The sequence below is a fragment of the Triticum urartu genome, chromosome 4 (assembly GCF_003073215.2).
Source record: "Triticum urartu cultivar G1812 chromosome 4, Tu2.1, whole genome shotgun sequence".
Classification (NCBI taxonomy): Eukaryota; Viridiplantae; Streptophyta; class Magnoliopsida; order Poales; family Poaceae; genus Triticum; species Triticum urartu.
The window spans coordinates 449,286,480-449,358,568 of NC_053025.1; the positions used below are offsets into that span (position 1 = coordinate 449,286,480).

Here is a 72,089-nt window from a genome sequence, read left to right on the forward strand (position 1 = left end):
TGAATTTTTTCTGGAATAATGTGAATTTATAGTATCAGGGGGGTCATCAGCGGGGCCACTAGGTGGGTGCAACCCACCTGGGCGCGTCAGGAGAGGGGGGCGCACCCTGGTGGGTTGTGCCCACCCAGGGGCCCCTCTCCGGTGGGTCTTAGCACCCGAAATTCTTATTATTGGTATAAAAATCCTCAAAAAGTTTCGTTCCATTCTGATAACTTTTATTTCTGCACAAAACAACACCATGGTAGTTCTGCAGAAAACAACGTCAATCCGGGGTTAGTTTCATTCAAATCATGCAACTTAGAGTCCAAAACAAGAGGAAAAGCGTGATAAAAAGTAGACACGTTGGAGACGTATCAGTATCCTGTGAAGACACATCTCTCCTATTTGGGTTCGAGCTTATCAGGTTGAAGCTTTTTTGCATAAGCATCGCAGCCCCAAACTTTAAGAAATGACAACTTGGGTTTCTTTCCAAACCATAGTTCATATGGTGTCGTCTCAACAGATTTAGATGGTGCCCTATTTAACGTGAATGCAGCCATCTCTAAAGCATAACCCCAAAACGATAGCGGTAAATTAGTAAGAGATATCATAGATCACACCATATCTAATAAAGTGCGGTTACGATGTTCGGACACACCATTACGCTGTAGTGTTCCAGGTGGCGTGAGTTGCAAAACTATTCCGCTTTGTTTCAAATGAAGACCAAACTCATAACTCAAATATTCACTTGCATGATCAGATCGTAGGAACTTTATTTTCTTGTTCTGATGATTTTCCACTTCACTCTGAAATTCTTTGAACTTTTCAAATGTTTCAGACTTTGTTTCATCAAGTAGATATACCCATATCTGCTCAAATCATTTGTGTATATTAGAAAATAACGATATCGGCTGCGAGCCTCAACACTCATTTGACCACATACATCAGTATGTATTATTTCCAATAAGTCAGTTGCTCGCTCCATTGTTCCGAAGAACAGAGTCTTAGTCATCTTTCCCATGAGGCATGGTTCACAAGCATCAATTGATTCATAATCAAGTGATTCCAAAAGCCCATCAGCATGGAGTTTCTTCATGCACTTTACACCAGTATGACCTAAACGGTAGTGCCATAAATAAGTTGCACTATCATTATTAAACTTGTCTCTTTTGGCTTCAATATTATGAATATGTGTATCACTACTATCGAGATTCAACAAAAATAGACCACTCATCAAGGGTGCATGACCATAAAAGATATTACTCATATAAATAGAACAACCATTATTCTCTGATTTAAATGAATAACCATCTCGCATCAAACAAGATCTAGATATAATGTTCATGCTCAACGCTGGCACCAAATAACAATTATTTAGGTCTAAAACTAATCCCGATGGTAGATGTAGAGGTAGCGTGCCGACGGCGATCACATCGACTTTGAAACCATTTCCCACGCGCATCGTCACCTCGTCCTTAGCCAATCTTCGTTTAATCTGTAGCCCTTGTTTCAAGTTGCAAATATGAGCAACAAAACCAATATCAAATACCCAGGCGCTACTACGAGCATTAGTAAGGTACACATCAATAACATGTATATCAAATATACCTTTCAGTTTGCCATCCTTCTTATCCACCAAATACTCGGGGCAGTTCCGCTTCCAGTGACCAGTCCCTTTGCAGTAGAAGCACTTAGTCTCAGGCTCAGGTCCAGACTTGGGCCTCTTCACTTGAGCAGCAACTTGCTTTCCATTCTTCTTGAAGTTCCCCTTCTTCCCTTTGCCCTTTTTCTTGAAACTAGTGGTCTTGTTAACCATCAACACTTGATGCTCCTTCTTGATTTCTACCTTCGCAGCTTTTAGCATTGCGAAGAGCTCGGGAATTGTCTTATCCATCCCTTACATATTATAGTTCATCATGAAGCTTTTGTAGCTTGGTGGTAGCCATTGAAGAACTCTGTCAATGACACTATCATTAGGAAGATTAACTCCCTGTTGAGTCAAGTGGTTGTGGTACCCAGAAATTCTGAGTATATGTTCACTGACAGAACTATTCTCCTCCATGTTGCAGCTATAGAACTTATTGGAGACTCCATATCTCTCTATTCGGGCATTTGCTTGAAATATTAACTTCAACTCCTGGAACATCTCATATGCTCCATGATGTTCAAAACGTCTTTGAAGTCCCGATTCTAAGTCATAAAGCATGGCACACTGAACTATCGAGTAGTCATCAGCTTTGCTCTGCGAGACGTTCACAATGTCCGGAGTTGCTCCTGCAGTGGGCCTTGCACCTAGCGGTGCTTCCAGGACGTAATTCTTCTGTGAAGCAATGAGGATAATCCTCAAGTTACGGACCCAGTCCGTGTAGTTGCTACCATCACCTTTCAACTTAGCTTTCTCTAGGAACACATTAAAATTCAAGTGAGGTAGCACGGGCCATTGATCTACAACAACATAGACATGCAAAATACTATCAGGTACTAAGTTCATGATAAAATAAAGTTCAATTAATCATATTACTTAAGAACTCCCACTTAGATAGACATCCCTTACACGTGATCCATATCAACTAAGCCATGTCCGATCATCATGTGAGATGGAGTAGCTTTCAATGGTGAACATCACTATGTTGATCATATCTACTATATGATTCACGTTCGACCTTTCGGTCTCATTGTTCTGAGGCCATATCCGCATATGCTAGGCTCGTCAAGTTTTAACCCGAGTATTATGCACGTGCAAAACTGGCTTGCACCCGTTGTATGTGAACGTAGAGCTTATCACAGCCGATCATCACGTGGTGTCTTGGCACGACGAACTGTAGCAACGGTGCATACTCAGGGAGAACACTTATACCTTGAAATTTAGTGAGGGATTATCTTATAATGCTACCGTTGTACTAAGCAAAATAAGATGCATAAAAGATAAACATCACATGCAATCAAAATAAGTGATATGATATGGCCATCATCATCTTGTGCCTTTGATCTCCATCTCCAAAGCACTGTCATGATCACCATCATCAGCGGCTTGACACCTTGATCTCCATCGTAGCATCGTTGTCGTCTGATAACCCACAAGTATAGGGGATCGCAATAGTTTTCGAGGGTAGAGTATTCAACCCAAAATTATAGATTCGACACAAGAGGAGCCAAAGAATATTTGAAGGTATTAGCAGCTGAGTTGTCAATTCAACCACACCTGGAGATTAATTATCTAAAGCAAAGTGATGAGTAGCACAGTAATATGATAGTTTTGATAGTAGTGACAGTAGCAACGGTAACAGTAATAGTGGTAGCAGTAATTTGTAGCAAGTGTAATAGTGATGATAACAGTAGTAGCAAGATCAATAAGGATAAATTCGTAGGCATTGGATCGGCGACTTGTTGGATGATATTAATCATGAGACGGTTATAACCTAGGGCGATACGACACTAGCTCCAGTTCATCAATATAATGTAGGCATGTATTCTGTAAATAGTCATACATGCTTTATTAAAACAACTTGGATGACATCTTTTGTCCTAACCTCCCGTGGCAGCAGGGTCCATATTGGAAACTAAGGGATATTAAGGCCTCCTTTTAATAGAGAACAGGAACAAAGCATTAACACATAGTGAATACGTGAACTCCTCAAACTACGGTCATCACGAGGATAAATTCGTAGGCATTGGATCGGTGACTTGTTGGATGATATTCATCATGAGACGGTTATAACCTAGGGCGATACGACACTAGCTCGAGTTCATCGATATAATGTAGGTATGTATTCCGTAAGTCATACGTGCTTTATTAAAAGAACTTGCATGGCATCTTTTGTCCTACCCTCCCGTGGCAGCAGGGTCCATATTGGAAACTAAGGGATATTAAGGCATCCTTTTAATAGAGAACCGGAACAAAGCATTAACAATAGTGAATACATGAACTCCTCAAACTACGGTCATCACCGGGAGTGGGCCCGATTGTTGTCACTCCGGGGTTGCCGGATCATAACCGTAGTAGGTGACTATAACTTGCAAGATCGGATCTAAAACATGGATATAATGATGAATTCATAAACGGTTCAGATCTGAAATCATGGCACTCGGGCCCAAAGTGACAAGCACTAAGCATGGCAAAGTCATAGAAACAGCAATTTAAGAACATAGTGGATACTAGGGATCAGGCCCTAACAAAACTAACTCGATTACATGATGAATCTCATCCAACTCCTCACCAACCAGCGAGCCTACGAAGGAATTACTCACTCCCGATGGGGAGCATCATGGAATTGGCGATGGAGATAGGTTGGTGATGACGAAGATCGAAGACCACGCTCTCCGGAGCCCCAAACGGACTCCAGATGTGCCCTCCCGAAGAAGAACAGGGCTTGCCGGCGGCTCCATCTCGTGGATCGCGATAATTCTTTCTACCTGATTTTTTCTAGAATAATGTGAATTTATAGTATCAGGGGGGTCATCAGCGGGGCCATCAGGTGGGTACAACCCACCTGGGCGCGCCAAGAGAGGGGGGCTGATACGTCCGTTTTGCATCATGCTTTTATATCAATATTTATTGCATTATGGGCTGTTATTACTCATTATATCACAATACTTATGCCTTTTCTCTCTTAATTTTCAAGGTTTACATGAAGAGGGAGAATGTCGGCAACTGGAATTCTAGGCTGGAAAAGGAGCAAATATTATAGACCTATTCTGCACAACTCCAAAAGTCCTAAAACTCCATGAAAGTCAGTTTTGGATTATATTAAAAATATTGGGCGAAGAAAGCACGAGAGGGGGACACCCACCGTCCACGAGGGTGGAGGGCGCGCCCTACCCCCTGGGCGCACCCCCTACCTCGTGAGCCACCTGGCAGGCCCCCGATGCCTATCTTCTAGTATAAGGTGTCTTTTGCCCTGAAAAAATCACAAGGAAGCTTTCGGATGAAGCACCGCCGTCTCGAGGCGGAACCTTGGCGGAATTAATCTATTGCTCCGACGGAGCTGTTCTGCTGGGGAAACATCCCTCTGGGAGGGGGAAATCGTCACTATCGTCATCAACATCGATCCTCTCATCGGGAGGGGGTAAATCTCCATCAACATCTTCACCAGCACCATCTCCTCTCAAACCCTAGTTCATCTCTTGTATCCGATCTTTGTCTCAAAACCTCATATTGGTACCTGTGGGTTGCTAGTAGTGTTGATTACTCCTTGTAGTTGATGCTAGTTTGTTTATTCAGTGGAAGAGTATATGTTCAGATCCTTTATGCATATTAATACCCCTCTGATTATGAACATGAATATGATTTGTGAGTAGTTACGTTTGTTCCCGAGGACATGGGAGAAGTCTTGCTATAAGTAGTCATGTGAATTTGGTATTCGTTCAATTTTTTGATGAAATGTATGTTGTCTTTCCTCTAGTGGTGTTATGTGAACGTCGACTACATGACACTTCACCATTTTTTGGGCCTAGGGGAAGGCATTGGGAAGTAATAAGTAGATGATGGGTTGCTAGAGTGACAGAAGCTTAAACCCTAGTTTATGCGTTGCTTCATAAGGGGCTGATTTGGATCCATATGTTTCATGCTATGGTTAGGTTTACCTTAATTCTTCTTTCGTATTTGCGGATGCTTGTGAGGGGGGTTTATCATAAGTGGGATGCTTGTCCAAGGAAGGGCAGTAACGAAGCACCGGTCCACCCACATATCAAATTATCAAAGTAACGAACGCGGATCATATAAGCATGATGAAAACTAGCTTGACAATAATTCCCATGTGTCCTCGGGAGCACTTTCCTTTATATAAGAGTTTGTCCAGGCTTGTCCTTTGCTACAAAAAGGATTGGGCCACCTTGCTGCACCTTGTTTACTTTTGTTACTTGTTACTCGTTACGAATTACCTTATCACAAAACTATCTGTTACCGATAATTTCAGTGCTTGCAGAGAATACCTTACTGAAAACCGCTTGTCATTTCCTTCTACTCCTCGTTGGGTTTGACACTCTTACTTATCGAAAGGACTACGATAGATACCCTATACTTGTGGGTCATCAAGGGCGCGCCCTTGTGGGTTGTGCCCACCCAGGAGCCCCTCTCCGGTGGGTCTTGGCTCCAGAAATTCTTATTATTGGTATAAAAATCCTCAAAAAGTTTCGTTCCATTCCGAGATATTTTATTTCTACACAAAAACAACACCATGGTAGTTCTGCTAAAAACAGCGTTAGTCCGGGGTTAGTTTCATTCAAATCATGCAAATTAGAGTCCAAAACAAGAGGAAAAGCGTGAGAAAAAGTAGATACATTGGATACGTATCATCGTCTCGCCAACTATTGCTTCTACGACTATCGCTACCGCTTAGTGATAAAGTAAAGCAATTACATGGCGATTGCATTTCATACAATAAAGCGACAACCATAAGGCTCCTGCCAGTTGCCGATAACTTTTACAAAACATGATCATCTCATACAACAATTTATATCTCATCCTGTCTTGACCATATCACATCACAACATGCCCTGCAAAAACAAGTTAGACGACCTCTACTTTGTCGTTGCAAGTTTTACATGGCTGCTATGGGCCTCTAGCAAGAACCATTCTTACCTACACATCAAAACCACAACATTTTTTTTCAAGTGTGTTGTCTTAACCGTCAACAAGTACCGGGTGTAGTCAAACTCGATTCAACTAAAGTTGGAGAAACAGACACCCGCCAACCACCTGTGTGCAAAGCACGTCGGTAGAACCAGTCTCATGAAAGCGGTGATGTAATGTCGGTCCGGTCCGCGTCATCCAACAATACCTTTGAATCAAAGTAAGATGTTGCCGGTAAGCAGTATGAATATTATCGCCCACAACTCTTTGTGTTATACTCGTGCATATAACCTCTACGCATAGACCTGGCTCGGATGCCACTGTTGGGGAACGCAGTATTTCAAAAAAAATTCCTATGATCATGCAAGATCTATCTAGGAGATGCATAGCAACTAGAGAGGAGAGTGTGTCCATGTATCCTCGTAGACCAGAAGCGGAAGCATTTAGTAACGCAGTTGATGTAGTCGAACGTCTTCACGATCCAACTGATCCAAGCACTGAAAGTACGGCACCTCCGTGTTCAGCACACGTTTAGCACGATGACGTCCCTCGAGCTCTTGATACAGTTGAGGACGAGGGAGAGTTCCGTCAGCACGACGGCGTGGCGACAGTGATGATGATGTTACCAGCGCAAGGCTTCGCCTAAGTACTACGACGATATGACCGAGGTGTGTAACTATGGAGGGGGCACCGCACAAGGCTAAGAGAAGGCTTGGTGTGTCTTTGGGGTGCCCCCTCCCACGTATATAAAGGGGGGGGAGTGATGACCCAAAATTATAGGGGATCAATTGTAGCTCTTTTCTATAAGTAAGAGTGTCAAACCCAATGAGGAGCAGAAGGAAATGACAAGTAGTTTCCGATAAGGTATTGTCTGCAAGTGCTGAAATTGTAAGTAGCGGAGTAGTTTGATAGCAAGATAATTTGTAACGAGATAGTAACAAAAGTGCAGCAAGGTAGCCCAATCCTTATGAGGCAAAGGACAGACCAAAAGGGTCTCTTATGTTAAGCAAAGCGTTCTTGAGGGTACACAGGAATTTCATCTAGTCACTTTCATCATGTTGGTTCAATTTGTGTTCGCTACTTTGATAATTTGGTATGTGGGTGGACCGGTGCTTAGGTGATGTTATTACTTGAACAAACCTCCTACTTATGATTAACCCTCCTGCAAGCATCCGCAACTATGAGAAAAGTATTAAGAATAAATTCTAACCATAGCATTAAACTTTTGGATCCAATCAGTCCCTTACGGATTAGCGCATAAACTAGGGTTTAAGCTTCTGTCACTCTCGCAACCCACCATATAATTGCTACTCCACAATGCATTCCCTTAGGCCCAAATATGGTGAAGTGACATGTAGTCGACGTTCACATGACACCACTAAGGGAATAACAACATACATACCATCAAAATATCGAACACATATCAAGTTCACATGATTACTTGCAACATGATTTCTCCCATGACCTCAAGAACAAAGGTAACTACTCACAAATGATAAACCTGCTCATGATCAGAGGGGTATTAAATATCATATTGGATCTGAACATATAATCTTCCACCAAATAAACCATATAGTAATCAACTACAAGATGTAATCAACATTACTAGTGACCCTGGACGAAGACGAAGATCTGTCCGGGGAGGAAGGTCTCACCCTGGACTGCATCGTCATTGATGATCGTAGGAGCCATCGGGCCTGACAGCGACTGCACAGAGGAACTCTCAATGAAAGCACCAATGTCGGTGTCAAAACCGGCGGATCTCGGGTAGGGGGTCCCGAACTGTGCGTCTAGGCCGGATGGTAACAGGAGGCGAGGGACATGAAGTTTTACCCAGGTTCGGGCCCTCTCGATGGAGGTAAAACCCTACGTCCTGCTTGATTAATATTGATGATATGGGTAGTACAAGAGTAGATCTACCGCGAGATCAGAGTGGCTAAACCCTAGAAGCTAGCCTATGGTATGATTGTTGATGTGTATGTTGTCCTACAGACTAAAACCCTCCGGTTTATATAGACACCGGATAGGGTTAGGGTTACATAGAGTCGGTTACAATGGTAGGAGATCTTCATATCCGTATTGCCAAGCTTGCCTTCCACGCCAAGGAAAGTCCCTTCCGGACACGGGACGGAGTCTTCAATCTTGTATCTTCATAGTCCAGGAGTCCGGCTTGAAGGTATAGTTCGGCTATCCGAACACCCCCTAATCCAGGACTCCCTCAGTAGCCCCCGAACCAGGCTTCAATGACGATAAGTCCGGCGCGCAGATCGTCTTCGGCATTGCAAGGCGGGTTCTCCTCCAAATTCCGTGTACCTGTTTGAATAAAGTCCGGTTTCTTGTAGATGTTGCGCTCCTTAGCTTCTACTCCCAATAATGGCTGTTTCCCACATGTCAAACGGATATGAAAAGTCTGAGTGTTTTTTTGTTCACACCCATAGCCGCTTAAATGAGCTGCCCTATTTAAGGGGACGAGGATTTACATCCAATCCACACCTTCTCCCCTCCACGAGTGTTCATCAGAGCTCATCCGACAAAGGTCCATTCCACCATGGCCAGCCGCCGCAACTCCTCCGCTCGCCCTTCCAGCCCTAAGCCTGGATATTGGGAGAGATGTTCCACTCCGCATAGCGAACTAGTGACGCTCCAGACCAAGGGATTTCTACCCCCGACCTATATGGTCCCGGTACGAGCCGGTCTTGCCGTCTACAACGGCGGAGAGCAAGCAGAGAATGCCCCTAATCCATCCAAAGGAGAGCGGGTGTGCCTTGTCCCTTACTTAATAAGGGGGCTCGGATTTCCCATCCACCCATTTCTCCGGGGGCTGCTGGAGTTCTGTGGCCTCCAACTACATCATCTCACGCCTGCCTCAGTATTGCACATCGCGGGCTTTGTAGCCCTTTGCGAGCTGTTCTTGGGTATTGAAGCTCATTTCGGACTGTGGAAGGAGTTGTTTTGCCTTGTGCCCCGTTCCAAGAAAGGGTCAATATATCAAGTCGGCGGAGCCGAAGTATGGCGCATTGCCGGGATCGGATATCTGTCCGGAACTCCAAAGAAGGCGTCCGAAGATTGGCCCTCGGAATGGTTCTATATAGAAGACGTCCCGCTGCCGGATCCTGTCCGGATCGGCCTCCCAGAATTCGATTGTGCTCCCTTAAAGAAGCGCCTAAGCTGGCGTCCACGGAGCCCTCAAAGGGAAAGTGACAGGAACATCATTTACCTGATGGGCCGAATAAGATTGTTGGCCCATTCCGGACTAACCATGATCGGAGTTATGGCCGAATGCATCATGCGGGGGGTGCAGCCGCTTCAGTATAGAAGCCACCCCATGTGGGATTTCAACGGGGAGGACGACGCCACCCGCTACGGCCGTAAAGGGCCAGATTCAGTTACCGCTCTATTAAAGATCTTGTCCACTTTGTACAAGGGAGAAGAGGAGGAATTTCTCCGCGTCAACCCACAGGGTGGATTATCTATGCACAATCCCCCAAGCTAGGTAAGTGGTCGCATCTACTTGCTCATCCGTTTAGTGTTCCCATTGTTGAATACTTAGTCTGATGACCTCAACGCAGGAACTGCGCCGGGCTATTAAGGAAATAAGCAGCCCGCCTCCACAACCCGAGGACCGAGGACAGTCTCTCGACCCAGCCTCTCAAGAGGATCCGGACATATCTGTGGAGCTAATTGATGGAGTGTTCCATCAATTGAGCGAGGACAACACCTTGGTGGCCATTACGGCCGATTACCCAGGGCTAATCCTGACGCCCCAGGTACCTGAGATCGAAGTCCTAGTACCCCGGATAGGGGTCCGTCCATGCGTGTTCAATTTCCTGATTGCAACCGAACTTTGCAGGGGAGGTTGTTGAGGCGGAAGGCCGAACCTGCGGCGACAAGCCAACGAGGGGCCGCAGGGCCCCGTGGGCAGAAAAGAGGTGCAGACCGGACCGAGGCATCAGCGCAAAGGTATGGCGCGCCCCTCTATCCCAGTTGTTATACCTTCGAGGCACATTTGACACTCGCGCCCCCTTCAGGACAAAGAGACCTCGCCGGACTATATCCGGAGAGGCTGCCAATCGCGCCTCCACTAGCCAGGCTCCAAAGCCTGGTCTGGGGGCGAAGGCGAACGCAAGGCGCGTGCCGGACGTTCCTCCGATGGAGGATGCGGATGGGTTGTCTGCCACCAACTCTGAAGTGGAAAGTGCCATGAACCACAGGCGTCGCCGGACAATTCTTCGCGACGCTTGCTTCTCCCAAGAGGCGTTAGATGCCTTCAATTCGGGAGATGCGCACCTCCGTGCCGCTCAAAATGGTCTAGCCAGAGCCACGGAGCAATATGTAAAAGACATACGGGTAAGAAAATTTTGGTAAATATATATGTAGCAGTAGCCCCCGAGACTTGAAACAGTTAGAATAACTGGTTTAAGGATCATTTGATATGCAGGTTCTTACAGAAAAGAATCCCTTACTATCCCAGGAGCTGGAAGAGTGCAAAGCCCAACTGGAGGCCGCACTAGCCGCGGCAGGGGAGCCTAAGGAGGCCCCTTCTGGTAATATACATTTCGAAAGATAAGTATTGTGCGAAGCACGGCTTTGGTGCGAATCTGACAAATAAAATTGCAGATGGCGCCGGATTGAATCCGGAAAAGCAACATCTCCTACGCCACTAAAGGCTGGTGAGAGGGTGCTATTAAAGGTGATGGGGGAGAAGAACGTTCTCCAAGATGCCAACACCCGGCTGGGCGTCGAGCTAAAAGATGTTCGTGCCCAGCTATCTGACTCCATGAAGGAGAATCAGCGGCTTCGGCACGGCATATTTAGTAAGTGCTTGAACGAACCATTTGAAAGAAAGTTCGGCGGGGAAGTCGACTGACAGAGCAATGTCTGTAGGTGTGTTAACAGGTCGTCCAGCGGAGGAGATGCCCGGTTCTACGGGTGACCTTCTTCGCAAGCTCTCGCAACTGCTCGATCGAGTTCGGCAGGCGATGCGAGGCGTCGCCCAGGCCCTGTGACCATCCGTCTCCATGCCCGAAGGTATTGGAGAGCTTGCGGAGAAGCTAAAGGGAGCACGGCGGCGCTTCCAATTATTGAAGATATCAGCCTGCCGTCAAGGCGCTAGGGAGGCCTGGGCCATGGTGAAGACGCGGTACTCAAAGGCTGACCCCAACCACATGGCCGAGGTCGGTCCTATAGGGCCCGATGGGAAGGAGATCCCTGTAAGCTTAGTGTACGGCCAAGTAGAGTTGGCCGCAAAGTACTCCCAGGAGGACTATAAATTAGACAGCCTGTTAGATGGTATTGAAGAGGAATACAATCAGTCAAAATGACTATGTAATCGAATTGACATTTATAATGCCTTCTAGCCGGATTGTAGATCATTTGTCATGGCCGACCTTTTTGCTTCAACCTCGGGGCCTGACGGTCCGGAGTGTGTCCGAATTCCCATGCGGTTATATACGAACCGGGGAATGCGTGGAGACCAGGCGTAGGGGTCATTAGTGCGTGAACAGACAAGTGCCTGACTAGTTATGTTATATTACATGGTTAGTAAGAAACATCTTCCAGGGAGAATAGTTCCGTTAGGGGTTCCTTTCCCTGGGGGGCATGCCCTAAAGTGCATGTCCATGCTGCAAAAAGAAACGCAGGAAAAACTCCTGGGGGCACATAGATAAAGAAAAAGATCATCTTTAGTTCACCGACCGAATATTCTCTTAAGAACGCTAGCTTTCGGCTTCACCCAGTCTGAGGTACACGTCCGGCTGATCCGGCAGTAACAATCGCGGAGGTGCTCCCTTTACCACCTAGCCGAATAATCGGGAACGTAGGGGTAAACACAGGAGCTAGGCAACCCAGCTTGGCCAAAACTTAAGTCATATCGATGCATATAATGGTGAATAAAAGGTACATGCGGAAGTTTGACACATGTGTTAGGCATGAAGCCCGTATAAATAAGCTTCTGTTTAAAGAAGCCCCCAGGTTTACTGAGCGTGGATAGCGCGTCAATTTGTGAGCCTTTAAAGGTTATAAGAGAGAGAAAAAGGGAGAAGGAGAGAAATGTAAGATGGACATATATAAAAAATGGACAGAGTAAGGAGACAAACACAGGCTACGACGCTAGGCATAGAATTTTCGGAGATGGGCTGCGTTCCATGGGTTCGACTCGAGTCGGTTATCCGATGCGTTTCGCAGGCGGTACGCTCCACCAGTTAGGACTTGGTCAATTATGAAGGGACCTTCCCACTTGGGCTTGAGTTTGTCCTTTTTCTTGTCCGGCAGGCGTAGACTAATTCGCCAACGTTGTAATTTTTGGCCCGTACTTCTCTGCTTTGGTATCTTCGAGCTTGCTGTTGATAGAATGCGGAATGGGCTTTTGCCACGTCACGCTCCTCCTCTAATGTGTCCAAACTGTCCTGCCGATCGAGCTCGGCTTCTCTTTCCTCGTACATGCGCACTCGAGGTGAGTCATGAATTATGTCGCAAGGCAGAACTGCCTCTGCGCCATACACCATGAAGAATGGTGTGTATCCGGTGGTGCGATTCGGCGTGGTCCGCAGCCCCCAGAGTACGGAGTCGAGCTCCTCTACCCAGTGCGTGTTAGATTCCTTGAGGGACCGCACTAGTCTGGGTTTGATGCCACTCATGATAAGACCATTTGCACGTTCGACCTGGCCGTTAGTTTGTGGGTGATAGACGGAAGCATAATCGAGTTTTATGCCCATGTTTTTGCACCAGAGTTTTACCTCGTCGGCCATAAAGTTCGTGCCATTATCAGTGATGATGCTATGGGGGACGTCGTAACAGTGTACAACCCCGGATATGAAGTCTATCACAGGTCCGGATTCGGCCGTCTTAACAGGCTTGGCTTCTATCCATTTGGTGAACTTATCCACCATGACCAGTAAGTATTTGTGCTTGTGGGTTCCGCCTTTAAGGGGTCCAACCATATCAAGCCCCTAGACCGCAAAGGGCCAAGTGATGGGGATAGTTTGGAGGGCGGTGGGTGGCATATGGCTTTGGTTTGCAAAGAGCTGGCAGCCGGTGCATCGTTGGACTAAGTCCTGAGCGTCTGCCCGGGCCGTCGGCCAATAAAAGCCTGTACGGAAGGCTTTGCTTACTAGGGACTGGGCTGCAGCGTGATGACCGCCGAGTCCGGCATGGATTTCAGCCAGGAGATTCTGCCCCTCCTCTTCGGAGATGCACCTTTGAAGGACTCCGGTAGTGCTTTTCTTATAAAGCTCTCCCTCGTGGACTCTATAGGCTTTGGATCGCCGCACTATGCAGCGTGCCTCATTTTGGTCCTCGGGGAGTTCCTGCCTAGTAAGGTAGGTGAGGAATGGTTCTGTCCACGGGGCGATGACGGCCATTATTACGTGGGCTGAAGGTGTTGTTTCAATGGCAGAGCCTCCGATTGTGTCAGAATGTTCGGTGTCGGGCAGCGCGGTTGGGTCCAGGCTGTTATTGTTCGGCTCCCCTTCCCATACCACGGATAGCTTGAAAAGCCTTTCCAAGAAGATATTGGGGGGACTACATCGTGTTTTGCGCCGATGCGTGCCAGGACATCTGCCGCCTGATTATTTTCCCGGGCTATATGGTGAAATTCAAGTCCCTCGAACCGAGCTGACATTTTTAGGACGGCGTTGCGGTAAGCTGCCATTTTCGGATCCTTGGCATCAAAGTCTCCATTTATTTGGGAGATTGTGAGGTTCGAGTCCCCGCGCACCTCTAGGCGTTGGATGCCCATGGATACTGCCATCTGGAGACCATGTAGAAGGGCCTCATGTTCGGCTGCATTGTTGGAGTCTGTGTACAGAATCTGTAGTACGTATTGAACTGTATCTCCTATGGGGGACGTCAAAACGACGCCAGCCCCCAGTCCAGCCAACATTTTGGAGCCGTCGAAATGCATGATCCAATTTGAATATGCACCATACTCTCTAGGGAGTTCGGCCTCCGTCCATTCTGCGACGAAGTCGGCCAAAACTTGTGACTTGATGGCTCGTCGTGGCTTATAAGTTATGTCGAACGGGAGGAGCTCGATGGCCCATTTCGCGATCCGACCCGTTGCGTCACGGTTTTTTATAATGTCGTTAAGTGGTACTTCCGAGGCTACTGTTATTGAACACTCTTGAAAGTAGTGTCGTAGCTTCTGGGATGCCATGAATACCGCGTACGCAATCTTTTGATAGTGTGGGTACCATGATTTGCAAGGAGTGAGGACAGTGGACACATAATAGACCGGCCTTTGAAGGGGGAATTTGTGTCCGTCCGCTTCTCGTTCGACGACGAGCACTGCGCTTACAACCTAATGTGTTGCTGCAATGTACAATAGCATTGGTTCGCCGGTGTTTGGCGCGGCCAGGACTGGGTTTGTTGCCAGTATGGCTTTTATTTCGTCGAGTCCGGCCTTGGCTGCGTCCGTCCATTTGAAGTGTTCGGTGCGCCGAAGGAGGCGGTAAAGGGGAAGGGCCTTTTCTCCCAAGCGGGAGATAAAGCGGCTTAGAGCCGCCACACATCCGGTTAACTTATGTATTTGTTTGAGGTCCTTTGGGATATCCAGTTGCGACAGAGCTCGGATCTTGGCTGGATTTTCTTCAATTCCTCTGCTGGATACAATGAAGCCCGAGAGCTTTCCGGCTGGAACGCCGAAAACGCATTTTTCCGGGTTGAGCTTGATGTCGTATGTTCGGAGATTATCAAATGTGAGCCTCAAGTCGTCTACTAGAGATTCAACATGTCTTGTTTTGGCGACCACATCATCTACGTATGCCTCCACAGTTTTACCGATCTGGCTTGCCAAACATGTCTGAATCATGCGCTGATATGTTGCGCCGGCGTTTTTGAGCCTGAAGGGCATCGTGTTGAAGCAGAATGGCCCGTATGGTGTGATAAATGCCGTTGCGGCTTGGTTTGGTTCTGCCATCTTGATTTGATGGTAGCCAGAATATGCGTCGAGGAAACACAATGAATCGTGTCCTGCGGTCGCATCGATAATTTGATCGATGTGGGGGAGGGGGAAGGGATCCTTTGGGCAAGCCTTGTTAAGGTCTTTAAAATCAACACACAGGCGCCAGGATTTGTCCTTCTTTGGTACCATCACCAGGTTTGCTAGCCAGTCCGGATGTTTTATATCTCTGATGAATCCAGCCTTTAATAGCTTTGCTAGCTCCTCTCCCATAGCCCGTCTCTTAGGTTCGGAAAAGCACCGGAGAGCCTGTTTGACAGGTTTGAATCCTGTTTGGATATTTAAGCTGTGTTCGGCCAGCCTGCGTGGGATTCCTGGCATGTCTGAAGGGTGCCAGGAGAAAATGTCCCAGTTCTCTCGTAGGAACTCTCGCAATGCGGCGTCGACATCAGGGTTTAGCTGTGCCCTGATGGAAGCTGTTTTATTGGGGTCCGTTGGATGGATTTGGAATTTGACTATTTTGTCCACTGGTTTAAAGGAGGTGGATTTGGATCTTTTGTCGAGTACCACGTCGTCCCTATTCACCGTAGAGCGCAGCGCAGTCAGCTCCTCAGCCGCTAGGGCTTCGGATAGTGCCTCGAGGGCCAGTGCGGCTGTCTTGTTTTCGGCGCGGAGTGCTATGTCCGGATCACTAGTGAGAGTGATGATCCCATTAGGCCCGGGCATCTTGAGCTTCATGTACCCGTAATGGGGTATTTCTTGGAAGATTGTGAATGCTTCCCGCCCTAGCAAAGCGTGATAACCGCTGCTGAACGGGGCCACATGGAACGTGACCTCTTCGGACCTGTAATTGTCCGGCGTGCCGAACACCACATCTAGTGTGATTTTTCCTGTACAACGCGCTTCCCGACTGGGGATTACTCCTCTAAAGGTTGTGGTGCTTCGCATGATGCGGTTCCAGTCTATATCCGTTTTTTGAAGAGTTTCCTCATAAATGAGGTTCAATCCGCTGCCGCCGTCCATGAGTACCTTGGTAAGACGAAAGTCGTCCACTATTGGACTGAGGACCAATGCAGCTGGTGCTCGGGCTGTTCGGAATTTAGGTTCATCACTGGCGTTAAAGGTGATGGCCGTGTCACTCCATGGGTTTATTGTTGCCACTTGGTAGACTTCGGCAAGGTTGCGGAGTGTCCTTTTTCGCATATTATTTGATGCGAAGGTCTCGAAGACTGTTAATACCGTATTGGTGTCTCTGGGGTGGCTTTCTGTGGCCTCCGGAATTAGGAGGTTTTCGCCAATTTTGGCCACCTGCCGGAGTATCCAACATGCTCTAAGGCTGTGAGTTGGTGTGGCGTCCTCTATACTATGAATTTTACAGGGTCCATTAAGCCATCCTTCCAGTACGGTTCCATGCCCTGTAGAGGGTTTTTGCCTTTTGGTGTTTGACCCGGGTGTCTGGTGATGATGCACCCTTTTATTTCGGACTGGGCTTGCCTTAAGGGCCGGATTGTCCCAAAATTTTGTTTCGGTTTTCCGGGCGCTTTCCATCGAACAGTACTTTCGTACTATGGACGCTAAGTCAGCGAAGCGTGTAATATCACGACGACTTATGGCGTTGAGTATTCCCTTGTCCGTGCAATTATTGCAGAAGAATGAAATTGCGTCTTCCTCGCGGCAGCCCTTTATCCTGTTCATAACCAGGAGGAATCTGGCCCAGTAATGATGTACTGTTTCTTTGGGCTCTTGCCTGATTTGGGATAGATCGCTAATGTTCGGGTGGGTGGGTGGAATTAAATCCGAAGCCTTACCCCTTCTGAGGCTCAGAGGCCGAGGAATTTCCGAACTCGAAAATTTGGATTCCTGGATGTCGTCCAATGAATCCAGTCCGTCGCCTGATTCTAAGTTCAGGTCTTGAGTGATATCCTCCCCTCCGCGGACATCCGGCTTGGAGGGATCGGGAATCCGGACGTAGCGAGTCCTTAAGATAGATGAAGGGTCGCCGCACTGTCCCTCTACCACGGCAACGTGATGGGTGGCTTGGGGAGAGTTAATCTCTCTCAGATCGGTTTTAGGCCTAATCTGGTCGTAATCGGTAGCGACTCCCAGGGCGCCGAAGCGATTCAAGAGCTCGTTTATGGAGGAAAGCTCTATTGGATCTAACTGCTCGGCAAGTTCCAAGTTGACATGAAGATTGTTTTCGATGGCTCGAGAGGTCATCGTCGGTGCAGAAGCCGAACATGTGGTCATAAGAAAACCACCTAGCCGGAGGGTTTGGCCGACAGCAAAAGCTCCCTTAGCAATGGTGCTGTCTTTAAAGAAGGGGCGAGGCATCCTTCCTGATGGCGACGACACAGAGGAACTCTCAATGAAAGCACCAATGTCGGTGTCAAAACCGGCGGATCTCGGGTAGGGGGTCCCGAACTGTGCGTCTAGGCCGGATGGTAACAGGAGGCAAGGGACACGAAGTTTTACCCAGGTTCGGGCCCTCTCGATGGAGGTAAAACCCTACGTCCTGCTTGATTAATATTTGATGATATGGGTAGTACAAGAGTAGATCTACCGCGAGATCAGAGAGGCTAAACCCTAGAAGCTAGCCTATGGTATGATTGTTGATGTGTATGTTGTCCTACAGACTAAAACCCTCCGGTTTATATAGACACCGGATAGGGTTAGGGTTACATAGAGTCGGTTACAATGGTAGGAGATCTTCATATCCGTATCGCCAAGCTTGCCTTCCACGCCAAGGAAAGTCCCTTCCGGACACGGGACGGAGTCTTCAATCTTGTATCTTCATAGTCCAGGAGTCCGGCTTGAAGGTATAGTTCGGCTATCCGAACACCCCCTAATCCAGGACTCCCTCAGGTGTTAAATATTATATTGGATCTGAACATATAATCTTCCACCAAATAAACCATATAGTAATCAACTACAAGATGTAATCAACATTACTAGTGACCCACAAGCACCAATCTATAGTTTCGGTAACAAGATTGAACACAAGAGATGAACTAGGGTTTGAGAGGATATGGTGTTGTTGAAGATGTTGATGGAGATTGCCCTTCCCAAGATGGGAGAGTTGTTGGTGATGATGATGACGATGATTTCCCCCTCCGGGAGGGAAGTTCCCCCGGCGGAATCACTCCTTCAGAGGGCAAAAGTGCTCCTGCCCAAGTTCCGCCTCAAGGCGGCGACGCTCCGTCCCGAAAGTCCACTCATTTTTTTCTAGGTCAAAACCACTTATATACCAGAAGATAGGCACCAAAGGTGGGCCGAGGAGGCCACAACCCACCAGGGCACGCCTGGGGGGCCTGGCGCGCCCAGGTGGGTTGTGCCCACCCGGTGGCCCCCCTCTGGTGGTTATTGGCTCCAGTATTTCTTAAATATTCCAATAAAAATCTCAGAGAAGTTTCAGCTTATTTGGAGTTCTGCAGAATAGGTAGCATGGCGTAGCTTTTTCAGGTCCAGATTTCCAGCTGTCGGAATTCTCCCTCTTGGTGTGTTCCTTGCAAATTATGAGAGAAAAGGCATTAGAATTACTTCAAAAATCATTATTATCGATAAAAACATTATAAATAATAGTAAGAAAACATGATGCAAAATGGACGTATCAACTCCCCCAAGCTTAGACCTTGCTTGTCCTCAAGCGAAAACCGAAATCGAAAAACATGTCCACATGCTTGGAGAGAGAGGTGTCGATAAAAACAAAATACGGACATAGAAGCATCATGTTGATTATTATAACAGCAACACAATTAAACATAGGACTTTTATCATATACTTCTCATGAATAAGTAATAGTTCATCACACAATCGAAGTATAAAGCAAAAACTCTATTAGAAACCAACAAACTATGTTCTCAGTCAACTTTGCAACTACAATTCATAATATTTTCAGGAAGAGTCATGTGTCGGAGCCTTTAGGCAAGTCCACATACTCAACCATCATATAGTCTTCTATGATTGCTAACACTCACCTCGTACCCACTAGGAAAACGTTTCAACAAGATTCATAGAAAGATAGGGGCTTATGATTTTGCCTCCCAACATACTCACCTCAAGGGTGCGTCAACAATAATAACTCATGCCACCCATATTCAACTGGACATATGTGCCTAGATCTTTCTTCACCACATGATGCTTGCCAAAGGAGAAAAATAAAAGGAATAGAGAGAAAAACTTTGACTCTGTGCATAAAAGTAAAGATAGGCCCTTCGCAGAGGGAATCGGAGGTTGCCATGCGCTTATTTGTTTGTATTATCAATCCCTTAGTGCAAGAGAACGTCACGTTGTATTGCTCCTTAAGATGACAACCTTTATTATGCAGTCTGTCGCTTTTATTCTTTGTCATCCAAGTTCGTACAATGCTCAATTTTCTCTTACACTAAATGATCTCACACTTTTAGAAGCAATTTGTATTGCCTTTTTGCACCGATGACAACTTACTTGAGGGATCTTGCTCAATCCCTAGGTAGATATGGTGGACACTTGAAAAATATTTGGGTTTAAGGGTTTTTGGATGCACAAGTAGTATCTCTACTTAGTGCGGAATTTTTGGGTAGCAAAGATAGGGGGAAAGCATCACATGTTATAGGATCTATGACAATATGACTTCTATGTGAATATAAACAAACATAAATCATTAAACTGTCTTCCTTGTCCAACGTCAACAATTTTGGCATATAATATTTTGATGAGGGCTCACAATCATAAAAGATCTCTAGGATAGTATATCTATATGTGAATCTTCTCTTCCCTTATTAATTCTTTCATCAATTGCATCATTGACTAATGATATGTTTGTCAATCTCTAATAATTTTTTCTACTTATACTTTTCCTTATGTGGTGCCATCACCTACCATAGGATTAGTATATAATATTTTCATTATTTATTTCCTTTCTTATATTTGTTTTCTTTCTTTTCTCTTATCTTTTATTTGCAACATGAAAGTAAAGAAATCAAAACTCATACTAAACTTTATTATATAACTTGCACACGATTACAAGATAACTTTTCTACTTATACTTTTCCTTATGTGGTGTCATCACCTACCATAAGATTAGCATATGATCTTTTCATATATTTCCTTTCTTTTTATTTATTTCCTTTATTTAATTGCAACATGAAAATAAAGAAAGCAAAAACTCAAACTAAACATTATTATATATCTCTTACATGATTACAAGGATAGATCACTAAGCAAACTCTCAAAAAGAAATGATCGAACTAACTTTTATTCATCTAAAGCAAAAGATTGAACTAAAATAAGTAAAGGCAAAAGATAGTGGGGATGATACGATACCGGGGCACCTCCCCCAAGCTTGGCGGAAGCCAAGGGGAGTGCCCATACCCGATACTCAATTCTCGTTTGGTGGTGAAGATGATGATTGTGGTGATGAAGATGGTAACGGGGGTGCTGAGAAGGTAGAAGGTTTGCCCTTCGCTTCCTCCAGCTTCTGACGGAGAATAAAATTTTCCATCATCAACTCACAATTATCTATCTCGAGTTTTATAATCCTCTTGCATAACGCCTCCATGCTCTCGTTTTTGAACCGGGGAGGAACCGATCCATCTTCTTCTTCTTCGGAGGTCCAGCTATAATGCCCCTCATCCCCATAGGACTTGGGGTTTGCGATGAGATCAGCAACATAGCTCTCACCCTCAGAGTCTTGAGAAGACATATTTTCAAAACTGCGCAGGAAACAACAAGAAAAGAGAACAAATGATTTCTCCGCGATACGGTGATCAACAGGTTCGAGGAGTATATATAGATTCTTTATCTTGGAGGACAAGCATAAGGTAGAAAAACGGGGTACGCAAGGTGTCCCATGTGGGCACAACCCACCTGGGCGCGCCAGGCAAGCCTGGCGCGCCCTGGTGTATTGTGCCCACCAGGGGACGCATCCTAGAAGTTTCTTTGTTCCCAAAATTCTAAAATATTCCAAAACTGACAAAAAATATTTTTGCGGATTTTCCGGAGTCCGTTTACTTACCGTATCACGTACCTCCTTATTTTCAAGATTCTGGAGTTTTCTAGAAGGACTCTTTTATGTGTTCTTCCGGTGTCAAAGTTTGGATAATGTTACTGTCAACATTAATAGGCGTATGTGAGATATAATGCTTTATTCGTTGCCCATTGACAACCTTCGGGTTAGTACCTTCGGAGTTATTTATTTTGATGGCTCCAGACCGGTAAACCTCCTCGATGACATATGGGCCTTCCCATTTTGAGAGGAGCTTTCCTGCAAAAAATCTAAAACGAGAGTTGTACAAAAGAACATATTGTCCGACTTTAAACTCACGCTTTTGAATTCTTTTGTCATGCCATATTTTAACTTTTTCTTTGAATAACTTTGCATTTTCATAAGCTTGGGTTCTCCATTCATCTAAAGAGCTAATATCAAATAACCTCTTTTCACCAGCAAGTTTGAAATCATAATTGAGTTCTTTGATTGCCCAATATGCTTTATGTTCTAACTCAAGAGGCAAATGATAAGCTTTTCCATAAACCATTTTATAAGGAGACATACCCATAGGATTTTTATAAGCTGTTCTATAAGCCCAAAGTGCATCATCTAATTTCTTAGACCAGTTCTTCCTAGACCTATTAACAGTCTTTTGCAAAATTAATTTTATTTCCCTATTGCTAAGTTCAACTTGACCACTAGACTGAGGATGATAGGGTGATGCAATTCTATGGTTAACATCATACTTGGCAAGCATTTTAGGAAAGCACCATGAATAAAGTGTGAACCACCATCAGTCATTAAATATCTAGGGACTCCAAACCTTGGGAATAACTTCCTTAAGCATTTTAATAGAGGTGTTGTGATCAACACTACTGGTTGGAATGGCTTCTACCCATTTAGTAACATAATCAACAGCAACCAAAATATGTGTATACCCATTAGAGGAAGGAAAAGGTCCCATGTAATCAAATCCCCAAACATCAAATGGTTCAACAGCAAGTGAATAATTCATAGGAATTTCTTGACGCTTACCGATATTACCTATTCTTTGACATTGATCACAAGAAGAGACAAACTTACGGGAATCCTTGAAGAGAGTAGGCTAATAAAATCCAGATTGCAATACCTTGTGAGTAGTTCTATCTCCAGCATGATGCCCTCCATAAGCCTCGAAGTGACATTTTCGTAGGATTTGTCCCTGTTCATGCTCAGGTACACAATGATGTCTACTACACAACCTTCTTCTTGTAGACGTTGTTGGGCCTCCAAGTGCAGATGTTTGTAGGACAGTAGCAAATTTCCCTCAAGTGGATTACCTAAGGTTTATCAATCCGTAGGAGGCGTAGCATGAAGATGGTCTCTCTCAAGCAACCCTGCAACCAAATAACAAAGAGTCTCTTGTGTCCCCAACACACCCAATACAATGGTAAATTGTATAGGTGCACTAGTTCGGCGAAGAGATGGTGATACAAGTGGTATATGGATGGTAGATAAAGGTTTTTGTAATCTGAAAATATAAAAACAGCAAGGTAACTAATGGAAAAAGTGAGCATAAATGGTATTGCAATGATAGGAAACAAGGCCTAGGGTTCATACTTTCACTAGTGCAAGTCCTCTCAACAATAATGACATAATTGGATCACATAACTATCCCTCAACATGCAACAAAGAGTCACTCCAAAGTCACTAATAGCGGAGAACAAACGAAGAGATTATGGTAGGGTACGAAACCACCTCAAAGTTATTCTTTCCAATCAATCCATTGGGCTATTCCTATAAGTGTCACAAACAGCCCTAGAGTTCGTACTAGAATAACACCTTAAGACACAAATCAACCAAAACCCTAATGTCATCTAGATACTCCAATGTCACCTCAAGTATCCGTGGGTATGATTATACGATATGCATCACACAATCTCAGATTCATCTATTCAACCAACACATAGAACCTCAAAGAGCGCCCCAAAGTTTCTACCAGAGAATCACGACGAAAACATGTGCCAACCCCTATGCATAGGTTCATGGGAGGAACTCGCAAGTTGATCACCAAAGCATACATCAAGTGGATCACGTGATATCCCATTGTCACCACAGATACGCACGGCAAGACATACATCAAGTGTTCTCAAATCTTTAAAGACTCAATCCGATAAGATAACTTCAAAGGGGAAACTCAATCCATTACAAGAGAGTAGAGGGGGAGAAACATCATAAGATCCAACTATAATAGCAAAGCTCGCGATACATCAAGATCGTGCCAAATCAAGAACACGAGAGAGAGAGAGAGAGATCAAACACATAGCTACTGGTACATACCCTCAGCCCCGAGGGCAGACTACTCCCTCCTCGTCATGGAGAGCGCCGGGATGATGAAGATAGCCACCGGAGAGGGATTCCCCCTCTGGCAGGGTGCCGGAACGGGTCTGGATTGGCTTTCGGTGGCTACGGAGGCTTCTGGCGGCGAAACTCCCGATCTATTTTGTTCCTCGATCGTTTTAGGGTATATGGAGATATATAGGCGGAAGAAGTACCTCATGGGAGCCACAAGGGGCCCACGAGGGTGGAGGGCGCGCCCAGGGGGGTGGGCGCGTCCCCCTGCCTCGTGGATTCCTCGTTGCTTTCTTGACGTGGACTCCAAGTCTCTCGGGTTGCTTTCCTTCCAAAAATAACTTCTCCAGAAGGTTTTATTCCGTTTCGACTCCATTTGATATTCCTTTTCTTCGAAACACTGAAACAAGGGAAAAAACAGGAACTGGCACTGGGCTCTGGGTCAATAGGTTAGTCCCAAAAATAATATAAAAGTGGATAATAAATCCCAATAATGTCCAAAACAATAGATAATATAGCATGGAGCAATCAAAAATTATAGATACGTTGGAGACGTATCACACAACGTCTAATAATACCATCTACTTCTTTATAAAGATGTGGGTCATCCCAAAAGTAATGTCTTAAATCATAGAAGAATTTTTTCTTTTGCTGGTCAGCATACAAAAGTAATGTAAAGCTAGGTGGTAAATATTTAGGAACAATGTAATTAGCATAGTCAGCATACCAAAGAGTACTATTAGCAACATTTATTGCAGCTAACTGCTCACCAGGAAAACTAACATCAATAGGTAGTGGACCATCAAGCACATTTTCAAGCCTATACAAGTTATTAGCTACTGGGTTCTTAGCTCCTTTTTTATCAATGATGTGTAAATCAAATTCTTGTAATAAGAGAACCCAACGAAGTCTAGGTTTAGCATCTTTCTTTTCCTTAAGATATGTAATAGCAACATGGTCTGTGTGAACAGTTACTTTGGAATCAACAATATAAGGTTTAAATTTATCACAAGCAAATACCAATGCTGAGAATTCTTTTTCAGTAGTAGCATAGTTTCTTTAAGCACTGTCTAGAGTTTTACTAGCATAATGAATAACATTAAGTTTCTTATCAACTCTTTGTCCTAGAACATCACCAACAGCATAATCACTAGCATCACACATAATTTCAAAATGCATGTTCCAATCAGGTGGTTGAACAATAGGTGCGGATATTAAGGCTTTATTGAGTGTTTCAAAGGCTTCAAGACAATCATCATCAAAAATAAAAGGAATATCGTTTTGCAAAAGATTAGTAAGAGGCCTAGAAATTTTAGAAAAGTCATTGATAAATCTCCTATAGAAACCAACATGACCCAGGAAACTATGAATACCTTTGATATCTTTAGGACATGGCATTTTCTCAATGGCATCAACCTTAGCTTGGTCCACTTGAATACCTCTTTCAGAAATTTTACGACCCAAGACAATGCCTTCATTAACCATAAAGTGGCACTTCTCCCAATTCAAGACAAGATTTGTTTGTTCACATCTCTACAAAACTCGCTCAAGATTGCTTAAACAATCATCAAAAGACTTCCCATAAACAGAAAAGTCATCCATGCAAACCTCAACAATCTTTGCACAAAAATCAGAGAATATAGTAGTCATACATCTTTGAAAGGTAGCAAGTGCATTACATAAACCAAAAGGCATACATCTATACGCATAGGTTCCAAAGGGACAAGTAAAGGTAGTCTTTTCTTGATCAGGTTGAGCAACAGGTATTTGTGAAAATCCAGAATATCCATCAAGGAAGCAAGAGTGTGTGTGCTTAGATAATCTTTCAACAATTTGATCAATAAAAGGCAAAGGGTAATGATCGTTTCTAGTTGCTTTATTTAATTTTCTATAATCAATTACCATTCTATAGCCTGTAACAATTCTTTGTGGAATAAGCTCATTCTTATCATTAGGAACAACAGTTATACCTCCTTTCTTAGGGACACAATGAACATGACTTACCCATCTACTATCAGCTATGGGATAGATTATACCTGCTTCCAGAAGTTTTAATATTTCCGTTCTTACCACTTCTTTCATCTTCGGATTTAACCGACATTGGTGATCAACAATGGGTTTAGCATGAGGCTCCATATTAATCTTGTGCTGACATAGAGTGGGACTAATGCCCTTTAAATCATCAAGCGTATATTCAATAGCAGCTCGGTGCTTCCTTAGAACTTTCAATAATCTTTCTTCTTCATGTTCTGAAAGGTTAGCACTAATAATAACAGGATGTATTTTCTTTTCATCAAGATAAGCATATTTCAAAGTGTCTGGCAATTGTTTAAATTCAAACACACACTACTGCAGGATGCTGCTAACGCGACACTACGATCAGAGACCCTTCGACGAAACTGTGTGCGATGCCATAATCGCAAACGGTGGTGTAAAAAACCGTCAAAAAGGTGCAAAACATTTGCGATGGAGGATGCATCAAACACGGTTCAGATTTTAGTTGCATGTGCGATGCAGGGCATACGGTTCAATTCAATCAACCGTTTGTGATGAGGAGGAACAAAAGAAACAGGCAGACAGATGAAGGTGTGTGCGATGTACAACATACAGTTCGCTCGGACGAACTGTTTGTGATTAGGCAACACAAAAGAAATAGTCAGCCAGATCAAGGTGTGTGCGATGTATAGCATACGGTTCATTCGGATGAACTGTTTGTGTTGAGACATGGGAACCGAAACGGTTCAACTTAACAAGATGTGTGTGATACGCGGCAAACAGGTCTGTAATCAGAAATGTGTGCGAAGACCGATTGAACCGTGTGTGTGTTGTGGGCAAACGCTTGCTAGTATTCAACCGTTTGGGATTGATGAATTCATCATCGACGGGTTCATTTGATGAAGTAGATGATGATCATATGAACACGGACCTATTTGTGATGGAATAGGCCGTGTGTGTGTTGTGGGCAAACTCTTGCTAGTATTCAACCGTTTGGGATTGATGAATTCATCACCGACGGGTTCCCTAGTGTGGTCCGTGTTCATCTGATCATCATCTACTTCTTGTGCTAGCTCAATGTTCCTTCTATGCTAAGTTTCCATTAATTGATTGCGTTTTATGAACACACCACCGTTTCCTGCCATTCCCTCACATGTTTCCCGCCACCCAGCAATATTGCGCATAAACCTAGGCGGCGCGTGGCGCACGGAAGCGATAGGCGCAGCCTGTAGAACATTCTTTTCCAAGCATGCCAACCCACCAAAGCGCTCCCTCTGCCATCAACCTCGTCGATGAGGAAAATGAGCAGGCGCCATGGCCCGTCGAGGCTGAGGCGCTCCCCGGCAACACGATGGACGACGCCATGATGCGCGTCATGCCAGGGTTGAGCAGACCTTTGGCACATAGCGCTTGAGCGCCATGGATCAAGATAGGCATGTCAGCGCCGACAGGCTGCAGCTCGCCGCACAACATGATCGATGGCACGCCACAGAGCAAGGTAGGCGCATCAGCGCCGATAAGTTGCGGTTCTCTGCACGACGAGAACGTAGGAGCACCGCAGAGCAAGAGGCACGACGCGCCACACAGCAAGAGCGGATCCATCGGCGCTTGCCTGCTGTCGACACGGCGTCGCAGCTGGGCACGTGACAACCCACAAGTATAGGGGATTGCAACGGTTTTCGAGGGTAGAGTATTCAACCCAAATTTATTAATTCGACACAAGGGGAGCCAAAGAATATTCTCAAGTATTAGCAGCTGAGTTGTGAAAGTGCTTATGTGAGCCCGAGCTCACAGGCTCTCGGAATCAACACCTTTTATATATCTCGTGATCTATGTCGTGGTGACGTGTATGCTCCTCTTTGCTACTCACCGAAATAGGGCATGGCCCACAGCTCAGGTAACTCCGTGAGTTAGCTATGCGGCGGATCAGACGGAGGGATGACGAGTTGGACCGTTCCGTCACCGATTCTGTCCCACTGAGCCGTTGTACTCATTTAAGGCAAGACGGTTGCCAACTACCAATCTTCTCCGACACTACTTCTCCTCCTCTTTTTAGTTGCGGAACAAGTGAAGCGTTGGGTAGCTTGGCCGATCGATCCAGTGCGAGCGTACCACCAGAATCCAGCCGGAGAGCATGTCTTCATCGTCCTCCACCGCAGTATTCGAGGATCTGCCCCCGCTCATCAGTTGCCTGGAGTGCGGTGGGCGGGTCTTCACCTGGATCGCTCATTCGGGAGCGAATGCTGGAGTTCGTTTCTACAAGTGCGTCAATAAAGATGTGAGTTCGATCCCACCAGTCGTTTCTGTATCTCTTTTACCGCGAGCATCCTCGAAATATAGTTCTAATTCGAGCCCTTGCCGTTGGTGATCTGATTTTTGATTGCAGGCTGGCATCTGCAACTACATGAGGACCAAGGAGGAGTACCTCACAGAGCTCAGCTTCAATTTGGGGACGGCGCAGCAGGCAGTCCACGGAAGCACTCAGGCGGGATCTTACCTTCACCGCAGAGTTCGTCTAGGCGAGCAGATCCACGGCGTTGCAGCGCCCACTCAAGTGTGGAGGGCGCAAACCATGGTCAACCAAGGGGGATCGTCAGCCTCCGCGCTTCATGTGCTTGTGTTTCTAGATGCGGCCATTCTTTTGGTGGTGGTTCTTCTGCTACTGGCTGTGATGAAAGTAGTATTCCTACTTAGCAGATAGATGTAGGCACTGATGATGTACTAGTCCTAATCACTAGATTAGGTATTATCAATGAAGAAGTGGTACGGTAGCTCTAGGGATTTAATTTTGTGAGGGCTATCCATGTAAGACTCATGTATTCGGTCATCTTATGACTAATCAAGTATGTTGAATTATGGATCAATCATTGTTCTACTTAACCAAGTGATATATTTAGTATTTATCTATAATTTCTACACTAATCGTACCTACCAGGAGGGACACGCGTAGTAGTAGACACGTGGCCAGTCACAATAAATTGTACCTACCAGCTCCAGTCGAACCTTATCTCACCCGCTCCATCCACCCCCCACTCACCAGCCGATCCCCATTGCAGCCATTTGTTTTACCCGTCCCGCGGTCAGGTCGTCTCCCACAAGCAATCGCCGGTTCGGTGCCCGCAGGCGACCCAATCCGGCAGCACAACCTTACCTGGTAAGCTCGTACTGTATTTAAGCTTGATCCACTCCCTCCATGGCATAGGAGATTTGCAGAATAGAACTTCTGCTACATTCAAAAGGGGCACCGGATCTCATATAAATCTGGATCTTTGCACAATGTTAGACTAGTTTGGATTCGTACAACATTTGACTTGGATTTGTGACTCTGGATCCGCTCGAGTTAATATAATTGATGGGCACCATGTGTGGTTGGATTTCCATAGTACGGGCATGGCTGATACACAAATTACCTGTAAATATTGCTTAAATTTACGTTAGATGCCAGGTCTTTGCACGGAGGAAGAATTTCTTGTTGCAGTTGTTGTGTGATTGGTATACAACTTTATATACGTAAATGCTAAGTATGATTCGTATCGCAGTCAGTCCCGGCATTTTCCATGAAGCTCAATTTTTGTTTTCTTCGATTTAGGCATCATGTCTGACGCCGGTAGCTGCGAGGGAGCGCCAGAGGATATGGAGAAGCCAGAGCAACCACTTGAGGAACAGACACCTCCAGCCCCCTCATCTCGGATATCAGTCAAGAAAGCAGTTGAAGTAATCGATTCATTCGATGATTACAAGAGGTGGCTCGTTACTGAAATTGGGTTTGGCGGCATGCTGAAACTTCCTGCTATTCAGAAGCTTAACCTGAAGATCAGTGCCTGGGTTATGAGCAAGGTATCCGTTAGGCGTCGAGCAATTGTTCTGTCCGAATCAAAGATCATAAAGTTCTTCGCAGAGGATGTGCACAAGGTGTTTGGTATACCATGTGGCCATCATAGCGTTAAAGGGCGTGATGGTTTCATTAAGCCAGAGGCAATAAGTTTCATAAAGGGCACACTAGGGATGGACAAGACTGGGGTTCATAGCCTGCGTGCCGCTGAGGAATTCCTCATGCGTGAGATATCTGAGTCGTCCAGCAAGCTCGAGAAGGACTGCTTCCAAATTGCATTTGTCATTTTTGTGATGGGTCATGTGCTGGCACCCAGGACAAAACATGATTATGGGACTATAGATTATTGGGGAGCACTTGCGAACACAGAGAATATCTCGCAATTCAATTGGTGTGAGTTTGTCTTGGATTTCTTGCTCGAGGTAGTCCGTCGTTTGAAGAATGATATGATGGCCAATAATCCAAACACCAACCTTGTTGGTTGTCATCTATTTCTACAGGTCAGATAGGTTCTTACTTGTAGTATTAATTATGCGTGAACCAGCTCTCATGCCTATCTTGTTCATAACTATGTGTGTTCAGGTCTTTTTCCTCGACAATGTGGACCTAGGAATTTTCAATAAGAAGCATAATGTCCTTCCTAGGATCAGTGAGTTTGACCAGGGAACAATAAAAACGATGATTACAATGGCAACTGACTTGGGGAAGGGCCCTGCTTCGTACTCAAAATGCATGGTAGCGACGATACTGATTAATTGAAAGCACAACCATTTAATTATTTTTGTTTAGTTATTCGCTTGCCTTTGACAATCATATGTTTTCCATCTCAGATCCGTCAGGGTAGTGATTTGTGCTATGCTCATTGCAATTTATGTGGAGGTGTTGACGTCGCCACTAATCAGGCAGCAGAAGTTGGCAATTTTCACCAGCCAACCAGTCTTAATGAGGAGCATGGAAATCAAATGAATGAAAGAGCAGGGTTGTTTCATGATTCTTATTCAGCAGCAGCCAACCTCATGGATGTGCAGACACCACTACGTGTGTTGGGTCCATTTGATTTTGCAGACCACCTACGCAATTGATACCCAAGTCTGGTAGGTGCATAATCCATCTCCCATGTGTATTTGCATCACTCCTGAATATTTCTACTGGGAGTATTTGTTGTTTCCACTTTTTATCTGTTGTTGTGTTCTGAAGCTGTTGTCCCTGTTCTATCACTGCATTAGGTCAGAGATGAGTTAACATTCATGCTAAAGGAGCAGAATGCCAAGTGTCAGCGTGAAATCAACACGGCCCAAGTCAACATACAGGCAGACATGATCAAGTTTGTTGACAAACTCATGACATCACTTAGCAATAGGTGCATTTGCTGTTCTGCCCGTGGTTTTACTGACTGCCCAGCAAGAGCAATAGCAATTGAGACATCACCAGGTGCATGAACAACACAGTGCAATGAAGAAACTAAAACACATTTTGTTTTGCATGCACATTCAGCTGACTGAGTACTAACTTATTATGCAGCGGACACAATGACGACTTCGGCTGGGCCAAAAATTCCAGGGGTCAGGCTAGACATGTCTGCATGCAAAGGTGCGGAATGTTCATGTTATCATCGTAGTTGTCCTTAGTGTACTTTGCGATGCGGTCATTTGAATGGAAAAGCTTTACTCATTTTGTAGGAGACATGTCTAGAATCAGGGTTGCATCTGAGGTACTGCCAGATCAACAACAAGCAAAAAGGCCAAGACATGATGATGATTTCCTTGCAACACTGAAAGCGGGGATACTTCAGTTTGCAAGGCATACCATGCAGGAAATCAGCGAAAGATTCATTGATCTTCCGAATTATGGCAGCACAACTGTGTTTGGAGAAAGGACTGCTGGACTACCAGGATGGAAATATGTCCACATGCCTGGTTTTCAGACAGACCCATGGATGAGGGGTGTTGTCCCGTGCCCACCTCAGCCTTATGTTTCTCAACTATTAGAAGAGTTCTTTGCTACTGCACCGCCAGAAGTTCTTTCCAGGTGTTCATATGAATCTTTACTCGCCCAGATATTCTTTTTGTTGATTCTGTATGTGGCTGAATAAAATTTTCCCATTTACACTTATTTCATGCCCAGGAACTTCCTTGTGCATGAGAACCCAAGGTTTATACGGATCACTGGGCTAGCACTCAAACAACAGTTGGTTGGAGACGTGTTAATTGATCATGAGCTAATGTCAATCATCATCAGAAGATATTGCCAGGCTGATCAGGAAGCCGATAAACATTCCCCATACCTGACATGGAGGCACCCTCTGGAGCCAAAATTTTCAGTAAGTCCTCTGTTGTTTTTTATGAAAATTCAGTCGAAAAACGTGTAATTGTTGCTGGGCGATGCTGATATATATATATATATATGTTTGCAGAGTCTGGTTTTATCTGAATAAGATTACTTGCATACTATGTCCATCCAGAAGGCACTAGGCGCCATGGTACTGCAGTATGACATTGTTGGGGAACGTAGTAATATCAAAAAATTTCCTACGCACACGCAAGATCATGTGATGCATAGCAACGAGGGGGGGAGTGTGATCTACATACCTAGTAGATCGACAACGGAAGCGTTTGGTTGATGTAGTCGTACGTCTTCACGATCCGACCGATCAAGCACCGAAACTACGGCACCTCCGAGTTCTAGCACATGTTCAGCTCGATGACGATCCCCGGACTCCGATCCAGCAAAGTGTCGGGGAAGAGTTCCGTCAGCCTGACGGCGTGGTGACGATCTTGATGCACTACAGCAGCAGGGCTTCGCCTAAACTCCGCTACAGTATTATCGAGGACTATGGTGGCTGGGGGCGCCGCACACGGCTAAGGAATAGATCACGTGGATCAACTTGTGTGTTCTAGGGTGCCTCTGCCTCAGTATATAAAGGACCAAAGGGGGGAGGCTGGCCGGCCCATAGGGCGCGCCAGGAGAGTCCTACTCCCTCTGGGAGTAGGATTCCCCCCCCCCCAATCCTAGTTGGAATAGGACTTGTGGAGGGGGGAAAAGAGAGAGAGGGGCCGGCCCCCTCTCCTTGTCCAATTCGGACCAAGGGAGGGGAGGGGCGCGCGGCCCATGTAGGGCTGCCTCTTCTCTTTTCCACTAAGGCCCATCATGGCCCATTTAGCTCCCGGGGGGTTCCGGTAACCTCCCGGTACTCCGGTAAAATCCCGATTTCACCCGGACCACACTTCCGATATCCAAACATAGGCTTCCAATATATCAATCTTTATGTCTCGACCATTTCGAGACTCCTCGTCATGTCCGTGATCACATCCGGGACTCCGAACAACCTTCGGTACATCAAAATGCATAAACTCATAATATAACTGTCATCGTAACCTTAAGCGTGCGGACCCTACGGGTTCGAGAACAATGTAGACATGACCGAGACACGTCTCCGGTCAATAACCAATAGCGGGACCTGGATGCCCATATTGGCTCCTACATATTCTACGAAGATCTTTATCGGTCAGACCGCATAACAACATACGTCGTTCCCTTTGTCATCGGTATGTTACTTGCCCGAGATTCGATCGTCGGTATTCCAATACCTAGTTCAATCTCGTTGCAAGTCTCTTTACTCGTTCTGTAATACATCATCCCGCAACTAACTCATTAGTTGCAATGCTTGCAAGGCTTAAGTGATGTGCATTACCGAGAGGGCCCAGAGATACCTCTCCGACAATCGGAGTGACAAATCCTAATCTCGAAATACGCCAACCCAACATGTAACTTTGGAGACACCTGTAGAGCTCCTTTATAATCACCCAAGTTACGTTGTGACGTTTGGTAGCACACAAACAAAGTGTTCCTCCGGCAAACAGGAGTTGCATAATCTCATAGTCATAGGAACATGTATAAGTCATGAAGAAAGCAATAGCAACATACTAAACGATCGGGTGCTAAGCTAATGGAATGGGTCATGTCAATCAGATCATTCACTTAATGATGTGATCCCGTTAATCAAATAACAACTCATTGTTCATGGTTAGGAAACATAACCATCTTTGATTAACGAGCTAGTCAAGTAGAGGCATACTAGTGACACTCTGTTTGTCTATGTATTCACACATGTATTATGTTTCCGGTTAATACAATTCTAGCATGAATAATAAACATTTATCATGATATAAGGAAATAAATAATAACTTTATTATTGCCTCTAGGGCATATTTCCTTCAGTCTCCCACTTGCACTAGAGTCAATAATCTAGTTCACATCGCCATGTGATTTAACAGCAATAGTTCACATCACCATGTGATTAACACCCATAGTTCACATCGATATGTGATAAACACCCAAAGGGTTTACTAGAGTCAATAATCTAGTTCACATCGCTATGTGATTAACATCCAAAGAGTACTAAGGTGTGATCATGTTTTGCTTGTGAGATAATTTTAGTCAACGGGTCTGTCACATTCAGATCCGTAAGTATTTTGCGAATTTCTATGTCAACAATGCTCTGCACGGAGCTACTCTAGCTTATTGCTCCCACTTTCAATATGTATCTAGATCGAGACTTAGAGTCATCCAGATCTGTGTCAAAACTTGCATCGACGTAACCTTTTACGACGAACCTTTTTGTCACCTCCATAATTGAGAAATATTTCCTTATTCCACTAAGGATAATTTTGACCGCTGTCCAGTGATCTACTCTTAGATCACTATTGTACTCCCTTTCTTAACACAGTGTAGGGTATACAATAGATCTGGTACAGCATGGCATACTTTATAGAACCTATGGCTGAGGCATAGGGAATGACTTTCATTCTCTTTCTATCTTCTGCCGTGGTCGGGCTTTGAGTCTTACTCAACTTCACACCTTGTAACACAGGCAAGAAACTTTTTCTTTGACTGTTCCATTTTGAACTACTTCAAAATCTTGTCAAGGTATGTACTCATTGAAAAACTTATCAAGCGTCTTGATCTATCTCTATAGATCTTGATACTCAATATGTAAGCAGCTTTACCGAGGTCTTTCTTTGAAAAACTCCTTTCAAACACTCCTTTATGCTTTGCAGAATAATTCTACATTATTTCCGATCTACAATATGTCATTCACATATACTTATCAGAAATGTTGTAGTGCTCCTACTCACTTTCTTGTAAATACAGGCTTCACCGCAAGTCTGTATAAAACTTATATGCTTTGATCAACTTATCAAAGCGTATATTCCAACTCCGAGATGCTTGCACCAGTCCATAGATGGATCGCTGGAGCTTGCATATTTTGTTAGCACCTTTAGGATTGACAAAACCTTCTGGTTGTATCATATACAACTCTTCTTTAATAAATCTATTAAGGAATGCAGTTTTGTTTATCCATTTGCCAGATTTCATAAAATGCGGCAATTGCTAACATGATTCGGACAGACTTAAGCATAGATACGAGTGAGAAAATCTCATTGTAGTCAACACATTGAACTTTGTCGAAAACCTTTTGCGACAATTCTAGCTTTGTAGATAGTAACACTACTATCAGCGTCCGTCTTCCTCTTGAAGATCCATTTATTTTCTATGGCTTGCCGATCATCGGGCAAGTCAACCAAAGTCCATACTTTGTTCTCATACATGGATCATATCTCAGATTTCATGGCATCAAACCATTTCGCGGAATCTGGGCTCATCATCGCTTCCTCATAGTTCGCAAGTTCGTCATGGTCAAGTAACATGACCTCCAGAATAGGATTACCGTACCACTCTGGTGCGGATCTCACTCTGGTTTACCTACGAGATTCGATAGTAACTTGATCTGAAGTTACATGATCATCATCATTAGCTTCCTCACTAATTGGTGTAGTAGTCACAGGAACAGATTTCTGTGATGAACTACTTTCCAATCAGGGAGCAGGTACAGTTACCTCATCAAGTTCTCTACTTTCCTCCCACTCACTTCTTTCGAGAGAAACTCCTTCTCTAGAAAGGATCCATTCTTAGCAACGAATGTCTTGCCTTCGGATCTGTGATAGAAGGTGTACCCAACTGTCTCCTTTGGGTATCCTATGAAGACATATTTCTCCGATTTGAGTTTGAGCTTATCGAGATGAAACTTTTTCACATAAGCATCGCAACTCCAAACTTTAAGAAACGACAGCTTAGGTTTCTTGCCAAACCATAGTTCACACGGTGTCGTCTCAACGGATTTAGATGGTGCCCTATTTAACGTGAATGCAGATGTCTCTAATGCATAACCCCAAAACGATAGTGGTAGATCGGTAAGAGACATCATAGATCGCACTATATCTAATAAAGTACGGTTATGACGTTCGGACACACCATTACACTATGGTGTTCCAGGTGGCGTGAGTAGTGAAACTATTTCACATTGTTTTAATTGAAGACCAAACTCGTAACTCAAATGTTTTACCTCTGCGATCATATCGTAGAAACTTTTATTTTCTTGTCACGATGATTTTCCACTTCACTCTGAAATTTTTTGAACTTTTCAAATGTTTCAGACTTATGTTTCATCAAGCAGATATACCCATATCTGCTCAAATCATATGTGAAGGTCAGAAAATAACGATACCCGCCGCGAGCTTCAACACTCATCGGATCGCATACATTAGTATGTATTATTTCCAATAAGTCAGTTGCTCGCTCCATTGTTCCGGAGAACGGAGTCTTTAGTCATCTTGCCCATAAGGCATGGTTCGCAAGCACCAAGTGATTCATAATCAAGTGATTTCAAAATCCCATCAGCATGGAGTTTCTTCATGCGCTTTACACCAATATGACCTAAACGGCAGTGCCACAAATAAGTTGCACTATCATTATTAACTTTGCATCTTTTGGTTTCAATATTATGATTATGTGTATCACTATGATCGAGATCCAACGAACTATTTTCATTGGGTGTGTAACCATATAAGGTTTTATTCATGTAAACAGAACAACAATTTATTCTCTTACTTAAATGAATAACCGTATTACAATAAACATGATCAAATCATATTCATGCTCAACGCAAACACCAAATAACACTTATTCAGGTTCAACACTAATCCCAAAAGTATAGGGAATGTGCGATGATGATCATATCAATCTTGGAACCACTTCCAACACACATCGTCACTTCACCTTTAACTAGTCTCTGTTTATTCTGCAACTCCCGTTTCGAGTTACTAATCTTAGCAACTGAACTAGTATCAAATACTGAGGGGTTGCTATAAACACTAGTAAAGTACACATCAATAACATGTATATCAAATATACTTATGTTCACTTTGCCATCCTTCTTATCCGCCAAATACTTGGGGCAGTTCCGCTTCCAGTGACCAGTCCCTTTGCAGTAGAAGCACTTAGTCTCAGGCTTAGGATCAGACTTGGGCTTATTCACTTGAGCAGCAACTTGCTTGCTGTTCTTTTTGAAGTTCCCCTTCTTCCCTCTGCCCTTTTCTTGAAACTAGTGGTCTTGTCTACCATCAACACTTGATGTTTTTCTCGATTTCTACCTTCATCAATTTCCGCATTACGAAGAGCTTGGGAATCGTTTCCGTTATCCCTTGCATATCATAGTTCATCACGAAGTTCTACTAACTTGGTGATGGTGACTAGAGAATTCTGTCAATCACTATCTTATCTGGAAGATTAACTCCCACTTGATTCAAGCGATTGTAGTAGTCAGACAATCTGGGCACATGCTCACTAGTTGAGCGATTCTCCTTCATCTTTTAGCTATAGAACTTGTTGGAGACTTCATATCTCTCAACTCGGGTATTTGCTTGAAATATTAACTTCAACTCCTGGAACATCTCATATGGTCCATGACGTTCTAAACGTCTTTGAAGTCCCGATTCTAAGCTGTTAAGCATGGTGCACTAAACTATCAAGTAGTCATCATATTGAGCTAGCCAAACGTTCATAATGCCTGCATCTGCTCCTGCAATAGGCCCGTCACCTAGCGGTGCATCAAGGACATAATTCTTCTGTGCAGCAATGAGGATAAACCTCAGATCACGGATCCAATCCGTATCATTGCTACTAACATCTTTCAACACAATTTTCTCTAGGAACATATCAAAATAAACACAGGGAAGCAACAACGCGAGCTATTGATCTACAACATGATTTGCAAAATACTACCAGGACTAAGTTCATGATAAATTTAAGTTCAATTAATCATATTACTTAAGAACTCCCACTTAGATAGACATCCCTCTAATCCTCTAAGTGATTACGTGATCCAAATCAACTAAACCATGTCCGATCATCACGTGAGATGGAGTAGTTTCATTGGTGAACATCACTATGTTGATCATATCTACTATATGATTCACGCTCGACCTTTTGGTCTCCGTGTTCCGAGGCCATATCTGTATATGCTTGGCTCGTCAAGTATAACCTGAGTATTCCGCGTGTGCAACTGTTTTGCACCTGTTGTATTTGAACGTAGAGCCTATCACACCCGATCATCACGTGGTGTCTCAGCACGAAGAACTTTCGCAACGGTGCATACTCAGGGAGAACACTTCTCGATAATTTAGTGAGAGATCATCTTATAATTCTACCGTCAATCAAAGCAAGATAAGATGCATAAAAGATAAACATCACATGCAATCAATATAAGTGATATGATATGGCCATCATCATCTTGTGCTTGTGATCTCCATCGTAGCATCGTTATCGTCTCGCCAAGCTTGTGCTTCTACGACTATCGCTACCGTTTAGTGATAAAGTAAAGCATTACATCGCGATTGCATTGCATACAATAAAGCGACAACCATATGGCTCCTGCCGGTTGCCGATAACTCGGTTACAAAACATGATCATCTCATACAATAAAATTCAGCATCATGTCTTGACCATATCACATCACAACATGCCCTGCAAAAACAAGTTAGACGTCCTCTACTTTGTTGTTGCAAGTTTTACGTGGCTGTTACGGGCTTAAGTAAGAACCAATCTCACCTACGCATCAAAACCACAACGATAGTTTGTCAATTTGACTCCGTTTTAACCTTCGCAAGGACCGGGCGTAGCCACACTTGGTTCAACTAAAGTTGGAGAAACTGTCACCCACAAGCCACCTCTGTGCAAAGCACGTCGGGAGAACCGGTCTCACGTAAGCGTACGCGTAATGTCGGTCTGGGCCGCTTCATCCAACAATACCGCCGAACCAAAGTATGACATGCTGGTAGGCAGTATGACTTATATCGCCCACAACTCACTTGTGTTCTACTCGTGCATATAACATCAACATATAAAACCTAGGCTCGGATGCCACTATTCGACAACGGAAGCGTTTGGTTGATGTAGTCGTACATCTTCACGATCCGACCGATCAAGCACCGAAACTACGGCACCTCCGAGTTCTAGCACACGTTCAGCTCGATGACGATCCCCAGACTCCGATCCAGCAAAGTGTCGGGGAAGAGTTCCGTCAGCACGATGGCGTGGTGACGATCTTGATGCACTACAGCAGCAGGGCTTCGCCTAAACTCCGCTACAGTATTATCGAGGACTATGGTGGCTGGGGGCGCCGCACATGGCTAAGGAATAGATCACGTGGATCAACTTGTGTGTTCTAGGGTGCCTCTGCCTCAGTATATAAAGGACCAAAGGGGGGAGGCTGGCCGGCCACATAGGGCGCGCCAGGAGAGTCCTACTCCCTCTGGGAGTAGGATCCCCCCCCCCCCAATCCTAGTTGGAATAGGACTTGTGGAGGGGGGAAAAGAGAGAGAGGGGCCGGCCCCCTCTCCTTGTCCAATTCGGACCAAGGGAGGGGAGGGGCGCGCGGCCCATGTAGGGCTGCCTCTTCTCTTTTCCACTAAGGCCCATCATGGCCCATTTAGCTCCCGGGGGGTTCCGGTAACCTCCCGGTACTCCGGTAAAATCCCGATTTCACCCAGAACACTTCCGATATCCAAACATAGGCTTCCAATATATCAATCTTTATGTCTCGACCATTTCGAGACTCCTCGTCATGTCCGTGATCACATCCGGGACTCCGAACAACCTTCGGTACATCAAAAATGCATAAACTCATAATATAACTGTCATCGTAACCTTAAGCGTGCGGACCCTACGGGTTCGAGAACAATGTAGACATGACCGAGACACGTCTCCGGTCAATAACCAATAGCGGGACCTGGATGCCCATATTGTCTCCTACATATTCTACGAAGATCTTTATCGGTCAGACCGCATAACAACATACGTTGTTCCCTTTGTCATCGGTATGTTACTTGCCCGAGATTCGATCGTCGGTATTCCAATACCTAGTTCAATCTCGTTACCGGCAAGTCTCTTTACTCGTTCTGTAATACATCATCCCGCAACTAACTCATTAGTTGCAATGCTTGCAAGGCTTAAGTGATGTGCATTACCGAGAGGGCCCAGAGATACCTCTCCGACAATCGGAGTGACAAATCCTAATCTCGAAATACGCCAACCCAACATGTACCTTTGGAGACACCTGTAGAGCTCCTTTATAATCACCCAGTTACGTTGTGACATTTGGTAGCACACAAAGTGTTCTCCGGCAAACAGGAGTTGCATAATCTCATAGTTCATAGGAACATGTATAAGTCATGAAGAAAGCAATAGCAACATACTAAACGATCGGGTGCTAAGCTAATGGAATGGGTCATGTCAATCAGATCATTCACTTAATGATGTGATCCCGTTAATCAAATAACAACTCATTGTTCATGGTTAGGAAACATAACCATCTTTGATTAACGAGCTAGTCAAGTAGAGGCATACTAGTGACACTCTGTTTGTCTATGTATTCACACATGTATTATGTTTCCGGTTAATACAATTCTAGCATGAATAATAAACATTTATAATGATACAAGGAAATAAATAATAACTTTATTATTGCCTCTAGGGCATATTTCCTTCAGACATCACATCAGCTCAGCTGGTACGCCACACTAACTGTGTGCGCCATATTTTTCATGTAGATCCATTTTGCTCATAAGTTTGCACCAATGTCTCTTTTGTCTGTATTGTAGTTCTTCACGCCGGTTCCACGACCTGAGGGATGGATTGTGATATTCTGGGACATGGTTGCCCGTGTCATATATGTCATTGATCCCATGTACAGCAAGAACAGCCAACCACTCATAACTGAGCCAAGAGACGAGATCATTGCTTGGAAGCTACATGATGCATTGTTCAATTGTTTTGCTGAGTACTATGCTGGTTGGCCAGTCAAGAAAGATGCGTGGAAGCTGAAGTGCGTTGCCCTTGCGGATAGCATTTTTACTCGGTACATCAGCTATGAACTATGTCTCTAATTACAGTAAGCCAGTCTTTGGTTCTAAGCATTTTTTTATTCCTTCAGAAATGATAGTGGAGCATGCGCTGTCCACATCACACGTCACCTCGATGGGCAAAAGTTAAAGATTCCCCTTACCAAGGTTTGCTAACGAACTCGGATGTTGCACAGTACTGTCATACATTTCTTCATAATTCTACCGTTGCACAAGTCCGATACCCATTGATCCTTCTGCTGCCGATATCCCACAGCACACCATATCAAAAACAAAGCGGGAAACCCTGCATGAGTGCATGAAGTTGCAGGCCAATTTCTCGTCCCACGCGCGAGACATATTGTGGCGTCTCCTTGCACCAGCAGACTCTATGTTTGAATCAGAGTGAACCGGCGAAGCAACAAAGTAGCGGTGGAGACACTGTTGGCGTCTCCCACAACATACTCGTTGGCGTCTCCTCGCCCCAACGAAGTCGCGGGAAACCATGTAGTGTTATGTTCCTTGTCTTTATGTTCCACCAGTAAGCGATACGATATTATGCTCCGTAGATCGTAGTAACAAGTTTGTTCTATGCGCCACGCTTGAGACTCTAGTCACGGTGTTAGTCATGCAAACCAACTTCCATGATGTATAACTAAAATCCCCTTGTCATATGTGGATTGCATTATGTGAACTAGTTTGTTGGTCTCTACCGTATCAATGTTTGTTCATGTAAAGTGAATGAGTTCACACAATTGACCATATGCCAAGATAGTTCCATTTAACCGAACGCATAGGCACAATCAACAACCATGCCCCCATTGTGTGCGCGAAACAATTCTTGTTTTAATTTACACAATCCACAGTGCACACTACTACCATCATGGTTATCATAATGCTCAAGCTCGCCCCAACCATAAGTAACCAAGCATTCTTCTTTGAATTAGGTAGAAGTGAAATTTTGACACGATCCTTGTTGCTACATGGAAACAATTGTCCATTTTCATTGGTTATCACACAACAATTGGTAACAATAATTGTTCAACTGAACATTATAATTTCTGACCATGGACAGTGATCACAAGTTACACTTGCACACACATGTCTTAGTTACATATTACCGACAAGGGCACATGCATAATAAATAGATAGAGGTTCTACATGACTGGTTCAGAAGCAATTTGTGAACAACTAAGAGATGGTAGCTAGGCTGGGAATATGGGGTAGACGCTACATTGGTTTTCGTTTCATAGAGGCTGAAAATATGGGAACCATTACCACACCACATATATGTGGGATGGCAACTAACATTTCCTGCAGAGGCAAACACGCTTTTCTTCGACAGCCAGCATATGTTGAGCTCGCAAATCATAGGTCCAAGATGTATTGTCTTGTCGTCTACCAGCTTAGAATGGCAGCACCTCCTGAATCATGAAGTCGGGCAACTCTCTAATGTTTCCCCTCATGGAAATAACTTCATATGCAATTGACTGACGCAGATAGTTTAGGCGGCTCTGCGAAAAAGAAGTTTTATTAAGCTGACAGCATTTCTTCTGATGACTAAATATGATCACAGAAATCAGCGCATGATGGTGTTGTATGTGTGTGCTTACAGGGGTTAGTATAGTCTGGAGATATAGGCCAGTGTACTCCCTGCTGTAGTTGACAATGTGCAACGAACTGTCCTCTTTGCATATACGGTGCAAAATGAAAATTAGTCCGATATTTTATTTTTAGCATTATATACAAATGTCAATTCTCAATGAGCAAACTCACAGTTCACAGCTAGCATGCATGCCAACATTGTAGTGGATGGTCCAGCCTTGAGCTGGCACGTACCACCCCGTGATGTTCTCATGTATGCATCGCCGAAGTCCTGCCAGGATGAATTTTGCATTGTCTTCATGCTTGTATCGCATCTCATTGATAGGCTCGGACGTCTCGCATGGGTCCATGACCAACAAAGTCCTTTCTTCAACATCCACAACATATAGAGACCAGCTTTCCATCATTGGAACTGGGAGCATTAGCTGCAAGCATGCATGTTGTTAATATGACTTCATTTAGCAACCATATTTGTACTTGTGAACATATTTCTTTTAGCACAGAAACTATACCTTCTTTGTCCATTGCATCTGATAGCCGAGTGCCTCATAACTCATCATCTTATTCATGAATTCAAAGTCCAAATCGTATGACCTGTACATGAGAGCTAGCTGGAAAACAACATACGCAATGTCAACCACTGCTCTGATGTTCGGAACAACAGCAAGCTTTCAGGTAAGTACAAACTCACCACAAAACGCAAGTCGAATATATGTCGCCACCTGATCTCCCAGTCACCGTACATGTGTCCATCCTTCCATGTAAGCATTCACGAAACTGCTCCCCAACCCACGCTTGTTAGGTGCCCATTTGGCCCAAATTCATTCACAAAGTCTTCCCCCGACATAACTATCAGATATGGGACCAGGTGTTTGTACCATTTCCTGAAATTTTCCACAAATACATGTGGCAGAAAGCATGGTCAGCCATGATTTTCGTTATACTGTTACAATGTAGACAACATCAAAACGTTAGCTCACCTTCTGAGGTTTCTCGTGCTACTTCGGCACATTTTGCCCCAAAAATCAAGCACATTCCTGGCAAGCGGCTCCTCGTGTTTTAGCCCAACCTTACCTGAGAACTTGTCTCCCCTATCACCCATTTCCATTTTAACTATGGTCCTCACCATGCCTATGTGCAACCATAGATTCCTATTCATTCGGCTTGACACAAAGTTGGTGCCCCTGAGTGACTCATCATTTCCTCCAGCAGTCGTTCCTGGTTATGCAAATGGTTATTAACCCGTTAGATACATGCCTGACGCGCATAGATTTACAAAAGTTATGACTATGCAAGTGCTTCTTAATCAAGTTATGTATGTACGTAGGGCAACCAACCTTGGTTGTTATCAGTCATTGATGGCTGCTGGTTCATTGCATGATCACCACTCCCAGCAGTATTCACTGCCGCCGAGCTCTCCCCTATGGCCCTGACTGTTCAAACAAACATATCTGATGTATCAGCAACGTTACGCATCTCATGTATGAGCACATTTTTACAAGTTATGATTTTTTATTTTGCTCACTTGTTATTCCTGGGAATACATATCCGCAGTGCTACGAAGAACACCTCTGCCTATTGGTATGGCCTCAGCTCCCTCTGTGGGAGATTAATGCATCATTCTTGTTATTTTTCATGTAACAATGTATCATATTTTTTTGAATATAAATTCTACAAACCTAGATGATCCTGGACAGTCATGTCAGCTCGGTTTAATCCATGCCAACGTCCTTGTTGGGATTTCACTGCTGCCGAGCTTCCACCTATTTCCCTAACTAATAGCATTAATAGGACATGCGTAGGTATGTGTTAGTGCGGCCTCAATGATATTTCATAGGCTTTCCACAATTTCATATTCAGATGCTTACCAGTAATTCCTGGGAAGACATAGCCTGCGTTGCTCTGAAGGACACCCCTGCCCACTGTTTGTGAGCCATCTTCGATGAATCCCCTTGAAGGGGCCATGTCATCAGCATCTCTCTCCGTTTGATTCATCATGGCAATGTCGTCTGTCAAATTTTGTCCCCCTCTGTCATCACTGTCATTGCATTCATCCGAACTCTGTATGTGTGCTGCGTGTCTGTCTGATCTTTCAAGGCGTCTTCTTTGGCGGCACTGTTGCCTCCCTCTATTAGCACTTCGCTTCTGTCGCCTCCTGAGCCCTGGTTCTGAGTTACCGCATCCAGTGACCATGTCTGCATGCCATACACACACAGTAAATACTTAAACCTGTAAATGATTATGAAACATTCAAACGAATATTTTTTTGTCAAAAATAGTACCCTCTGTGGATTGTCAGTTGCAGCTATGTCATATGGAACTTCTTCTCTATGTGTAATGCCACCGTAGCCAACTGGTGGTGATGCTCCAACATATCCCAGTCCTACATGTTTCAGACATACAATCAATTGTCAGAAACCGAATTAGTTGAATGGTTGCTCTCATATGTAGCCAGACCACTCACCGTCTATTGTTGTTTGAAACTTGAGGCTATGATTGTTTCCTCTGTTACGAGTTCCATCCTTAATGTTTAGGTTTGCTGGAATAGAATAAAAAATTCATCATTACTGAATTAGTTATGTTACTAAGATATTACCATAGTGACAATCATATGCATGCGTTCTAACCTGGCATCATCACTGTTTGCACAACCTCTCCTTCAACTGTTTCAGTCTTCACATTTTCAGTTGCAATAGTATGGTCTGCAAAAACAAATTGAATAGTTTATAATTATTTCAAGGTCCGGAAAGGGTTCCTACGTCACAACAATTTCAATCTTCATACCAGGCAGTCGAATAGATCCGTGACCATATTGCTCTGGACTGCTTCCTGTCAAGTCAACGATTGGCACTACAAGGAAATTCAAATGGTTTAGTTCCCAAAATATACATCATCATATTCGTGCATGGTACCGCTTGCCATACCATTGCATAAACACCAGTTTATCAGAAAAAAACATTCCTTTTTGCTGCTCACCCACAATGTTATTTATATTTCCACTGAAAACTTATATCATCTACTGATCACTAACCTGCAGGCTCAAATGGTGGGAGAGCCACCCATGCTGGCGCATCAGTTGGCACTGGTCCGGCTTGTGTCTCGGCTAAGGCAATCCATGGAAGAGCTGCCGACGTTTTTGTATTATCGTTAGAACAAAGGTAAACCATTGAATACACACCGGTTCAACAAAAATATGGCATTCCCTTACCGCTCACCCACAATGTTATTCATACTTTGCACTGAAAACTTATTCAATTACTGATCACTAACCTGCAGGCTGAAATGTTGGCAGATCAATCCCTGACGGCGCATCATTTGCCACTAGTCCAGCCTGTGTGCAGGGTGAGGCAATCGCTGGAAGAGCTGGCAACATTTTGTATTGTAGTCCGAACAAAGGTAAACCATTGCATACACAGTATGTATGGAATATTAATCTCCAAAAGAAATCATTACCTGGTATGTTTATAACTGGGCCTCGACGGAGAGCTAGAGCTTGTTGACGTCTCTCTGCAACATTTACACTTTTCAATTTCCAAACTTTTATTAATTTATGCCAATCTTTATGACGCTGCTTCTGGTTTGCTAAACTTACCCTCACGTTGTAGAACCCTCACATGATTTCTTCCTATGCGTTCATACTGTGTCCTCCTATCTTCATCACTATTTGAAGACTCAAACTCACTTTCTGGTTCCATTATCTTTTTCCCATGATCATTTGGATCGGTTTCCACCATGCGGCTTCCTCTTTGAGCTTCATAGCCTCCCTCATTAATTACAAGGCGTTCTTGATCATCGTCCTCATTGATTTCTGGAGCTTGAGCCTCTGCAGTGCACTATTATAAGGTCAGTTCACTTCCCAGTCTGTACCACATACACATATAGTGATACTCTGTTTTGGTTTACCACCCTACCTTGCACAGTGATGACCACCTAAATCACTTCTCCTTCACTTTCAATTTCAGAAATCTCTCCATTATATTCTGGAAATTAAAGGAAAGGTGTATTAGTTATGACAAATTCAGTCTCCATGGCATACTTACCTCTACCGCTTGTCTCTTACAGTAACAAACCATTACCTTGGCTCCTGGACCGGGACTGCGTGAAGCTGTCATTTTCCCCTGTTTCATCATTCAGAATGACTGCCTGAGAAGGATTACCTTGCCCCGTGATAATAGCAAGCAAACCATGACTAGTTGCAGTGCGCACTTGATGACTATCATCTTCCTCATCGTATGTGTCGTAGTCTGGCACTGCAATTTTAGACTTGCATCAGTTGAACATTTCATTTTTGTGCCATTTATGCAATAATCACAAAGTTGTATGTAAACGGCCATTGTTTCCTGTTAATTATTACTAACCTGTTGGCTCACTACATTCGTTCGCTTGATCCCACACAGATATCTGCCATCCATGCGATCCATGATCTTCATATTCATTAACTGGCATTTCTTCATGGATGACTGGATTTGCATTGTCGACTCCGTCTTCATTTGCATCACCGTTTGAGCTACGTTCATCATGGGCATCTACTCCACCATTTTCGTTGTCACACACGAACAACTGATTGGATTGGCAATACATGTCATACAGTTACTAAGTATGTATAGGGAGCAATACAAACGCACATGAAATCCAGAGTATGTGACTTACTGAATTAGTTGTTGTTGCCATCAGAGGATGCCACATCCATTCTTGTTGATCCCTGTAGCCTTCCGGCCTTGTCTGCAACCCAAATTTATGTTATTCACAATCGTTACTCCTCACATGATCACTGAACAAACAGTTATAATTATCTCTTATTCCAAATATGGTATGCATGGACTGATTACCGGGTAATGTCCTGGGTTCTCCCTCTCTAGCTGAATTAATTTCTTAACTATTGGACAAGAATAAGCACAAATTCTTGGCAGCGGTTTGGACCTCAAGCTTGCAAAACCATAATCCACCCAGTCCAGTTGGAAATACTGCACATGCAGATAGATTTTTTTAGCATGAGTGCAAAATATGTTTGATTAAAGGGTCGAAAAAATCACTAATTAGAAGAATGACACTTCTATTTGTAAAGACTTGCCTCCAAGAAATTTGAATGTCCACCCAAGATAGCATTCTCAGCCCTAGATGCCACGTTGGATTGGTATCTGTCAGCAGAAATCGCCATCACATCTATCGCATACCGTGCAATGTTGTACTCACCTATGGCCCATGGATCTTGTACCAGTGGCAATATTTCTTCTGGAATGGCAGATACGGACTGCCTTGGACCCAACAGAGTCAACACAACCAACAAGGTGGATGCTACTGCGAAGGCTATGGTCTCCTGCTTGTTCATGCAGCAGGGATTTAGCCTACTAATGACATACTCAAGATCAGAAACCTTTAGTCCACCTCTACCTCGCAGGCCTATCATCCCTCTGATTCTCCTGACAAGACCAGATCTGTCAGTAGGAGTGCTAAACTCTATTATCCTGCCATGGCCACGTACGCCTATAGGATCATAACAGCATCCACATCTCGGATTGCTCTAACTTGCCCATCTGGCATTCTTAGTGTTCTACTTCTAATGTCAATCCTACCCATTTGTTCAGCAGTGAAAACACTATCTACTGGTCCAGCATATCTGTTTGTCAGCAAGCTAGCCATACCGCTCGGCTCCATTGCATTGTAAAATAAAGTACCCAACCCTAGGAAAGATGCACTGGCGAACATTGATCTATAAGCTGGCTCTCGTCTTCGTGCATTGACCACCACCATGGCATCGCTTCCAGAGTGCTTGTTCCTCCTCTTCGGCCGTCCCCTGTTGTGGCTGCGCAGCCTTGGTCGCTTCGGCGTCCCAGGAGGCCTGGCCATCTTCCCGTCCCGATCTGCAATCAACAAAAAGAAGCCCATCCGGTTATTTCCTTGATGCGATTCATAGCTCAGATCAAATGCCAGCTAAAGTACGAAGAGGCTCGACGGTAGTCTACCGTCTAGCCGTCGCAAAAAGATCAACCTGAGCAACAAAACTACATAGGTAACCAAGAAGTAGGCGCCGGCGGAGCAAAACCAGTGGTTAGAAACCCGATGATTGAAGAAAATGACAGGCCGGAGCACTGTCGTCGGCAAAGTATGGGGAAGAAATGTCGGGCCGGGACCAAGCTTACCAGAAAGGCACGCGCTGCCTCCGCTGTCCACCAGAGTTAGCTCAGATCTGATTTCTCTTTGCTAAGCTCCAAACCTAGAACAGAGGCATACTGTGCTGAGTGGGGAATTGAGCAGAGGAGGGCACGCGGTGGGGGGTTAAAACCAGGCTCCGCCGCCTGCACTGTTACAGCTACCGACCCACTTGGTATTTACTGTCCTTCCTTTGGATGTGTTTTTTATTATCTACAATTCACCAAGTGCATCCAAACCAAAAACTTTAGAACACACGGGCGGGAATTCTCCCGCGATGCGCCTCCTGGACTACGGCACATGTCCGTTACATGCAATTCTACGAATAGAACATGTATTCTGTTGACACTCGTCAGTCAAAACAGAGCCCTGGATGCTTACCACCCCGAGTAATCCCTATGTGTACGTGGACAAGGACTTGCATGCAGAATTCATGCTGCACTCGGTCCCATGTTGGACGTACTTTTTGCAAATATCCGCTGGGATCACGCTTTATTGCAACTTGCTTGTCCAGTTTAGGACCAGCACTCTCCCTGCAAGTACTTCTTTAAGAAGAAAGTTCCTTCTCGAAGGGTCCAGCTCGAAATTTCCAACAGGCCAACCACAGGGGATGTTTCTCAGTTAGCCCCCCACTCACTCCTGTTTGACTTTACATTTTTCCCACAAGCACATGAGGAAAAATGCATGCACATGATGCAGAGCTATGCATGCAATGTTTATAGCTGAATCATCTGTATGCAAGGCGTTAATGATGCTCTGCATGCCTACGTTTGGAACACCAACCAGGTTGGATATACTAATTAACTGACGCCAGGCATGCATGCATCTAATATAATAAGGCATTCAGTTTAATATGTGACCATGTACAGGAGATGATCCCCAATCAAATAATTAACAAGAACTCACTCGTCCCAAACAAACAATCTTTAATCAAAGACCCGAACATAGAAAGCTGCCAAATTACAACAGTACAACTGACGGCAACAGCGCCCAGTTCAACATATAGTTGAACTGAACACATCCTCTCGTTTTGCTAATTGACCCGATTGACCATCAAGGTAATGGCGTCATTACCGAAGCTGCATGGACACACCAATGCCAAAACACGACCTACAATACAGATTACTAGTTCAGCCTAGCACGCTTCGCAATGTGTCGGTTACTTTCTTCTACATAATCATCCACTCCTAAATACCCATCACTTGCATCTCCATAACCTTCATCTGAGTTGTTGGCATCAGGGTCGTGGTTGCCGTACCCCTCCTTTGCATCACCGTATGCTTGCTCCTCATGTGCAGCATGCAGTTCTTGTACACCATCTCCATCTCCATCTTCATCTACACCATCAACCTGAAAATAATGCAGACCTTTGTTAGATCTACTTGATACAATATTAACAACAAACATTAAGGAGCAAGCGCACCTGCAGCGACAGAGAGGATACCACCGAGCTACCACTGATTGCGTGCACAGGATCACCCCCCTGGTTAACTAACCCTTCCAAATGAGCATTTGACTAAAACGAACAAGCAAGTGTTGTCAGACTAGGGCGAAGGAGTCATGTATGCAGTGATCAAAGAGCAGAGTTAGCGTACCTGGGGGCGACCATTCCACCCCTTGGAGCACTCTTCTCCTAAGGTCAAAGAAGAAGCAGTCCTTGAGTCTGCTGAATCTGCCATTGGCAACCTCTCAAAATACAATAGTTGTGAGCTCTTCCTGGGGCTTGAGCGCAGCCCTCATTTGTACACACGCACGGGCTATCTCCCGCTCATCAAGTTCGAATTTCAAACACAATCCCGCACACCAGCATCCACAAGCTGACAGAACAGTTGTCATCTGCATTTACTTATATAACAGGTTCAGCTAGCAAACTGGTACGTACATATATGGGAAGCTGTCACAATCGCTTGAAAACCTACGTACGCACTTGGTCACACACTATTAATCCATACATGGTAAGCAGGATCTAGTTCATCATAATTTTGATGAAAAACTTCAGAAAATTCCGAACACACCGTACTGACAGAATCAATCCACTTATCCGTTACAGGTAGAACTCGCTTAGCCATAATTCAAACTTATTACAAGTTCTCTTACAACCATAAATGAAATATCTCTCATCTAGAACTGGATGATCCACTAGGTTCTACATCACTAGGTCAGCCTAAGTTCTGCAGCCTTGTGGCAATTGTTCCGGCGGTGCCCTTCGATGCCACAGTTCTTGCATCTCGCCAGCTTACGAGGTTGTTTCGGTACATCCCCCTGTTGAGGGCATGTTGTGCGTTTGTGGCCTTGCTGCCTGCATATCCCACAAAATTGTGTTCTCTTGCTTAAACCCTCGTATGGCGCTTTCTCTCTACTTGTCGTTGGTCTTCCAATTTGCTTCCGTTTAGCTAGCGGCAGCAAGGTTGAGAGAACATTACCAGACTCGTTTGCCGAGTTGCAGTCACCAGCCCCAATTGTTACATGTTCACCTTCTGTTCCTGCACACGGTGTTGATGGGGACTTCATATTATCTCCTAGCCTATCTTCCAAACCCAAACCACCCCGCAGATCTGTGAATGGCTTCATCTCTGCTGCACAGTGTTTGAACAATGAAATCAGATGCTCATAAGCGGCCACACTACAGTCTCCCATTCTCACAAGTTCCATGGCTTTCATATACATATTGAAATGCCGAAAACTAAATGGGTTTTCTTGAGCATTGTCCCGCTGGTACTGTGTGAGGTGTGCTGGAAGGATATCTCTTGCATCTCGTGTCCACCGCTTCAGAATGTGTTTTTTTGGGATCTCCGTCACACGGATGAAGTCCATTACCTGCAATTGTCATCATTAACGCAAGGACACCGATTGTTAGCTATATGGTGCACCTTCCTTATTTAATAATTTCAAAATGTATATATTTCATGATAAATAACACAGGTCCATCACCTTCAGGGCGTGGCTGTAGAGCAGGCCCATGTGTGCAAACTGGCCACACTCACAGTCAAACTCATCCCCTCCTTCCATAACTGATACCTTGTATGACGTTTTACACCACTTTTCCCTACGCGCTGCATCGGTATGTATTGCAATGTATTCTTTTCCTTTCTCAATCTCCTCAACCTGATATGCACCGCACTCATACAATATATGTCCGAATTGCTCAAACATAGCCCTAGTGTATATTTTCCCAGCATGCCTCTCTGTAGCCAAATTTGCTCGCATGAGTGGCCTCCCCTGGACAAGGAAAGAAACTAGCGTTAGTCCATGCATTAACTTACTCAATGAGTAATCAAAACATATCATGCAGATTGTGCTTACTATTGTTGTATGCTTCTCCTCATAATTCTCTTCTGCCTCCCTGTCAAATATTAAGCTCATATACTTCCTTACAAATATATGCATTGGGCTCCCAGGCGGCACATAGTTCTTTAACATGTGGTTAGCACTTTCACTCCGTTGTGTGCTAGTCATTTTTGCGCAGAACACACCTTTGAAGAAAGGCTTCGCCCACTTGTGCCTTATCTCATACAAATTTGTCATGTAATCATGGTTCTTCAGATTGTATTTCTCTATTAGGTATTTCCATCCCTCCTCAAACTCCTCTATGGTTAACATGTGATTGACAACCTTGCGGAACTCGGGCCGGAAGTCACTATTTTTTGAATACAAGGGACCAAGTGACTCTTTTGCCTTCTTTAGCACATGCCACTTGCACCATCGGTGAGCTGTGCCGGGCATCACCTTACTTATGGCCACCTCCATAGCCCTGTTATGATCTGCATAGGTACGGATTGGAGCACCATTAGATTTACCAGCTTGTTGTTACACAGTTATAAAGAAACTACTTTCATTCTCAACTGATGTTTTGCATACCTGTCAAGATTGTTTGCGGTGCCTTACCACCCATTATCCTAATGAATTCTGAGAAAACCCATTCAAATGTTTCAACTGTTTCACTTCGCACCAAAACTCCAGCCAGGATTATGCTCTGAAAATGATTGTTCACACCCACAAATAAACCAAACGGCATGTTGTAGAGGTTTGTCCGGTAAGTTGTATCGAATGTAACCACGTCACCAAAGAAGCTGTACTGCAGCCTGCTATTGCCGGTAGCCCACATCAAAGTGCTAATCCCGCCCTCCTTATCTGCGTCCACACAATAAGTGAATTGGGGGTCCTTTGAACACAGTTCTTGGAATACTTCCATTGTTTTCCTCACATCGTCTTCTGACTATTCCCGGCTAATCTTCCCACACAGATTCCGCAAAGCCCTCTTCGTGAATGGTACATTCTCCATCTTCCCAAAGAAGCTACCAATGATACTATACACTTTTGCTAGATTCACATTATTTTGCCGCAGCTGTTTCACAAGGTCCCTACTGTATTGATCAATATGCTTGTGCGACGGCCAATGGAGTGTCTGTCCATATGTGTGTGTCAATGCATGGTTGTGCACATCCCGGTGCTCCGCTATGTACCATCCATTATCCTTTGAATGCAACAGCCTTACTAGCGCGGGACACTGACAGCGACAAGACCGCGTGGTCTCCACAATTGGCTTCCCCTGGTGATACCAAAAACAAAGGTGCACAGTCAGTACATACCACATGAGCATTTTCCACATCAAGTAAAACACTCATGTGTGTTCATATCTAATATGACTAATCATACCGCACATCCACAGACTATCTCCTGCATGCACTTCATCCGGTTCACATTTAGCCGGCTCTTTCTGTACCGAATTCCAAAGCCTTTTTCCCAGGAATATAAATTGTAGAAGTCATATGCTTCACCAAGTGTGTCGAATGATGTTCCTATCTTTGGAACAATTACAATGTCACCTGGATCGTCCGCAAATTGCCGTACAGTCTTCTCGAAGGCGGTTACTCTATCTGCACAAGGAGCCCTACTGGGAGCAGCAGCACCCACGCACACTCTACTCAATGGGCAAAACAAGGACACATAATATTTTTGTTCACTATGTTGAAACTGAATTATGCAGGTCTGACATATCAATCAGCTACATATAGGCTGTATGTACTTTTCCATCAAATCTAGAATGCACAATTAAGGTGGTGCTTTTGGTTTACTGAAAACTGAAGCATGTATGCCTGACATGAAGAATTATTGCAGTTGACAGCTTATATATCTCTACTCTCATGAGCGAATCCACACAATTAATATATGATATCCCCATTTCACACTTTGTACTTTTCACATCACTTTTTTCCTCCAGAAGACAACTCATACATGATATACAATGTCTGAATTTCCACTGACCTATCATCTTCTGCTACTAACTACGTTTTTCCTTCTAATTTCTTTACTACTGTAAGTTCAAAGCATACGGAATACCAAACGAGAATCAGTGGTACCTTTGTGTCCATCCTGGCGTTTTTGGGTCCATTTGCTCTATTGACTGCTCTAAACACTGCGCCTTCTCTGCACTCCCTGCCTCTGGCGACTCCCTTTCCAGGAAAATTTGGCCGTCCGCACTAGAAACTGCCCCCGGTGGAACATCTAACCCTGGCGCGGCGCTCGCCGCAAACCGCATCGGCTCCATGCTGCCGTCGTTGTCATTCACCTCCTCTAGTAGTGGTCTGTAAAATCCCACAGGAATTAGAAGTGCGGGGCGATGCACTCCCGGTGAAACAAGCAGATCCACTTCAACATAAGGGGGCGTAGATCAGATTCTGACCTGTTTATAGGTTGCATCAGGAACTCCATGGCCGCCGGTGATCTTCCGAGCTTTCTACCGCCATCGCCGCAGTAGATATCCCCACTGTCCGGTCGCCCGAGTAGAAAACCTATCCCGATTTAGCTGCCTTACCTACCAGCAGCGCACCTACCCGCATTTACTGTGCGACGTCACGGAGCTATCGGAATCCGGTGATCTGGTCCATGGATCAGGACGCCGGCGGCTTCCCGATCCATGGCTCGGTTGTCTCACTGTGGACGGCGTCCGCACTTCCGTTCGCTCAGGCCCACATGCAAGCACATTTTACCTTTTTTTACTGTTGCGCGTGAACCCGCTGCCTGGTCCGGTCAGTCAATGTTTCCAATCTTACAGCGATTCTGGACAGATGTGATTCCGAGCTCACAGGAGCTCGCGATCACATACTCCGCGTCCGCTGAGTTGTCAATTCAACCACACCTGGAAACTTAATATCGGTAGCAAGGTATTTAGTAGCAAAGTAATATGATAGTAGTGGTAATGGTAGCAAAAGTAATATTTTTGGTTTTATAATAATTGTAACAGTAGCAACGGAAAAGTAAATAAGCGAAGAACAATATATGAAAAGCTCGTAGGCAATGGATCAGTGATGGAGAATTATGTCGGATGCGATCGATCATGCAACAGTTATAGCATAGGGTGACACAGAACTAGCTCTTGTTCATCAATGTAATGTAGGCATGTATTCCGAATATAGTCATACATGCTTATGGAAAAGAACTTGCATGACATCTTTTGTCCTACCCTCCCGTGGCAGCGGCGTCCTATTGGAAACTAAGGGATATTAAGGCCTCCTTTTAATAGAGTACCGGACCAAAGCATTAACACATAGTGAATACATGAACTCCTCAAACTACGGTCATCACCGGTAATGGTCCCGATTATTGTCACTTCGGGGTTAACAGATCATAACACATAATAGGTGACTATAGACTTGCAAGATAGGATCAAGAACTCACATATATTCATGAAAACATAATAGGTTCAGATCTGAAATCATGGCACTCGGGCCCTAGTGACAAGCATTAAGCATAGCAAAGTCATAGCAACATCAATCTTAGAACATAGTGGATACTAGGGATCAAACCCTAACAAAACTAACTCGATTACATGATAAATATCATCCAACCCATCACCGTCCAGCAAGCCTACGATGGAATTACTCACGCACGGTGGTGAGCATCATGAAATTGGTGATGGAGGAAGGTTGATGATGACGATGGCGATGGATTCCCCTCTCCAGAGCCCCGAGCGGACTCCAGATCAGCCCTCCCGAGAGTGATTAGGGCTTGGCGGCGGCTCCGTATCGTAAAACACGATGAATCCTTCTCTCTCATTTTTTTCTCCCCGAACACGAATATATGGAGTTGGAGTTGAAGTCGATGGAGCGTCCAGGGGCCCACGAGGCAGGGGCGCGCCCAGGGGGTAGGCGCGCCCCCACCCTCGTGGATAGTGTGTGGGCCCCCTGACGTGGATTCTTCTTCCGGTATTTTTTATATATTCCAAAAATAATCTTCGTTGATTTTCAGGTCATTTTGAGAACTTTTATTTCTGCACAAAAATAACACCATGGCAATTCTGCTGAAAACAGCGTCAGTCCGGGTTAGTTCCATTCAAATCATGCAAGTTAGAGTCCAAAACAAGGGTAAAAGTGTTTGGAAAAGTAGATACGACGAGGACGTATCAACTCCCCCAAGCTTAAACCTTTGCTTGTCCTCAAGCAATTCAGTTGATAAACTAAAAGTGATAAAGAAAAACTTTTACAAACTCTGTTTGCTCTTGTTGTTGTAAATATGCAAAGCCAGTATTCAAGTTTTCAGCAAAGATTATGAACTAACCATATTCACAATAACATTTAGGTCTCATGTTTACTCATCAATGGCATAATCAGCTAGCGAGAAATAATAACAAATCTCGGATGACAACACTTTCTCAAAACAATCATGATATGATATAACAAGATGGTATCTCGCTAGCCCTTTCTGAGACCACAAAACATAAATGCAGAGCACCTTTAAAGATCTAGGACTGACTAGACATTGTAATTCATGGTAAAAGAGATCCGGTCACAGTCATACTCAATGTAAACTAACAGTAATGGATGCAAATGACAGCGGTGCTCTCCAGCTGGTGCTTTTTAATAAGAGGATGATGACTCAACATAAAAGTAAATAGATAAGCCCTTCACAGAGGGAAGCAGGGATTTGTAGAGGTGCCAGAGCTCGGTTTTGAAATAGATATGAATAATATTTTGAGCGGTATACTTTCATTGTCAACATAACAACCGAGAGATCTTGATATCTTCCATGCTACACACATTATAGGCGGTTCCCAAGCAAAATGGTAAAGTTTATACTCCCCCACCACCAACAAGCATCAATCCATGGCTCGCCCGAAACAATGGGTGCCTCCAACTAACAACAATCCTGTGGGAGTTTTGTTTGCAATTATTTTGATTTGATTTGAGCATGGGATTGGGCATCCCGGTGACCAGCCATTTTCTCATGAATAAGGAGCAGAGTCCACTCCTCTTGAGAATAACCCGCCTAGCATGGAGGATACAGACAACCTTAGTTGATACATGAGCTATTCGAGCATACAGAACATAATGTTTATTTGAAGGTTTAGAGTTTGGCACATACAAATTTACTTGGAATGGCAGGTAGATACCGTATATAGGTAGGTATGGTGGACTCATATGGAATAACTTTGGGGTTTATGTAATTGGATGCACAAGCAGTATTCCCGCTTAGTACAAGTGAAGGCTAGAAAAAGACTGGGAAGCGACCAGCTAGAGAGCGACAACAGTCATGAACATGCATTAAAATTAATCAACACCGAATGCAAGCATGAGTAGGATATAATGCACCATGAACATAAATATCGTGGAGGCTATGTTGATTTTGTTTCAACTACATGCGCGAACATGTGCCAAGTCAAGCCACTCGAATCGTTCAAAGGAGGATACCACCCTATCATACCACATCACAACCATCTTAATATCATGTTGGCACGCAAGGTGAACCATTATAAACTCCTAGCTAATTAAGCATGGCATAAGCAACTACAATCTCTAATTGTCATTGCAAATATGTTTCTTTCATAATTGGCTGAATCAGGAACGATGGACTAATCATATTTATAAAAACAAGAGAGGTCAAGTTCATACCAGCTTTCCTCATCTCAATAAGTTCATCATATAATCATCATTACTGCCTTTCACTTGCACGACCGAATAGTGTGAATAATAATAAACGTGCATTGGACTAAGATGGAATCTGCAAGCATTCAATTCAAGAAAGAAGACAAGGTAATATGGGCTCTTTGTTAGATCAACAATAATGCATATAAGAGTCACTCAACATTTTCATTATGGTCTTCTCCTCTCGACCCCCAAAGGAAAGAAAAGAAACAAAACTATTTACACGGGAAAGCTCCCAACAAGAAAAAGAAGAACGAGAAATCTTTTTGGGTTTTCTTTTTTAATTACTACTACATCATGGAAAGTAAACTAGCTAAAAGCTACAACTAATTTTTGTTTCTTAAGGTTTTTCAAACACACAGGAAGAAAATGAGAAAATGAAAATAAACTAGCATGGATGATACAATGAAAAAGTATGAGCACCGACAACTGGCATGAGTGTGTGAACATGAATGTAATGTCGGTGATAGATACGTACTCCCCCAAGCTTAGGCTTTGGCCTAAATTGGTCTATGCCCATGGATCAAAGTTGTAGCTGGGGTCGTACGGAGATGCATCAGCTATTGCCTGACGAGCTGCGGCTTGGAGGCGAGCTGCCTCTGTCCTCCTCTCGTACTCGGTCTCCTCCTCCCTGGTTATAACATATCTCCCTTTTGCCTGAAAGTCAAAGAAGGCAGGAGTAGGGAGAGTGACGTGATAGATGCGTCGTCTGTTAAAGATTAGTCGGTACTGGAGGAACTGATTGTTCCTCTCAACAACCTGATGACGAACCATGGCATTATAATCTAAATAAGCAGGAGGCAACTCAATATCATCTCACCAAAGAAATCTCCATCAATACTATTATTATGCAACCTACGTGCAACAATGGCCCCCAAGTTATATTGTCTATCTCCTAATACAGCACTCTTGAGAACACTAAGATCAGGAACACACATGTGACACGCCTCATCCTTACCATCTATGCATCTACCTATGAAGAGAGCAAAATAATGTATAGCAGGAAAATGAATGCTCCCTATGGTAGCTTGCGTGATTTCCCTAGATTCCCCCACTGTTATGCTAGCAACAAAGTCTTTATATTCAGATTTGCGAGGTTCACTAACATTACCCCACTATGGGAGTTTACAAGCAGTATTAAAAATCTTCAAAGTCCATGGTATACGATTTTATCATAGAGATCAAATAGGACAGTTTGAGAATTGTGTGATGATGTAAATTTAAACCTTCTCACAAATGAATCAGTCAAATAAAGGTACCGATGGCACTTATCTGCCACGAAGCTCTCAAGATCGGCGTTACGCACATATGCGTCAAATTCCTCCTTGATTCCTGCCCGAACCATGAAGTCCTCTGACGGCCATTCACAAGGCCGCACTTGAGCATCTCTTGGTAGTTCATTGCCAGGCTCGCGTATTGCGGGCCTGGGACCTTGCTTCCTTGAGGAACCACCTTGGTACATTTTCCTAAACATATTTTCTTCCTCTGAAAAATTTCTAAAATTTTTAGTAACTCAAAAATAAAAGTGAACCAAACTCAACAAAATTGATAGCAACTACTCCTACAAGTGCCTAGAGGCCATATCATGCATTAAAACTACTTTCGACCATATAAATTTGACATGCAAGCTCAAGAACAGGGTCGCCTAAGCAGCAAAAATTTGCAATGAATAAAGCACTAGAACAAAAACTAATTGGACCATTGGAGGAGTCACATACCAAAGAACAATCCCCGAAAGCAGTTTTGTGAATGGAGCTTTGAGCGAGGAGATCGAAAATGGCAGCAAGATGAGCAAGAACTCGGGTTTGAGCTGGATAGTGATTTTTTGGGAGGAAGAAGGAGTGTGTGGTGGCTGGAATAAGTGGAGGGAACCCATGTGGGGTCCACGAGGCAGGGGGCGCGCCCAGGGGGGTAGGCGTGCCCTCCACCCTCGTGGGCACGTGGCTGCTCCCCCTGTTGTGTTTTCAGTGCCAAATATTCTCAAATATTCTAGAAAAAATCATATTTAATTTTCAGGGCATTTGGAGAACTTTTATTTTCGGAGTATTTTTTATTGCATGGATAATTCAGAAAACAGACAGAAAATACTATTTTTACTTTATTTAATCTAAATAACAGAAAGTAAAAAGAGGGTACAGAGAGTTGTGTTTTCTAAATTCATCCATGTCATGCTCATCAAAAGGAATCCACTAACAAGGTTGATCAGGTCTAGTTAACAAACTCATTTCGAATAACATGAAACCGGAGAATTTTCGAATAACACTAGATTACCTCAGCGGGGATATGCATGTCCCCAACAATAAGAATATCATATTTCTTCTTGACAGTAGAAAGAGGAAATTCAAAACCTCCAATAGTGATTGTTGAAATTTTTCCAATAGAATTGATACTGTGGACTTGAGGTTGTTTCCTTGGAAAGTGTACGGTATGCTCATTACCATTAACGTGAAAAGTGACATTGCCTTTGGTGCAATCAATAACAGCGCCTGCAGTATTCAAGAAGGGTCTTCCAAGAATAATAGACATACTATCGTCCTCGGGAATATCAAGAATAACAAAGTCCGTTAAAATAGTAACGTTTGCAACCACAACAGGCACATCCTCACAAATACCAACAGGTATAGCAGTTGACTTATCAACCATTTGTAAAGATATTTCAGTAGGTGTCAACTTATTCAAATCAAGTCTACGATATAAAGAGAGAGGCATAACACTAACACCGGCTCCAAGATCACATAAAGCAGTTTTAACATAGTTTCTTTTAATGGAGCATGGTATAGTTGGTACTCCTGGATCTCCAATTTTCTTTGTCATTACACCCTTAAAAGTATAATTAGTAAGCATGGTGGACATTTCAGCTTCCTGAATCTTTCTTTTATTAGTAACAATTTCCTTCATATATTTAGCATAAGGATTCATTTTAAGCATATCAGTCAAACGCATACGCAAAAAGATAGGTCTAATCATTTCAGCAAAGCGCTCAAAATCCTCATCATCCTTTTTCTTGGATGGTTTAGGAGGAAAAGGCATGGGTCTCTGAACCCATGGTTCTCTTTCTTTACCGTACTTCCTAGCAACAAAGTCTCTCTTATCATAACGTTGATTCTTTGATTGTGGGTTATCAAGATCAACAGCAGGTTCAATCTCTACATCACTATCATTGCTAAGTTGAGCATCCACATGAACATCATCATTAACATTATCACTAGATTCATGTTCATTACCAAATTGTGTTTCAGCATCGGAAATAAAAATATCATTGGGATTCTGAGGTGTGTCAACAACAGGTTCACTAGAAGCATGCAAAGTCCTATCATTTTTCTTTTTCTTCCCCTTGAAGGACTAGGTGTATCAACATTAGCTCTCTGAGAATCTTGCTCAATTCTCTTGGGGTGGCCCTCATGATACAAAGGTTCCTGAGCCATTTTACCTCCTCTAGTCATAACTCTAACAGCATTATCATTCTTCTTACTATTTAATTCATTGAGCAAATCATTCTGAGCTTTAAGCACTTGTTCTACTTGAGTGGTAACCATAGAATCATGTTTACTAATAAGTTCAAGTTCACCTTTAACTATAGACATATAATCACTCAAGTGTTCAAGCATATCAGCATTGTGTTTCAATTGTCTACCAACATAAGCATTGAAGTTTTCTTGTTTAACAATAAAATCATCAAACTCATCCAAGCATTAGCTAGTAGACCTATTACGAGGAATTTAACCTTCATCAAATCTATAGAGAAAATTCACCTTTACTACATGTGTCGCGTTATCAAGGCCATGTATTTCTTCAATAGGTGGTAAATTCTTAACATCTTCAGCTTTAATACCTTTTTCTTTCATAGATTTCTTTGCATCTTGCATATCTTCAGGACTGAGAAATAGAATACCCCTTTTCTTCGGAGTTGGCTTAGGAGTTGGTTCAGGAACTGTCCAATTATTTTCATTAGTCAACATATTATTCAATAGCAATTCAGCTTGATCAACAGTTCTTTTTCTGAAAACACAACCAACACAACTATCCAGGTAGTCTCTGGAAGCATCGGTTATGTAACACCCTCGATGCGACTATAGCTCCCACGTGTCGAGGCACGACTTAGAGGCATAATCGCATTGAAGGCATATGTCGCAAGTTAGGCAATCTTCACAACATCCCATGTAATGTAAATAATAAAGGCGGAAAGCAAACTCAACGGGCTCCTCGTTAGCGAACTCGTCTCCCGGCTCTGCCCAAACAAGACAAACAAGCAACAAGGATACAATCAACCACGTGCAAGACCAAGCAATATGATACAATGATGATATGCTATGCGGAATGTGATGCGGGATGCAAAAATGCAAGATATGACAGGAAATGCATGAACCTAGCCTAAACATGGAAATCCAAGTGTGCCACTGGAAAGATGAGATGAAATCGCTTGAAAACGATATAAAGAACGACGAAATCAGAGTTACGGTTTGGAAATGGCAAGCGATTCAAAAATGACACCGGTTTGCGATTTACAGCAAGTAGCCATCTAAATGCAATGAGATGAACATGCTACAGCACCCAAACATGACAACAAAATACATGGCAGGGATGCATTCATGATTCTTAACAAAAGTCTAGCACTGGGCTACGGCCAATTCCTCCATTAACAGGTTCAAACAAGCATGGCAAAAATGCAAATGACAAGCAGATCTCAGACTTAGTGAAATTAACACTTGTCTGGAATTTCAGATCAGTTAGCCCTCTTCGGAGCAACAAAACTACATGCTACAAGACCTGAACAAGGCAAAGTAAAGCATGGCATGGAGCTACTCAAAGAGCTTAACAAAAGTCCCTTAGTGACCTTGAGCCAAAAGGGATCAGAAAATATAAATGCAAGCATGTGAACATAGCAAAAACATAATCAGTTTTCAGACTTTGTGAAAACTGACACATGCTGAAATATAACTCAAGTAGGCATGTTTACGAGCTCGATGCACTCACTACGGTGCAAGTCATGGCAATACAAGCATACACCCATCAAGAAGGCACAAAATTCAAGCTAGACATGACAAGAACAATAGCATAGCATGCACGGATCAACTACAACATCATCGGCAAAATTGCAAACAAGTTGACAATCTGCCCAGATTCACAAAGTAGCAAAAGTAGAGATCGATTGACTCAAGCTAGGGTGCTCCATAATTGCAAACAAAGAAATGGATGGATAGAGCACTACAAGATTAACAAAACACCCTTACTGATTATCCTCAAAAGAGGCACGGATCACTAGGAAACAACATGAACATATGGCAACATGAGATAAACAGCTCCAGGACTTAGTGAAATTGCTAAGTCCCTGAAAACAGAATTAGCAAGTGCACCACTTTGCAAGCTTGCACAAGTCACCACACACATCACAAAAATACATGGGTTGCACCTCTGGAAAGATGACAAAACCTTTAACAAAACACATGTAGAGCATCAGGGCATAACATGCACACATTAATCATGGCAAAAATGACAAAAACCTAAATGGAGTAGCAGATCTGACAATTAACTCAGGTAGCCCTCTTCTAACAGCATTTCGGGCATCAAGATGAACTCAAATGAAAATGATGAATGGAATGAAATGATGTAATCTCTGAGATGAACATTTTGATATGCTATATGGATGAATCGGAGCTACGAATGCAAAGTTACGGGGCTACAAACAGAGGCTCTTGGATCTGCAATTTCGGGAGTTAGAGAAAAAAACGACCTAGGGTTTCCAGATCTGCACGCAAACCGAGGCGGCGGCGCGAGCACTGTTCACCGGCGAGTCGGTGGCGGCCGGGCCGACGAGGAGAAGGTGAGGACGAGGGCGGCCGGCGCCGGGCTTGAACGGCGGCGAGCGGGCTCGGCCGCGGCGACGAGTGGCGGAGGAGGACGGGCGCGGGGCGGCCGGCGGCTTGCTCCGGCGGGTCGGCAATGGCGCCCACGGCAGCGCGGCGAGGCAAAGGCGGCCGGCAGCGGCTCGGTGGCGGCGGAGCGAGGAGAAGGGAGCGGGCGCGCGACGGCGGAGGGAGTGGGCCGCGGGGCCTGGCCCGGGCCGCGGCGGGCTTCGGCGGCGGCGGCGGCGCGATGCCACGTGGCGGGCGGTGGTTGGCGCGGGCGGCGGAGCGGACGCGTCCGGCCGGGGCGGACGTGTCCGGCCGGCGCCGATCTGGGATTTAGGGTTTCGGGGAGAGGGGATCCGGGATATTTTGAGGGGGACCTATTTATAGGCATAGAGGGAGCTAGGAGAGTCCAAATGAGGTGCGGTTTTTGGCCACGCGATCATGATCGAACGCTCTAGATGATGGAGCAGAGTTAGGTGGGTTTTGGGCCAAATTGGAGGGGTGTTGGGCTGCAACACACATGAGGCCTTTTCGGTCCCTCGGTTAACCGTTGGAGTATCAAACGAAGTCCAAAATATACGAAACTTGACAGGCGGTCTACCGGTAGTAAACAAAGGCCGCTTGGCAAGTCTCGGTCCAATCCGGAAATGTTTAATCCCCACACACGAAAGAAAGCTAGAAATGACCACCGGAGGAGAACGAAGCGCCGGAATGCAAAACGAACAACGGGGAAAATGCTCGAATGCATGAGACGAACACGTATGCAGATGCAATGCACATGATGACATGATATGAGATGCATGACAACGACAACAACACACGGAGACAAAACCCGAACCCGAGGAAATAAATATAACTTAACGCCGGAAACGGCAAGAGTTGGAGTACAAATTGGAAAGTTACATCCGGGGTGTTACAGGTTAGTCCATTATAAAAGATATCAAGTATTTCATTTTCTTGAGAGGATGATCAGGCAAAGCATTAAGTAATCGGAGAAGCCTCCCCCAAGCTTGTGGGAGACTCTCTTCTTCAATTTGCACAAAATTATATATTTCCCTTAAAGCAACTTGTTTCTTATGAGCGGGGAAATATTTAGCAGAGAAGTAATAAATCATATCCTGGGGACTACGCACACAACCAGGATCAAGAGAATTAAACCATGTTTTAGCGTCACCCTTTAATGAGAACGGAAACAACTTAAGGATAAAGTAATAGCGAGTTTTCTCATCATGAGTAAACAGGGTGGCTATATCATTTAATTTAGTAAGATGTTCCACAACAGTTTCAGATTCATAGCCATAAAAAGGATATGATTCAACCAAAGTAATTAACTCAGGATCGACAGAGAAATTATAATCCTTGTCAGTAATAAAGATAGGTGAAGTAGCAAAAGTAGGGTCATATTTCATTCTAGCATTCAAAGACTTTTCTTTAAGCTTAGCTAACAGTTTCTTAAGATCAGATCTATCGTTGCAAGCTAAAAAGTCTCTAGCATTTGTTTATCCATAACATAACCCTCAGGCACAACAGGCAATTCATATCTAGGGGGAGAATCTTCATCATCACTTTCAATAATTTCATTCTCTCTAGCCCTAGCAAGTTGTTCATCAAGAAATTCACCTAGTGGCACAGTAGTATCAAGCACAAAAGTAGTTTCATCATAAGCATCATGCAGAGCAGAAGTGGCATCATCAATAACATGCGACCTATCAGAATCAATAGCATGTGTAGGTGTCGCAAGTTTACTCAAAACAGAAGGTGAATCAAGTGCAGAGCTAGATGGCAGTTCCTTACCTCCCCTCGTAGTTGAGGGAAAAATCTTGGTTCTTTTATCTTTCGAGTTCTTCATAGTGATCAAAAGATATAAATCTCAAATGACTCAAAGAATAGAGCTATGCTCCCCGACAACGGCGCCAGAAAATAGTCTTGATAACCCACAAGTATAGGGGATCACAACAGTTTTCGAGGGTAAAGTATTCAACCCAAATTTATTGATTCGACACAAGGGGAGCCAAAGAATGTTCTCAAGTATTAGCAGCTGAGTTGTCAATTCAACCACACCTGGAAACTTAATATCGGTAGCAAGGTATTTAGTAGCAAAGTAATATGATAGTAGTAGTAACGGTAGAAAAAGTAATATTTTTGGTTTTATAGTAATTGTAACAGTAGCAACGGAAAAGTAAATAAGCGAAGAACAATATATGAAAAGCTCGTAGGCAATGGATCGGTGATGGAGAATTATGTCGGATGCGATCGATCATGCAACAGTTATAACATAAGGTGACACATAACTAGCTCTAGTTCATCAATATAATGTAGTCATGTATTCCGAATATAGTCATACGTGCTTATGGAAAAGAACTTGCATGACATCTTTTGTCCTACCCTCCCGTGGCAGCGGCGTCCTATTGGAAACTAAGGGATATTAAGGCCTCCTTTTAATAGAGTACCGGACCAAAGCATTAACACATAGAGAATACATGAACTCCTTAAACTACGGTCATCACCGGTAATCGTCCCGATTATTGTCACTTCGGGTTAACGGATCATAACACATAATAGGTGACTATAGACTTGCAAGATAGGATCAAGAACTCACATATATTCATGAAGATATAATAGGTTCAGATCTGAAATCATGGCACTCGGGCCCCAGTGACAAGCATTAAGCATAGCAAAGTCATATCAACATCAATCTTAGAACATAGTGGATACTAGGGATCAAACCCTAACAAAACTAACTTGATTACATGATAAATCTGATCCAACCCATCACCGTCCAGCAAGCCTACGATGGAATTACTCATGCACGGCGGTGAGCATCATTAAATTGGTGATGAAGAAAGGTTGATGATGACGATGGCGACGGATTCCCCCCTCCGGGGCCCCGAACGGACTCTAGATCAGCCCTCCCGAGAGAGTTTAGGGCCTTGCGGCGGCTCCGTATTGTAAAACGTGATGAATCCTTCTCTCTGATTTTTTTTCTCCCCGAACACGAATATATGGAGTTGGAGTTGAGGTCGGTGGAGCGACAGGGGGCCCACGAGCCAGGGGCGCGCCCAGGGGGGTAGGCGCGCCCCCCCACCCTCGTGGACAGGGTGTGGGCCCTTGACGTGGATTCTTCTTCTAGTATTTTTTTTATATATTTCAAAAATAATCTGCGTTGATTTTCAGGTCATTCCGAGAACTTTTATTTCTGCACAAAAATAATACCATGGCAATTCTACTGAAAACAATGTCAGTCCGGGTTAGTTCCATTCAAATCATGCAAGTTAGAGTTCAAAACAAGTGCAAAAGTGTTTGGAAAAGTAGATACGACGGAGACGTATCAGTACACGTCCCATCAGTGCCCCCATTCCTCGCCAGGAGTGGGCAGAGGTCCTCAGTGTCGTATTTGCACCAGAGGCCGGACACGCCGTACTTGCACCGGACGCCCGACGCGCCGTTCGCATGGGTGCCACCGTTCACCTTGACCGTGGCCCACTGGATGCCAACGCGCTGGTCCGTAGGCACGACCGCCTCCTTGGCCCAGGTGTCCACCTGGGCGCAGTAGAGAAACATGGTCATCGCATCCTCGAGCTAGTGATCTCCGATGAAATAGCCAACTTGGAGCTCGAGATCGCGCTCCAGATGTACCGTGAGCGTGTCGATCGCTTGGACAAACGCCTGCACGAGTTCAGGCAGAGCCAAGAGCTACCGTAGGCAAGGGCTCCTAGTCATGGTCTCATGGATGCGTTTAATTTTGTTGAATCGTTTCGACGTGGATAGCTATGTATCCACAGCCATCATAGTATTGCTCTGTTTATTTCTCTGTTTCATTGCGTGTACTCTATTTTTCGTTCTTATATGTTATGTTTCAATGTGTGTATATACACTTTCCATTCTGTATATGTGAATGATAACAGCTAGATTCATATTAGTATACAAAAACAGATAGAAAATAGAATTTATAATATATATAGTGTTACTATTCATCACCCAAGGTGCAGAATAAGTTATTCTTTATCCGAGGTAATCTTACAATCGCTTTCTAAATAAATTACGTTTAGAATATAAATAGTTACATGCATATTGTTCCAATATGTAAAATTTTGTATTAAAAAACAAAAATGTAGGTTGTAAGACCAGAAAAATCTCATTTTATGTATGTTTTACACTATATTTTTACATTCGTAATTTTACGTAATATAGAATATTTTTTACTGTGAGTACATATTTTCTTAAGTTCTCTTTTTATGTATGAAATAAGACATAATTTACGAAACGTAAAAATACGGTCCATTCATGTCAAAATAGAGAGGGGGTAAAGAATAATTATTCCTCACCCAGGGTGACGAATTCTGATAATATTATCAGAATAGTTATTCTGATAACACTTCGGCACTGCACGCTCAACGCAAGTGCACGTCATTGTTTGAACCAAGTGTGCTGCAGTACTGAGGCGAGTGAACTTCCCGTGGTAAAAAACTGCACGCAGTGTTTTTTCTGTTACTGTTTTCGCTCTAGTTTATTAACCGTTTGTCGGAACGAGACGTGTAATATATTGTTGAAAAGCTATGAATTAGGCGCAACTTCGCCATGTTAAACACTTTTTAAGATTCCTCACGGTTTAAGAGCAGTTTTGAAAATGGTGCGGCCCACAACGAGTGGCAGCGAGCGTATTTCACATTTTTTTCAAAACCGATCTTCGGAATGAAGCAAATGATACACTGTTGGATAGATATCGTCGAGGCGCATCTTTTTCATATCTATTTGTTTCTCTAATTCGTTACGGTTTAAGAGTAGTTTCAAATTTACCAAATCGCAGAATTCTGTTTTTCAATTTTTTTCAAATTTTCGGTACTGTTTTCGCTCTAGTTTTTTAATCGTTTATCGAAACTAGGCGTGTAATATGTCGTTGGAAATCTATGGACAAGGCGCAACTTTCACATGTAGAAATGGTTTCGAGATTCCTTACAGTTTTAAGTTAATTTCGAAAATCGTGTGGCAGATGACAAGTGGCAGCGGCCTTTTTTCGCGAAATTTTTACAAACCGGTCGTCGAAATAATTTAAATGATATGCCGTTGGAAATATATCGACGAGACACAACTTTTTCATGTAGAATACTCTCTCTAATTCTTTACGGTTTAAGATGAATTTTAAATTTACTGAAATGCGGATACTCTGTTTTTCGCAACAACCAAATTGACGTGCGTACTTCATCGGACTGAAAAGCGCACTGCATCGGATGAAAAACCGCACTGCATCAGACGAGTAAGAGAACTGCATGGTTTCTTTTTTTTTGACTCAAATTTTTGAAAATGAGGAAGAAAACTCCACTGCTTTTAGACTGAAAACCGTACTGCATCAGACGGACTAGCGGACTGCGTGATTTCTTTTTTGTGGGACGTAAATTTGTAAAGACAAGAAAGAAAACCGCACTGCTTTTAAACTGAAAACCGCACTACATCAAACGGGCAAACGAACTTCATGATTTTTTTTATTTAATACATATTTTGATAATGAACTTTGAAAAATGTACTTCTTCGGTTCATTGAGCGCACTGCTTTTACAAAGAAAAGATTTTACAAACTGAATAATCCACATGAATAGTCTTTTTTTCTATCTCCACAGTACAATCACACACAAAATACAACCCTGCTGCACTTTTTATAAAATGCATTGAACCACACACATTAACATAGGGAGAATGCAAATGCTTTTAGCCGCTGAACCACACGCACTCGCCGGACGTACTGCACGCACACGTTGCTTCAACTGCACGAAGGCGTTGCCAATGCACTGTACCAGCAAGCGAGCTGCAAAGCAAACTTCAGTGAGCTACAAAACAAACTTTAGTGAGCTGTAGAGAGGGGACCCTCGCCCTGGGCAACCGGAGCCATCGCCATCCTGGACCCATCCGTCCACTCCGGCGCCATTGAGGAGCCCACGGCCTGATCACGGCAAGGAGCTCGAACGGAGTAGGAGGGGGTTGATTGGCGACAAACTGCTAACCGCACTTCTTACATCGGCACCGCCACCGGACTGCATGAATGCGTGCACCGCACTGCACGACACATGCCGGAGACTGCGAGGGCTCGCCCTCAACGAACTGCATCAACGCACTGGAAAATGTACAAAATGAAAGCTTCTGAACTGTACTGCGCTACTCATCAGTTTTTCTGAAAACACTATAAATTATTCTGAACACCAAAAAATTCTGGGACAGGATGCGCACGGCGTCGCACTTCCGTACTGCATGCAGTTGGTGGCTGAGACCTTGCCGGAATACGAGGAAAGGGGGTCGGCAGAGAGGTTGGGGAGAAGGTCACCTGAATGAGAAGGAGGCGGAGGGGGTCAGATTTGCGGTGGAGGAAGGAGTCCGGCTGCACACGCGCAGGTGGGGATCCGGCCGCCGGCGCGTGGTGATAGAGCTTGTCGTATCCGATGCATATAAGACAACATGGGTGCTAGCAGGGACAAACCGCATGGGTGTGCGCAACCGAACTGCAAGAATCAAGCGAGGGAGGTGAGGAGTGGCGGTGCTCTCGCTTCTCTCCTAGCTGGCGTGCTGCTCACTCCCCAGGTGCTGCAGGTGGGGAAGGCTAGCGGCTTAGAGCCTCTGCCTCCTCTGTGTCCCTAGGTGCGGCGCAGGTAGACCTCCATCCGGGAGAGGCGGTACCCGAGGGACGCAGAAGTGGTGCGGGCCGGAGCCAGCGACCCGCCATGCGGCCTGCGAGGAAGTAGATGACCGGGGAGGTGCCGGTGTGGCACGGTGGGCTGGCGGCGGCCAAGATCCGAAGGTCTGTGGCGGCGGCGCGTGTGTCGGGGGACGGCGGCTGGACGGAGGTGGTGCAGGCCAGCGCGAGGGAGGTAGGTCGCGAGGCGGGTCGGGGGAGGCCCGGATCCCGTGGCCGGCTCACGGGAGGAGGATGCCGGGGTGGTAGGCTCCCGGCGACACATCCGGGCTAGTAACTGCTCCTATCGCGCATCCGGGCGACGGATCTGGGGCGTGGGGGTGAGGGATGGGGGGATGGCCAGCAGCGCGCTGGGGTTGGTGGTGCGGGGAGTTGGCTGGGGGGAAGAATGGTGGTGGAGGCGGAGGGGATCGAGGGGACAGGGGAGGAAGAGATGTAGAGGTAAGTGCGTGCGTGGGTGGGTGGGCTGAGGTTAGGAGGTGTTATCAAAATAAGTGGTTTTTGTTATTAGAATAAGAGTCGTAAGGGTGCTATCATAATAGACCCATCCTCTCTTTCTATATATAGATATAATATATATAAGGCAACACTATTCTAATTCCAGGATTAGAATAACTATTTGAATCACATGGCCTATAGGGGCGAGCAAATTATTTCCGAACTCCCAGCCCGCTACACAAAGAAATCCTACCCCACCACCCACGACCGCTCGTTCCCAACCTCCCGCTATCCGCTGCCCTGGATCCACCGCGACGACGCCACCCCCTGGATCCACCGCCTCTGGCCGCCGTCGCCCCGGCCCCTGCGCGCCTCCCGCCGCAGGCCCCCATCCCCCGAGGCGCCTCTCGCCGCCGTCACCGCGTTCCCGGCGCGCCTCCCACCGCCGGCCCCCATTGCCCGATGTGCCTCTCGCCGCCGTCGCCCCGGCCACGGCGTGCCTCCCACCGCTGGCCCCCATCCCCCGACGCGCCTCTCGCCGTTGTCGCCCCGGCCCGGCGCGCAATTACTTGGACGGCGCCTCCCTCCCCTGGATCCACGGTGGCAGCGGCCTCCCTCCTCCTGGAACCACGCCGGGGAACTCCCTTCCCCTTGATCCACGGCGGAGGCGGCCTCCTCTGCTTCCAACGCGAACATTCTACTACATGCCATAACCTCGTCCAATGTCGTCCGCCTCCTCTCCATCTTGAAGTTCGATTTGATTCTGCCCAACATGTGTGATGCTCCCGCACGCCTCGACCCACCGGCCACCGCTACCAGCGACGGCCACCGCGTTTACCTTCCTTCGTAGGTGTGTTTGAACCGCAGCATGCTGCCCTTGGCTCCTCAAGCTCCATACACCAGCCGGCTTGGTTCAGGTTGCCGGCCCAGCCGCGCAAGTGAAAGCACGGCACTGGCACCGGAAGCTTGCTCGGGCGTCGTATAGTTGCATAGAAGCTACAGAGCAAGTCTTCTTGCCACTACTGAACGAGGCGTCACCGGACCTTGATGCTTGTCCTTCATGCTCCAGCCACCAATAGCCAATAGTTGGGCTTCAAGGACGGGCGATGCTCATGGTTTGCCTAAGGATCTTGTGCTTCAGTCCTATAGCTACAGGTCCACTACAACTACAGGGCGGGGGAGCTCCTAGACTCCGAGATGTCACCGTTGTGTCGACTTCACCTACGCGGCTATGTGGATGATCGTGCTGGCCGGCGCTTGGAGGTGGAGAACTGTCGTTGCAGCGTCTAACGCCGACGTGGTGTTTTTTCCTGTTAATAATTAAATAATTAACAGGAGGAAGGAGAACCACTTGATTGGAATGAACGACAGATTTAGGAGCTACAACACCTATGCAGTAATAACCATACTGCAGACGAGCCGAACCCGTCTTGAACTACTCTGTTTATTTATCCTCTCAGTTTTTATTTATTTCTGGTGCTTTTGGGAGTAATTAGTCAATTTTGTTTTTGGATGGATGTAATTTACAGTAGATAGAGATGGTTTTCTATAGTTAAATGCCTACATGTTCATTCATATGCTCAAGAAAAATAGTATGGATGCACATTGTCAACTATTCTTCACCATTTTGTGTAGTAATTAG

General features: G+C 44.5%; 2 protein-coding genes and 1 long non-coding RNA gene across 13 annotated transcripts; all 3 read right to left on the reverse strand.

The window, feature by feature from the left end:
- Positions 1–41,799: 41,799 nt before the first annotated feature.
- LOC125551983 lies at positions 41,800–48,688 on the reverse strand. Of its 6 annotated transcripts, none has more exons than XM_048715412.1 (19): positions 46,488–46,570; positions 46,323–46,391; positions 46,004–46,234; positions 45,682–45,918; positions 45,443–45,535; positions 45,196–45,261; positions 45,039–45,113; positions 44,876–44,950; positions 44,694–44,794; positions 44,280–44,606; positions 44,091–44,186; positions 43,937–44,010; positions 43,749–43,844; positions 43,392–43,629; positions 43,103–43,295; positions 42,924–43,022; positions 42,583–42,836; positions 42,420–42,486; positions 41,800–42,320 (listed from the first exon to the last, which is right to left on the reverse strand). In XM_048715412.1, the coding sequence occupies exons 3-10, from the start codon at positions 46,143–46,145 to the stop codon at positions 44,424–44,426; spliced, it is 972 nt and encodes a 323-aa protein (XP_048571369.1). In that variant the 5' UTR covers positions 46,146–46,234; positions 46,323–46,391; positions 46,488–46,570; the 3' UTR covers positions 41,800–42,320; positions 42,420–42,486; positions 42,583–42,836; positions 42,924–43,022; positions 43,103–43,295; positions 43,392–43,629; positions 43,749–43,844; positions 43,937–44,010; positions 44,091–44,186; positions 44,280–44,423. The 6 variants fall into 6 exon arrangements, with proteins under 6 accessions (XP_048571369.1, XP_048571367.1, XP_048571368.1 ...); XM_048715410.1 differs by having other exon boundaries at positions 42,420–42,493; XM_048715411.1 differs by lacking the exon at positions 46,488–46,570 and having other exon boundaries at positions 42,420–42,493; positions 46,004–46,244; positions 46,323–46,390.
- A 1,822-nt stretch (positions 48,689–50,510) lies between these two features.
- Positions 50,511–54,558, reverse strand: LOC125551985 (protein FAR1-RELATED SEQUENCE 5-like). Of its 6 annotated transcripts, none has more exons than XM_048715421.1 (7): positions 54,245–54,558; positions 53,922–54,146; positions 53,218–53,364; positions 52,420–53,110; positions 51,865–52,322; positions 51,493–51,780; positions 50,511–51,378 (listed from the first exon to the last, which is right to left on the reverse strand). In XM_048715421.1, the coding sequence occupies exons 4-7, from the start codon at positions 52,751–52,753 to the stop codon at positions 50,716–50,718; spliced, it is 1,743 nt and encodes a 580-aa protein (XP_048571378.1). In that variant the 5' UTR covers positions 52,754–53,110; positions 53,218–53,364; positions 53,922–54,146; positions 54,245–54,558; the 3' UTR covers positions 50,511–50,715. The 6 variants fall into 6 exon arrangements, with proteins under 6 accessions (XP_048571378.1, XP_048571375.1, XP_048571376.1 ...); XM_048715418.1 differs by having other exon boundaries at positions 53,218–53,452; XM_048715419.1 differs by having other exon boundaries at positions 53,218–53,455.
- A 14,276-nt stretch (positions 54,559–68,834) lies between these two features.
- Positions 68,835–70,462, reverse strand: LOC125553937. The gene is made up of 2 exons (XR_007304272.1): positions 69,644–70,462; positions 68,835–69,436 (listed from the first exon to the last, which is right to left on the reverse strand). It is a non-coding gene; the product is annotated as an uncharacterized LOC125553937 (long non-coding RNA).
- Positions 70,463–72,089: the final 1,627 nt, after the last annotated feature.

Bases quoted from the DNA above. Each gene is read 5' to 3' on its own strand.
- LOC125551983 (XM_048715412.1), bottom strand. From the start codon at position 46,145: ATGGTGGAAACCGATCCAAATGATCATGGGAAAAAGATAATGGAACCA. The intron at 45,536-45,681 runs GTTAGTGATCAG...AAACGTCGGCAG, and splicing joins GCCAACATTTCAGCCTGCAG to CTCTTCCATGGATTGCCTTA. The intron at 45,114-45,195 runs GTATGAAGATTG...TTGTTTTTGCAG, and splicing joins CGGATCTATTCGACTGCCTG to ACCATACTATTGCAACTGAA.
- LOC125551985 (XM_048715420.1), bottom strand. From the start codon at position 52,753: ATGGAAGTATTCCAAGAACTGTGTTCAAAGGACCCCCAATTCACTTAT. The intron at 52,323-52,419 runs GTATGCAAAACA...GTACCTATGCAG, and splicing joins ACCGCAAACAATCTTGACAG to ATCATAACAGGGCTATGGAG. The intron at 51,781-51,864 runs GTAAGCACAATC...TTCCTTGTCCAG, and splicing joins AGGAGAAGCATACAACAATA to GGGAGGCCACTCATGCGAGC.